General features: G+C 42.1%; 1 protein-coding gene across 1 annotated transcript; it reads left to right on the plus strand.

Moving 5' to 3' along the window:
• Positions 1 to 25,833: 25,833 nt before the first annotated feature.
• Positions 25,834 to 60,527, plus strand: LOC126237118 (uncharacterized). The gene is made up of 3 exons (XM_049946939.1): positions 25,834 to 25,956; positions 53,966 to 54,139; positions 59,920 to 60,527. The coding sequence occupies exons 1-3, from the start codon at positions 25,923 to 25,925 to the stop codon at positions 60,105 to 60,107; spliced, it is 396 nt and encodes a 131-aa protein (XP_049802896.1). The 5' UTR covers positions 25,834 to 25,922; the 3' UTR covers positions 60,108 to 60,527.
• The last annotated feature ends 421 nt before the right edge of the window (positions 60,528 to 60,948 follow it).

The raw sequence follows: 60,948 nt of genomic DNA on the forward strand, positions 1-60,948 counted from the left end.
TTTTCCGCATACTTTTATTCTTGCCGATTCTGTGGTGAAACTTGTATGCAGTTTAATAGTAGAGTAATACCCTCAGCCATCAAGAACAATGTTATAATTTCTATCCCAAAGAAGAAAGATGCTGATGTGTGAGAATTTTAACAAACCACTGGTTTCATAAATAATGATTGCAATATGTTGACACGAATTATTTACAGAAGAATAGAAAACTGGTAGAAGCCAATCTCGAGGAAGCTGGAGAAATGTAGGATCATGTGAAGCAATACTGAACCATATGATTTATCTTAGAAGATAGACTGACGAACTGAAAACCAGCATTTACAGCTTTTGTAGATTCATTGAAAGCTTTTGATATTGTTGATTGGGATACACTCTTTGAAATGCTGAAGGTAGCAGCGATAAAATATAGGGAGGGGAATTTTATCTATAAGTTGAACAGAAATCAGACTGCAGTCGACGGAGATGAACGAGAAGCAATAGTTGAAGAGGGAGTGACAGAAGGTTGTAACATATCCCCGATGTTATTCAATCTGTACAGTGAATAATCAGCAAAGGAAACCAACAGAAATTCTAGAAAAGTTCATGGAAAACAAGTTAAAGCTTTGGGTTGTGCCGATGACATTGTCATAGCATCAAAGACGACAAAGGACTTGGAAGATCAGTTCACTGGAACTAGAAAGGAGGTTGTAATATGAACATCGACAAAAAGCAAAAACAAAGATAATGGAATGTAATCGATTGAATCAGGTGATGCTGAGGGAATAAGATTAGGAAATGAGAGTCTAAAAGTAGTCGGTGCGTTTCGCTATTTGGGCAGCAAAAGAACTGATGAAAAGTAGTGAGGGATATAAAATGCAGACTGGCAATCGCAAGAAAAACATTTCCGACGAACAGAAGTTTGTAGATATCGAATGTAAATTTAATTGTTAGGGAGAGTTTTCGGAAGATATTTGTCTGCAGTGTACCCTTGTACGAAAGTGAAACGTGGACGATAAACAGTTCTGACAAGAAGAGAATAGTAGCTTTTGAAATGTGGTGTTACAGGAGAATGTTGAAGATTCGATAGCTAGATCGAATAACTAAAGAGGAGATACTGAATGGAATTGGGAGGAAAGAAATTTATTGCACATCTTGACCATGAGAAGTGATCGGTTGATAGGACACATCCTGAGGCAAGGAATCGTCAGTTTGGTAATGGAAGGAAGTGTATGTGGAGGGGGGGAGGGGAATTGGAGACAACGGCCTGAGTTCAGGAAGCAGGTTAACATGAATTTAGGTTACAGTGGTTATGCAGGGATGAAGCGGCTTGCACAAGGTAGACTACCTTGGAGAGCTGCAACAAACAAGTCTTCGGACCGGAAGCCGTAGCAACAACGACAATTGCACAGCGAATCGTATAACTGAACTCTTTTCACTGCGTATTTCACCTTTCTTTTATTCCCGTCTCCTCTACTTGCTCACGGTCTTTTTATTGGTTTGACGCGGCCCGCCACGAATTCCTCCCTTCTGCCAACCCTTGCAACCTACATCCTCAATTATGTGCTGGATGTATTCCAACTGTACCTTCTCCTACAGCGTTTACCGTCCACAGCTCCCTATAGTGCAATGGAAGTTACTCCCTGGCGTCTTGACAGGCGTCCTATCCTCCTGTCCCTTATTTTTGTCAGTGTTTTCCACATATTCCTTCCCTCGTCGATTCTGTGGAGAACCTCCTCATCCCTTATCAGTTGACCCAACTTTCAACTTTCTTCTGTAGCACCACATCTCAAATGCTTCGATTGTCATCTGCTCCGGTTTGCCCACAGTCCATGTTTCACTAATACAAAGCTGGGCTCCAAACGTAAATTCACAGAAATATCTTACTGAATTTAAGGCCTATGTTTAATACTAGCAGATTTCTCTTGCCCAGGAATGCCCTATTTGTCACCGTTAGTCTGCTTTTTATGTCCTCCTTGGGTGTCCGTCTTGGGTTACTGTGCTGCCTAGATAGCAGAATTCCTTCACTTCGTCTACTTTGTGATCCTCAATTCTGATGTTAAGTTTCTCACTGCTCTCATTCCTGCTACTTCTCATTCCTTTCGTTATTCTTCGTTTTACAGTCAATCCATACTCTGTACCCATTAGACTGTTCATTCCAATCAACAGATCCAGTAATTCTTCTTCACTTCCACTCAGGATAGCAATATCATCAGCGAATCTTATGGCTGATATCCTTACACTCCAAATTTTAATCCTGCACTTGAACCTTTCTTTTTATTTCCGTCATTCCTCCTCCGACGTATAGACTGAACGATAGGGACGAAAAACGACATCCCTGTCTTACACCATTTTTAATTCGAGCACTTGGTCTCCCATTCTTATTGTTCCCTCTTGGTTCTTCTGCTGATAAAATACTAACAATGAAACTTCCTTCTATTACGAAAGGATTATTCTCGATTGGAGTACCAGTATACAGGTGGGTGTTAATGATTTCTGCTGTAGGGGCTAGCCTAGGGTGTCCATTTCATTCTTATTATAGAAAATGGGACATTTTAAAATGTTTAGAAAAAGAATTTTGACAATTAAGGAAAAATGCGGGACACATACTGTATTAAGAAAATTTGATGGTCACAGAAGTATTGCTTTTGTATCACGCGCTCAGATGATCCCAGTTGCCTTATGACAATTATTCTGCTGCACCGTCGCCGTACTTTTCACTCTTACGTATTTTACCAAGAAGTGCATTTCTGTTTGACCAGCTGCGCTATATTTCTTTGTCTTAACGTGATTCACAATGTCAGGCCTTCCACCATGTACAATAGCATAGTTTAATTGGCGCAACATATATTCTACAGCTTTATACAATGCCAGAGATAAACGTAAACTCACCGTTTATATCGCTGTTAAAATTACACTTTCGTTTTGGCATAATGAAACAGGAAACATGAATCGATGCTTCCAACTGTGCAAAACATTACCAGTAAACAAGCGAAGATTGTAGCTCAAATTGCATAGTTGCGCTTCCCAACATACATACTTGCGCAATGCGCAGTAAATTGTGAAACAAACATCTGGTTGTGTAAAAAATTACAAAAGCGGGACATATGAGCGTCCCCAAAAAAACTATCATCACAGCGGGACATTTTGGAAAGAGCCGAAACACGGGACTAATGAACACCCTACGCTAGCCACTGGCATGTTAGTTTAGCTAAGTATACGAGAGAGAGCACGCCTTCGTAATTTCGTTGCTTCATGGCATGCTATGACGGAGCATCAAATGTTTCCAATCTCTCGTTAATGTATTCCGCAAGTAACTGCACGGAATGTGATGTAACATATAGTTTTGAAAAAAAATAGTGAGAATATGGTGTACTTTGAAATATAGCGTGCTAAGACACGAAACTGCTTTTCCGTCAAAAAAAGTCAAATTAGGAAAGAAATGAAGCTATCAGAATGCAAAGTGAAAGTCCTCGTTGTGCGTGAAGTGAATAGAGATAGGGAGGTTGGTCGTACGACGAGAAACGAAAATAGGACGACTTGATGCAGAAGGAACACATGTGAGACAGACAATGGTATAGCATCGATTGCACTTGGGGGCAATAACGTTGGTGGAATATGTGCAAGGTTATTGTAAATGACTGAAGCGATTTCACAGATTTGCTGTAGCTATACTGTTTGGCATATTGTCGCTGGGCTTTGCACATATACAGAAAAACTCATAAGGTTTCCTTTGTCATATTAAAAGTGTTCCATGTGAGCGCCTACTGATTCTGCAAATATTATGTCGATAATCAAGTTCGCCGGCCGCGGTGGTCTCGCGGTTCTAGGCGCGCAGTCCGGAACCGTGCGACTGCTACGGTCGCAGGTTCGAATCCTGCTTCGGGCATGGATGTGTGTGATGTCCTTAGGTTAGTTAGGTTTAAGTAGTTCTAAGTTCTAGGGGACTGATGACCACAGCAGTTGAGTCCCATAGTGCTCAGAGCCATTTTGATAATCAAGTTCTTCCCATGTTCGGCGTAGCATATCCCTATAACTCTAATGAAAAGCACTGTTGATGCGTGCTCGTAGTTCAGGTAGGTCTGTAAGTAGAGTAGGTGTAAACATTGAATTTTTCACATAATCCAACAGAAAAATATCTCCTGGATCTTCTACCCTACCGCAACCGATCAATCGTTCTCTCAGTTTCCTCTTTAAGAAGTCACAAACATCATGATGGAAGTGGGGTGGAGCACCATCCTGTTGGTAGATGAATCGACACTGTCGGTGTCCAGTTGTGGCATGTTACGGCAGACCAATGTGACTGCATTTCATGCACAACAGACGCTTCTCGGTGCGTATGACGTCTAACTGCTCCCTGGTGCGCTCTCGTGGCAGAAATCTGAAGTGCATCTGCAACAATAAAAAACTTGTTGAGGATTTCTTTACGAGTCTTGAATTTTGTAACAATATGTCAATTAATTAGCTATGTACAATGAATTTATGTAGTCACTTCAACCATTTACAATAACCTTGTGTGGCGGAAAAATCGGGTAATGACCTAGGATCAACACCAGCAAACAAAGCAACAAATTACTACTTTGCCTAACAGCAATGGCGATATTTACTTTGAAGCGGTGCAGAATATCTGTTAGCTGCTTGTGAAACCCTCCACTAAGTAGCATTAAGCGTTGTAATTGATTACAGAGCGTTCAAGTCGTATCTGAAACGGACCAATAGATCAATAACAAAGGAGACGCTCGACGCTTGCGTCCATTGCCGCAGCCAAACCGGGATGGGAAAGGGGGGGGGGGGGGGCTCCAGGGGGTCCGGACCCCTACTATGACCTAATGAAATTACACACGACCTAATTGCCGTGTAGTGAAATCAAAATTATTCTGAGTTTCCATTGTACGACGAAAAAGGGATACGCACTATCAATAATCAGCGAGGCGAACGATAGATGTGAACTCCCTATACATCTATAGTACTATAGGCTGTCGCCCTTTGCCATTTTTGTCAAGACCAATTGTTGGTCTTGTTCTGATCTTGTTTGAGCTCAGTTGCTGTTTTATTAGTCAGTACAGTTCTAACTTTCAGAATTTAATGTAAGTGCTGCCATTTATTATTTTTGTGTTATGTGCTGTTGTGATAGTTTGCAACTGTGGATGAGTTTGTAACAAGAAATAAGAGGAAAATCGCGTTTGATTCATTCGCTAGCGTTATGATAAGTTAAAAATAACGTTTTACTATAACAGCTAAATTGCCTATCTATCGTAGTTTAATGTTAGCACTCGATTCAATGTTTGGAGACTGGTAGAACTTTGGGGTTGCAATATTTCAGTACTTTACGAAGCATCGAAGCAGTAAATATTACTACAAATAACATTAACTTAAAATCAGCGCATAAAAATACACTTGGATTTGTCTATGTCGCTCAAAAATCGCTTTGATCATCAGAAATATCACCCAAACGGCTTAATAATCTATCATTAGTAGCCCAAATGGCAGAAATCATCCGGACTGATCACCTGGGTGGTACGCAATTATGAAAACCAGTTCCGATACGGAACGGTTGGAGGGGTTTTTGCAGATCGGAAGGGCTATGTGCTGACAGCGCATGCTATAGTTCATTCGTTTCTAAAAGAGTTTCTCAGCGGGCTGGTTGAATTCGTCCGAGTCTACTGTCCTCTGCATCCACCTCTCCCCCTTTAGTCCAAAATCTATTTGCGCTGTTGTAATACAATAATAAGTGAAGTTAGCAATTCCACGTGCAATTAAATGCCTGCATTCATGCACTATCCAATAACTACACACACACAATTAAAAGAAAAACATTCAACATCAGAATTCAATATTTTGTTCTGGTGCATTTTATTTTATTTTAGAACAATGTATAACAACCAGCTTTTCCCAACTCTCCACCGATTTGAGGTAGCTATGCGTGTTGGGCCGCTGGACTAGCAATCCCTGTATTCGGGAGGCGAAGTGGTTTTAATCCATCCGCCAGTAACCTTGAAAATGGTTTTCTGTGGTTTCCCGTTTGTAAATTAGGCAAATGCTGGGGTCGGTCACTTACAGTAGGCCACAGCCAGTTCATTCAGAATACCTTTCTTTTCTGAAAAATTCCAATACCGTTAAAGATGCAATCCCTGTGCTTAAATGAAAAGGGGTGCATCGAAGATGCTCTTATCGTGCTATAGGACAAGATCGACGCCAAACGATTCACGAGGTGGCCTGAGAGACAGGATTAGCATGTATGATATTCTAAAGGCACGTCTGGGCGTGAGGAAACTCCGAGCTCTCTCTCTCTCTCTCTCTCTATCTCTGTCTTTCACTCTTCGCATCCAAAAATCTGGCCCATTTGAGGTCGGGTTTCATACGTTTTAAACCAACTTTTAGTCAGATTCCTACTGACTAGAATCATACTAACGGTCTGTAGGGTTCCTGCGCTGTAACAGATATGGTTTAAATAATTAACTAAATCACTTAAAATGTTAATTAAGACCAAAAATGCACTTATCTTTTAGGCTATTAAGCATATCGTGGGACATCTACTGAGCACAGAGAACAGACTACTCCAAGTTCCATGCTATCAGAGCTCCGTCTCGCTCCGAGTTCTCTCTCTCTCTATCTATCTATCTCTATCTCTCACTCTTCGCATCCAAAAATCTGGCCCAGTGTTACTATCTTCACCAAACGACACTGCGGCAGTTGTAGCACCATAAGTGAGGTCTACGACAGCACTCACTCTCTCATCGAAGAGATGATATCCGACAATTGTTGACTCGTTCTCTAGTAAGCGCGTGTCCTTTTAACTGAGGTAAATTAATTGATTTAATTGGGTGAGCCTAGGTGAACAAGATTCACCTCTATTCTTGTTTTCCAACCGCGACAGTGGACGTGTGAAGGTATAAAAGATGCTTGAATTGTATGACACATTTGTACTTCACTGTGAAAAAATAGTGTATGCTAGCTAAATATTGGAAAATCCCAGTACATATCGAACAGAACAATGAAGTAATAGGATTTCGAGAAAGCACGTTACAGAGAGGGCTGTCTTCAAATCCGGCACTTAATTATAGCAAAGAATATCAAATTAAACTGAAGTTGTTGTAATACAACGCAATAAGCAGACGAAAAAATGGCGACTATCGTAGATTGCTGAGGTTGTCATCAGTCGGAAACATAACGACAGTCGACACGACGTGTGCCGACTTGTACTTAACAACTCTTGGGGAGCTATTCAGAATTGCAATCACAATTTTATTTTCACAAATTGGCAATAACGTTTTTACAACTTTAAAATTTTCCCGATTACGAGTGTTTTCTTCGCGAAATTCTGCAGAACGGTTCAAATGTAGTACAGAAACTGTAGAACTGTAGCATATCTACCAAGAACTCATTATTGCATTTATGCCATAACCTACTATCTGCATAAAAATGTCATTAGGATTCTTTTGTAGTACTCTTAGGAAGCTATTCAGAATTGTAATTATTATTTTTTCGGAAATTGGGCAATTATTTTCGTTCAAGATTAAAATTTTCCCAATTACTAGTATTTTCAAAATTGTTGAGGCTTTCGTGGCCACTTGTTGACAAACTGCCTATTGGCTTCTGTCTCGGGTTCTTCGGCCGACGTTCATCTAATGATTTTTTCTGATGTTTCGCCAGCACGAGTGGCTGGCATTGTCAAAGCTTCACCCTCCATTGCCGGTGGTGAACTAGTATTTTCTTCGCGAAATGAAACAGAACTGTTCAAATTTTGTACAGAGAAATGTGGAACTATGGCATACCTATCAAGAACGCTGAAAAATATTTCTTGAAAGTCGGGTGCTAACTTCATATGACTGTGATGCAAGTTTCCTCACGCCCAGACGTGCCTTTAGAATATCGTACGTGCTAAACCTGTCTCTCAGGCCAGCTCATGAATTGTTTGGCGTCGATCTTGTTCTATAGGACGGTAGGAGCAGACTTTTTCTTCACTGACAGGGGACGACCTAACCGATGAATGTCTGCCCTATTTTTATGCCTCTCGTTGAAAGCTTTTACCTGGCTTGTCGCTGTTCTGTAATACAATACAGATCCCCCGCAAGCCTTTAGGCTTGAAGACACTGCCTTACTTCCTCTGGATTGTTTAATCTTTCTCCAACTCCACGTTTCTTGTTTCACAGACATCCTGACAGCACTGCATTAGCTCGTCCTGTACACTAGGACCTGTTCTCGAACTTGGGGACGCGTGTGATGAGAAAATTAAGAGTCCATTAGCTTTTAGGTACAGTGGGAGTGTGTAAGTGACGTTTGTTATGACGTTATTTGATTGCATTACGTTGCCATTGTTACAGTTACATCCCTCAGGTTTAACGGCTCTGTCGTTTTCCTTTGATAGGAAAAAAAATGGTTCAAATGGTTCTGAGCACTATGGGACTTAACATCTGTGGTCATCAGTCCCCTAGAACTTAGAACTACTTAAACCTAACTAACCTAAGGACATCACACACATCCATGCCCGAGGCAGGATTCGAACCTGCGACCGTAGCAGTCGCGCGGTTCCGGACTGTGCGCCTAGAACCGCTAGACCACCAAGGCCGGCCTTTGATAGGAGCATGAGTTCCCAATCTCTGTGAAGCTATCCAGGGAACCCCATGACTGGATAGATAAGCTGCCACGCGTGGGCAGACAGACTGTTTCACAATATCCGCTGGCCCACCCACGCTTTGTGTACGTGTCCGACTGCCAACGAAGACACAAACCACGAGCTTCCGTTGCTCAGTGGCTAGGCGGGAAGCAACAAGGACGTAGCCAGGATTTTTCAAAGGGGGCGTTCGATTTGTTAAAGAGGACCTCAAATAGAACTCTTATTTTTGATTTATTTTTAATATTTTCATAAAGAACGATAAACCATATTATTCAACAATGATCTTGGAGTTTCCACCAAGCGGAAATATAGTCTATAATCTCTTTGCTTAAGTGTGATGTATTTTGGCAAACAACTAAGAAGCAGTCATGCTCCAATCTCCCTTGACACTCCAAGGTCATTTTACTCTCTTCTTCTTTCAGGCTGGATTTATTTAGTTACATTGCTGTTATCCGCAGCACATTCACTCTATCCTTTCAGGTATGGAAATTGAATCAAATCCCTCATTTTATAACTGAGGTGGGACTGCTACGGTCGCAGATTCGAATCCTGCCTCGGGCATGGATGTGTGTGATGTCCTTAGGTTATTTAGGTTTAAGTAGTTCTAAGTTCTAGGGGATTGATGACCTAAGATGTTAAGTCCCAAAGTGCTCAGAGCCATTTGAACCCATTTTTAAACTGAGAGACGATCAGTTTTAATGTACTTATAAACTGACAGATGCTTTCGCCTTCTATTTTTAAATTTAGGCTTCGAGATGGCTACTAATTCCAACTAAAAATGCTAAATCAAATTGATAGTTGTCATGTCATAGGCTCTTTTTCAGGTAGTGTATTTTCCTGTTCTAAAAAATCAGAAACAACATTTTTCAAGTCCCAAAATGCATTCAGAAGCTTCCCTTTGGAAATATTGCGTCTCACAGTGCAGGACACGTTCATCTTACTCCAAATTCAACAATTCACAGTACCCTCAAATTTCTCGTGTCATTATGCCGTAGCTCTAGGTTTATTTACACGTTTCAGAAACGAAGGTATAACATTCCGCATATTTACGATTTAACGTTTCCCACACAGTGGCACTTGGTGTATAGTGATGTAAAGAGCTTTCGTGGAAAGTTGTAGTGCCGTTGGTTCTGTCCATCATTGCCTGCACTCCGTAAGTACACACATTAATAACGTAAGTATAATATGCTTTTAAATTTTTGTAGCCATGATTTTACTTTTTCAAATATTTATGATCCTTACGCAAAAAGAGACAGCCAGATATCCAACTAAAATAGATGTTTATCAGTCGTTGAGCGGATTTGGGCTATGCTCATTCTCAAACCAACCAATATTTGCAACGTAGAATGTTCGTTAACGAACAGGTTGCTTATCATCTTGCAGAAGCGAAAACTGTATAATGCACATAATGTAAAGCACCACACACACACACTAAGAAGTTTCATCACATGAAGGTATGTATACAAAGATGGCGATATTACAACCATGACAATGCCAAAGACTTTCACTCTCGGAGATATTTCATTATGCACATGTATGTGACAGCAGAAATTTACAGATTGCTAATGTTACATTACTTACTATTTACATTGAAAGAGAACTGATTGGAATGAAGATAAACACATAAAGCAATCAGTTATAAAGTGTTACTGCAGTGATATTACGTAAATATTATGGTATATATTGGAATGCACATGTATGTGACAGTAGAAATTTACAGATTGCTAATGTTACATTACTTACTATTTACATTGAAAGAGAACTGATTGGAATGAAGATAAACACATAAAGCAATCAGTTATAAAGTGTTACTGCAGTGATATTACGTAAATATTATGGTATATATTGGAACAAAGTAACTGATAAGGGCCAGATATACATAAATAAATATTAGAACTATGGACATATTATAGCATACATTGAAAGCCCAGTAAATGGGTTGGGAGGGATGTACATATCTAAAAATTACAACAGTAGATCTCTTTTTTTTTAACTTTAATGTACATGTTCTTCAATGCTCTTTATTCCATGCCTGCTGGTGGTTATCTACGTGGAAAATGTGGATTTTGAAATATTGTTCAAACTTATGGCATCTATATGCTCTTTGAACTGTGTCTGAATGCATCTTCCAGTTTTTCCTATGTAGCTTGGTTGGTTGAGACCAGACAGCGTGGTCATCGGTCTCATCGGATTAGGGAACGATGGGGAAGGAAGTCGGCCGCGCCCTTTCAGAGGAACCATCCCGGCATTTGCCTGGAGTGATTTAGGGAAATCACGGAAAACCTAAATCAGGATGGTCGGACGCGAGATTGAACCGTCGTCCTCCCGAATGCGAGTCCAGTGTCTAACCACTGCGCCACCTCGCTCGGTCCTATGTAGCAAGAGGGGCAAATTTGACAGCTGGTTTTGTATATGCCAAATTTTTTGTATGGGGGGATGTTATTCTATAAGTTGTGAACTGCTAACTGGTTGTCAGCTTTTGGCAAAATAGCACTCTATGTACTGTTGTGAAAGAACAACGTTCGGCTTCACGTAAGCTGCTTTATGAAAAATTCTGTATCAGTGACAATCATTACACATCGCTTCGAAAACAACACGAAACCAAGTAGAAAAATTCTCGGTCTGGGACAGGAATGCTGGTGATACCAATTTATTTTTGTTATGTTGGTTGCATAAGTCAAGTGTCAATTAATCTGTGAAACAGAGTAAGCAGTTGTGCTTCGAGAATTTCGGTCGATTGCATGATTTGGAACATAGTGAACATTTTTTTTGTTTCTCACGGTTTATTGGCAACACAAAGTTGGTGAATTCCCAACAGTTAAAAAGCAGGTAGCTGAATTCGCATGAGGATGTATTGCTCTTGACGACAATTAAGGTCATCCGTAACTTTTGAATAAAACTGTAACTGTAGTTGATAAAATCTATATTTTCGGGGCGGGGGGGGGGGGGGGGGGGGTGAAATAGCTGAAGCTATCGACATTCCGTTTTTGATTCTTTAAATTGTTGCAGTTCATTTTAGGACGCTCCGATTTGTGGTTGAGGCGTATCGTGAGTTATCCACAATATATAACATGAAATTAGGAATTTAAGAAGATGTAATGATGGGAAGTTTCATTTCTTGCGTTTACAACTGCACTCATGCTCATAAATTAAGGATAATGCTGATACATGGTGAAACAACGCTCTGGTGGGCGCTTTGCGGGTTTAAACCACGTCGGGATATGACCATGTGGTGCCTTTAACCTGTAGTCGTCGCACGGTGGCGCTGGCAGCAGTCCAAATACGCAGAGCTGTGTTGGTGCATGTCAGAGTTCGGTGCAGCGAGTAAGTGTGCAGACGTTTTCAGACGTGCTAATGGTGACTGCGTGTTAAAACTGGCTCAAAGAACACGTACTAATGACGCTATGAGGGGTAGAATACTAGGGCGACTGGAGGCTGGTCAAACACAGCAGGTCGTAGCACGGGCCCTCCGTGTGCCACAAAGTGTGATTACAAGATTATGGCAACGATTACAGCAGACAGGAAACGTGTCCATGTGCTACAGTACGAGACGTCCACAGCGTACAACACCACAAGAAGACCGATATCTCACCATCAGTGCCCGCAGACGGGCACGGAGTACTGCAGCTAGCCTTGCCCGGGACCTTACCGCAGCCATTGAAACAGTTGTCTCCAGACACACAGTCTACAGACGACTGAACAGACATGGTTTATTCGTCCGGAGACCTGCAAGGAGCGTTCCACTGACCCCTGGTCACAGGAGAGCCCGTAAAGCCTGGTATCAATAGCACAGTACATGGTAATCGGAACAGTGGTCCCAGGTTATGTTCACGGACGAGTCCAGATGTAGTTTGAACAGTGATTCTCGCCGGGTTTTCATCTGGCGTGAACCAGGAACGAGATACCAACCCATTAATGTCCTTGAAAGGGACTTGTATGGAGGTTGTGGTTTGATGGTGTGGGGTGGGATTATGATTGGTGCACGTACACCCCTGCATATCTTTGACAGAGGAACTGTAACAGGTCTGGTGTAACAGGGCGTCATTTTGCACTAGTATGTCAGCCTTTTCAGGGGTGCAAAGGGTCCCACCTTCCTCTTGATGGATGATAACACTGCCATCGTGGAGGAGTACCTTGAAACAGAAGATATCAGGCGAATGGAGTGGCCTGCCTGTTCTCCAGACCTAAACCTAATCGAGCACGTCTGGGATGTTGTCGGTCGACGTATCGCTGCACGTCTTCGAACCCCTACGACACTCCAGGAGCTCCGACAGGCACTGGTGTAAGAATGGGAGGCTGTACTGCAGCAGCTGCTCGACCACCTGATCCAGAGTATGCCAGCCCGTTGTGCGGCCTGTGTACGTGTGCATGGTGATCATATCCCATACTGATGTCGGGGTACATGCGCAGGAAGCAGTGGCGTTTTGTAGGACATGTGTTTCGGGATGGTTTTCTCAACTTATCATCAATACCGTGGACTTACAGAACTGTGTCGTGTGTGTTCCCTATGTGCCTATGCTATTAGCGCCAGTTTTGTGTAGTGCCACGTTGTGTGGCACCACATTCTGCAATTATTTTTAATTTATGAGCATGAATGTATATAAGCCAGGTGAAACGTATTAAAAAACGAAAGAGATCGTACACTATTTTGGAGTAGAAGTAATAGTCATATTGACTGTACTGATATAGAGAGAAGACGATGAAAAAAACAGATGAAAGAAGAAGAACTCTAAGTTAAACCTTTCCTAGCATCCTTTAGGTACAGTCTTGGAACAGACATCAAGGCTACCAACCTTGAGACGCTTATCCTAAATTCATCCCATAACTGACCTGTACGTTGGGACCTGAGAAAGTGATTTACACTTGTCGTCGAACGTTAAGATCATTGTGGCGCATTCTCAGAAGAGAGCACATGTTTCGGGTTTCCTGCAGAGACAGCTCTGCAGCGGTATGCATAACAGGTACATTACAGTGTGCCACTGAAATGTTGCAGCGACTGGAAACGTATTTCGAAGTGGAAGTAGGCTGGACAAAACGATTACTGTAGGCAAGATATCAAAACTGCTCTCAGATTCACGTTTGTGGTGTATGGACCAAGTGCAAAGTTAAGTCCAGCAGTAGCGAAATGGTGGCAACATTTCGTCCAAGGCCACACAGATGTGGGTATTCTGATCGGGGAAGTCCAGATCTTGCACCATGTGATTTCTATCTTTTTGGCAAGCTAAAAGAATATCTGGGTATGAGAGATATTAGAATGGTGAAGATAGTCTCACAGCGGATCTCGGATGGCTCCAAGACCAGGGACCGTATTTCTGTCATCGACTAATTTAACGAATGGTAGAACGTTCCGATCGTTGTTTACAAAGACTTGATGAATTATGTTCAAAAATAGTGTCATGTATCTGTGTCATTCTTAAGTTTGGTGTAGCATTCAGTGAAACTTACTTGGCCTGTCTTTATAAAGTGTAACTTACTTTTTGAAGTCCTCTCGTATGTGTGGCGGTGACTCTCACTGCAGTAGTCGAGACCATAATTGCAGGTCTCTCATTACGAGTAAGTACCGCGTATGCCAGTAATAAATGCCACAGACGTGATAGAAGGAAGTGTATTGCATATCTTACATGAAGAATTAACTATGAGAATGCTTAATGCTAGATAGGTACGTATTTGTTCGTCGCTGGCTGAAAACAAATCACGTCCGCTTAAAAAATGATCGAACTAATTTTGTAGACCGATTTGATACTGCGGATGGGAAACGGGATAACCACCCCAGAAACTAAACAATCAAAAATTGCGTGTATACGAGGGGGGAGGGGAGGAGAGGGGGCTGCGTAAATCTTGATGGCCATCATGCAAAAGCTATTTCAACCGCTACAGCTATACAGCTTATAGTAAACACGTTTTCTGGACCAACTAGACATACGCATGAAAATAACGAATTTCTAAAAAAAAAAAAAAGAAAAAAATAAACAAAATCTTTCATCACAAAAATTCACCTACCAACAAAGGTTCGTCGCCAGTTTTGAGAGATTTTAAGTACAATAGTTGAAACATCTGCCTTCTTTAACAGATTTAACTTCCTCTTATCATCACATCCAAAGTAATGTGGGGACGGAAAAAGTTTTGAATGTAATGTAGGCGTATTGACAGCAGTAGACGGGCATTTTGTAGAACTTTTTGAATAGCTTTTCAGAGACTGACTGGGAAATTCCCTGACGTTAAAGCGGGATGCACTAGAAAACAGATGCTGTTTTTTCATCTCAAAGTCGCAGTGTTTTACCCTCAATGCGACAGGTCTTTTCATCGTATTTGTAAGGCCATTCGCCGCATGGTGTTTTGTTGTCCTTTTTCCACACAACACAGGTGGAACTGGTCAATCCATCATGGCATAGATTCTGTGTAGAGGAGACAGATAGACTCGGATATTCTCGTATATTTCGCGCAGTTCCTGGAACTCACGGCGATGTGGTTTACGAGAAACGGTTCTCGCCTTTTAAGTTTTTCCAAACGGCCAAAAGATGGCTCTATTAAGATTTAACATTACTATTGTTTTCAAATTTATCGTTTGTTATTGCTAAAAAGACGACACCTTAGAAATTGTCTAAAAGTTAGTCAGTTAGGTTTAAAGAGATAATGTTCTGCAATAATGGGAATTTCATGTGAACGTTTTCGTTGTTGAAATTTGGATATACTCTCCAGCGTTCCCAGATGTACCGAAGCTAATAGAAGTGGTTCGTTCGAGAACTGCTTCTATGAAAGTGATAGCTTGTTTTGTCGTTGCACTCGACATGTTGTGACAGCTGCTTTAGAGTATCGAATAACAGTTATTGATGAATGGCGTAAAACCATTTGTCACACATCGTCGATGAAATAAAAAAAAGAAAAAACGAAAATGTCGCATTATTCAACATCACGACAATACCAGCAGTTGCACTGTGCATCAAACAATTGAATATTCGAAGGAATAACTTAATCTTCTCTCATTGACCCTATTCACATCATTACTGACTAATGACTTCGTTTCGTTCCCTTATGTCAAACAAGAATTTCATGGACAGCTAGTTTCATAATTTCAAGAAGCGTCGAACCCTTTCCAAAACCATGTTTTGAGTTACCAACATGAGAGTCGAAAAGCTACCGTATACCAAGAATCTACAGGACGTTAGGGATATAAGTGCAGATATTACATTACTTCAATGCTTACTTCATTTATTATATAATAATTATGGCTATTACGAGTAGAATGTTTTTAGGTTCGTTAGTACCTTCGAATACACGTGGCACAAACAAACTATTAATGTTTATTTTCCCGTGGGCAGAAGATCAGGTATTGAAGTGCGGACGCATAAAAGTAAAACGTTTATCTACACTTAGAGGCGTAGTCTACTTTACGGCTCAGTTATGACCATGCAGGAAACATCAGTTAGTAAAATATGTGATTTGTTCTCGGGAAAACTGACAGATGCAGAGGAAAAACAGCTAACAAGCTGGAGACTACAATCTATTTTCTAACGTTTACCACAATCGAAATCGTCAGTGACAGTACCTGTTCCTCCAGATACCCAGTCATATCTGAAACACATTGTGAAGATACAGACACTGGATAAACACAGACATTGTAACCATCAGTGATGTATTCAGTCCTCGATGGGCTAAAATTACGATATAATATTTCTCTTCCTGTGTGAGAACCACAAATTGTGCGAGCGTAAGGGTTGTGACCAAGTGCCGTATGGAAGTTTAGAGTGGTCCGGGGGTGTGCTCGGGCAGCTGAAATGATGAAGGCGACCGCTCATGATAAGCGGGAAATCCGCATCTGAGTCCCGGTCCGTCATTGCATAGACGCAGAATGCGAATATATTTCGTAATACCACGGAAGTGTTACGAACAGTATATTCTGGAACACTTGGCCGCTCTCCAGTGCTCCACTCCGCTGACATTTGCTCCTCAAATTACTATCTATATTATCTCGCACAAAGAGCAAACAGGCAACGTCCAAGTTCTATGGTGAGGCTTGAACGGAAATTACTTTACTGATGTGATTTAGAACCTGGTAGGTAACTACCTCCGCTGGGCTGAAATGAAGTTTTTGAAGTATAAAATCAAAACTGATGCACGTCCTTCGGAAAAATAACGGTTTTACTTTTTCCCGTTGCTTTCAGCCGTTCGTAGTACCAACATAGCAAGGCCATGTTGGCTAATATTTAAAGACTAGATCAATCATTCATTCAACTTCTGCTGCCCACTTCAGGAACCACAGATTTGTATCACAGACGCTCCTCTGTTGTGTTCGCATCTACGGTACGGCTATCTGTAACACTGATGCACGCCCACTTAGGCAAATTCCACGATTCGTGAGAAATACAGACTTTTATAGCATCTATAAATCTACAGAAAGCTTTTGGTAGTAATTGAGACAGCGTTGTAGCCTGTCACCGACGTTATTCAATCAGTAAAGGAAACCAAGGACAACTCAGAAAGAAACTTAAAGTTCAAGGAGAAGAAATAAAAACTTTGAGGTTTGCTCATGACACTGAAGCACATGGAAGAGCAGTTCAAAACAGATTATGAGCTGAACATCAACATAAGTAAAACTTGGGTAATAGAGTGCAGCCATATTAAGGGAATGGTGAGAAAATTACATTACGAAATTTGACTCTAAAAGTAATAGATGAGCTTTGTTATTTGGACAGCCAAAAAAACTGATGATGGCAGCAGATGATATTTGAACAGCCAAAAAATGCAGACTGACAACAAAAGAAGCAGTTTGCTAACGTCAAATATAAATTTCGGTGTTTGAAAGTCTTTTCTTGAGGTATTCGTCTGGACTGTAGCCTTACACGGAAGTGAACGTAGACTGTGAGGAGTGCAGGCATGCATGAAATAGAAAACTTTGAAATGTGATGCTACAGAAGAAAGATGGAGAAGAGGGAGGAGGTGATTAGTGTTTAACGTCCCGTCGACAACGAGGTCATTAGAGACGGAGCACAAGCTCGGATTAGGAAAGGATGGAAAAGGAACGCGGAGGTGCCCTTTCGAAGGCATCATCCCAGCACTTTCCTTAAGAGATTTAAGGAAATCACGGAAAACCTAAATGAGGATGGCTGGACATGGGTTTGAACCGTCATCCTCCACAATGCGAGGCCGGTGTGCTAACCACTGCGCTGCGCTGCTCGGTGGGTTCATCGAACACTGATGAGAAAGTAGTGAATCGAAATGGGGAGAAAAGGAATTTATGATTTGACTAAAAGAAGGAATCGGTGGATAGCACACATCCTGAGACATCAAGTAATGTGTGTGTGAGCAGAAGCTATTCAGATATGAAGAGGCTTGCGCAGGATAGACTGGCGTGGAGTCCTGGATCAAACCAGTCTTTGAACTGAAGAATACAACAACAAAAACAAACGGGGTAAGAACAATGGTCATAAAATAAACGACAGGGAGCGAGGACTAGTGTCAAGTCTTGCCAAGAACAATTGATTTCAGACCCGAAAGAAACTGCTACTGCCAAAGAATGTACACTCCTGGAAATGGAAAAAAGAACACATTGACACCGGTGTGTCAGACCCACCATACTTGCTCCGGACACTGCGAGAGGGCTGTACAAGCAATGATCACACGCACGGCACAGCGGACACACCAGGAACCGCGGTGTTGGCCGTCGAATGGCGCTAGCTGCGCAGCATTTGTGCACCGCCGCCGTCAGTGTCAGCCAGTTTGCCGTGGCATACGGAGCTCCATCGCAGTCTTTAACACTGGTAGCATGCCGCGACAGCGTGGACGTGAACCGTATGTGCAGTTGACGGACTTTGAGCGAGGGCGTATAGTGGGCATGCGGGAGGCCGGGTGGACGTACCGCCGAATTGCTCAACACGTGGGGCGTGAGGTCTCCACAGTACATCGATGTTGTCGCCAGTGGTCGGCGGAAGGTGCACGTGCCCGTCGACCTGGGACCGGACCGCAGCGACGCACGGATGCACGCCAAGACCGTAGGATCCTACGCAGTGCCGTAGGGGACCGCACCGCCACTTCCCAGCAAATTAGGGACACTGTTGCTCCTGGGGTATCGGCGAGGACCATTCGCAACCGTCTCCATGAAGCTGGGCTACGGTCCCGCACACCGTTAGGCCGTCTTCCGCTCACGCCCCAACATCGTGCAGCCCGCCTCCAGTGGTGTCGCGACAGGCGTGAATGGAGGGACGAATGGAGACGTGTCGTCTTCAGCGATGAGAGTCGCTTCTGCCTTGGTGCCAATGATGGTCGTATGCGTGTTTGGCGCCGTGCAGGTGAGCGCCACAATCAGGACTGCATACGACCGAGGCACACAGGGCCAACACCCGGCATCATGGTGTGGGGAGCGATCTCCTACACTGGCCGTACACCACTGGTGATCGTCGAGGGGACACTGAATAGTGCACGGTACATCCAAACCGTCATCGAACCCATCGTTCTACCATTCCTAGACCGGCAAGGGAACTTGCTGTTCCAACAGGACAATGCACGTCCGCATGTATCCCGTGCCACCCAACGTGCTCTAGAAGGTGTAAGTCAACTACCCTGGCCAGCAAGATCTCCGGATCTGTCCCCCATTGAGCATGTTTGGGACTGGATGAAGCGTCGTCTCACGCGGTCTGCACGTCCAGCACGAACGCTGGTCCAACTGTGGTTCTGTCAGTGTGATCATGTGATGTATCTGACCCCAGGAATGTGTCAATAAAGTTTCCCCTTCCTGGGACAATGAATTCACGGTGTTCTTATTTCAGTTTCCAGGAGTGTAGATCAATCTCCACCAATTTTGAGCGAACGTTGTAAAAACAGGCCATGAGCTGACTGGAGGCATGTAGTGTGGTCTGACGAGTTGATATTTTGCCTCTTTTTAAATGGTGCAAAGTGTTAATGCCTAATGAGATGTTTTATCCGCGATTTGTGGAGGGCGCAGTTCGAGTTGGAGACGATTCTTTGATGTTTACGTGGTGTTTGTAGTACCATGAGTTTGGTCCACACATTCAGGTTACGGTGAACATGAACTGTGATGTTTATTTCAGTATTCTCTGTGACCAAATGTTTTTATTTCTTCTACACACTGTGTACTGTCTGAATAATGAAAACTATAACTTGGCTATATTATGAAGAGCAAAATTTGTTGGTGATTAACTCTCACATAAAAGTTGCCCTACTTAGAAAAACGAATAAGCCCAAAATTAATGTAATTTAGTCTTTCAAATCACAGTTAACATTCTCAGACACCGATACGCAAATAGAGAAATGAAAGTTATATTTGATGCCTGAAATAATTTAATATTGGCCACTGGTTAACTTTCCTTTCATTGAAATCAGAATAAATCTACCTAACAACATTTAGCTCTTCTCTAATCATCAAAATGTGGGTCCAAGTTTGTGAACTGATATATAACTTCATTATCTTGCAACATGGGGCGCTATTAATGCCATCGTAACACAAAACAATGTCATAAGAACGTGATGTGGCTGCCCTCTCGAAGGTCACGAGGTTACTTATGTTGCGCGACCTGAAAATAGCATAATGATGCGAAGAGTGGCTTATTTCAGACTATTCGTTATGATCAAAAGTGATGCTGAATGAAAACGAACTGAACTGGCCATAAAATAGTCACTTTACTTACTTCTACACGCATTCACGTAAGGTCTTACATTTTCTCGTATGTATTATCTGACAATAATGATATTTTATTGAAGTGAATATGTGAGCGGTATGGATTCGAAATAAAAGCTTTAAGATTTATGTTAACTTCGATTATTGTTCTGCCACATACAAAAAAAATTTGCATGCCCACTTCGATACAGTGACTTGAAGCACGTGGTGTCTCAACACTGCCGTATAAAGACCAGTTCTTTCACGTGGAACATGGCAGGCGCAGTCATTTGGTGAATGAAAGTACCAACTTGCTAAATTCGACCGCGAGATTTATGTAATTCATGAACAGAACTGGAAATACCACAATGAACTGCATTCGTGAGCGCCACTTTACCACAGTATTTAGTATTTAATCCAGGCAGATTTTGACAAACTAACATCTCTCGTCTGGATTTAGTAAACGCAAAATTGTTTTCTTTTGTCCAAAGTCGTTGAATAAGAGGAGCTTTGTTTTTAAGGTAATGCATAACTCATACACACTATTGCTGCTTTCATATGCAGGGTGTGGGGGTTGTAAGTACAGATATTTATGTTGATGACTGAGGATATTGTACCGAACAGCATCACATCAGTATTTACTTCATTTGCAGACTAATAATCCCAGTTACTACGAGTAGTATGTTTAAGGCGTGGTTAATATCTCGAAGTATGTGTGGCACATTCAAGCCATTAATGTTTATTTTCCCCTGGGCAGCAGATAAAGTTTTGAAGTAGGGATGCATGAATGCAGAACGGTTAGTCTATACTGACAGGCGTAGTTTGCTTCGTGGCGCAGTTATGACCATGCAGAAAACTTCAGGTAGTAAATTATGTGACCTGTTTGTAGAAAGACTGTTAGATGCAGGGAAAAACAACTAACACACTGAAGTCGGAACATATTAAGGTAGAAATTATCATAATATCTGTACCTATACTACCAACACCCTATATATGCATGTGTAACTCTCTCTCTCTTCTTCAGTGTGTGTAAATACAGTCACTTTGAATATCACGCCATTTCACACCGAAAGTACGTCTTATCACTGCCATAGTCATGAATGGAATGAGGAAAAAAGCACGTCATTGACCAAACCGCTCACAAGCCAAAGAACCTCAGCAGATGCCCTACCATAGCAGACACTGTAGGGAAAGTCAATCAGTGGCTTCAAAAAGAATGCAAAACTTGCTCGCTGGTAATCGACAAGGACCACACTGAATATGGAAGTTTGCAAATATAATAGACAACATTCAATCTCATGAGTTGTTGTGGATATTGGAGAATGGTCTATAATGTTATAGAATCTTACAGAAGATTCTAGAATGTTCTAGAATGTTTTGGAATTTTCCAGAGTGGTCTAGAAAGTTCCAGGATATTTGAGAACATTCTAGAATGTTGCGTCATCATGCTTTTCTCACGGTAAGTTAGAAGTAGTTTGCTCTAGACTTGGAAATCCAAAGTATTTATACATCTCCTCACTAAATAATTAGATGACCAAAGAAGTTCATATGCGAGTATTAGAATAAGTTAATTAAGTATGAAATAAAATGGAACCAAACCATAGTTGTCCTTCACTAAATTACATAGAAACTTACTGAAAACATGAGGATTTGGTTTAACTTTATAATTTCTGCAGCTTAAGGGTTCATTTTTTTAATTCACGTTTGCAGATAGAATAGCTAAGTCTCAGGATAAAATTAAAACCATATGGTCAGTCGTAAAGGAAGTGGCTGGTCTGCAGAGACAGGTCGAGGATATAGAATCAGTGCGTAGTGGGAATATCCGTGTTACTGATAAGTCGCATATATGTACAGTATTTAATAATCACTTTCTGAATATAGCAGGTGAACTAAATAGAAACCTAGTCCCAACAGGGAATCATATAGCGCTCGTAGAAAAAAGTGTTCCGAGACTGTTACCTGAAATGCTCCTCCATGATATTGACAAGAGGGAGATTGAGTTAATAATTAAATCACTAAAGACCAAGAACTCTCATGGATATGACGGGGTATCTAGCAGAATACTGAAGTATTGTTCCATGTATGTTAGCCCAGTACTTAGCCATATCTGTAACTTTTCCTTTAGGAGTGGTCGGTTTCCTGACCGATTAAAGTACTCGGTAGTGAAGCCACTTTATAAAAAGGGAGACAGGGATAATGTTGATAATTATAGACCTATTTCTATGCCATCGGTGTTTGCTAAAGTTATCGAGAGGGTTGTATATACAAGGTTACTGCAGCATTTAAATTCACATAATTTGCTGTCAAATGTACAGTTTGGTTATAGAAATGGCTTAACAACTGAAAATGCTATAGTCTCTTTTCTCTGTGAGGTTTTGGACGGATTAAATAAAAGGTTGCGAACGTTAGGTGTTTTCTTTGATTTAACGAAGGCTTTTGACTGTGTTGACCACAAAATATTACTGCAGAAGTTGGAACATTATGGAGTAAGGGGAGTAGCTTACAATTGGTTCGCCTCTTCCTTTAAGAACAGAAAGCAGAAGGTAATTCTCCGCAATATTGAGAGTGGTAATGATGTTCAGTCCCAATGGGGCACTGTTAAATGGGGCGTTCCTCAAGGATCGGTGCTGGGGCCACTGCTGTTTCTTATTTATATAAATGATATGCCTTCTAGTATTACAGGTGATTCAAAAATATTTATGTTTGCTGATGACACCAGCTTGGTAGTGAAGGATCTTGTGTGTAATACTGAAACATTATCAAATAATGTAGTTCATGAAATAAGTTCGTGGCTTGTGGAAAATAATTTGATGCTAAATCACAGTAAGACTCAGTTTTTACAGTTTCTAACTCACAATTCAACAAGAACTGATATTTTAATCAGACAGAATGGGCATGTTATAAGCGAGACAGAACAGTTCAAGTTCCTAGGCGTACGGATAGATAGTAAGCTGTTGTGGAAAGCCCATGTTCAGGATCTTGTTCAGAAACTAAATGCCGCTTTATTTACCATTAGAACAGTATCTGAAATAAGTGACATTTCAACACGAAAAGTAGTCTACTTCGCATATTTTCATACGCTTATGTCATACGGTATTATTTTTTGGGGTAATTCTTCTGATTCAAAAAGGGTATTTTTGGCTCAAAAACGGGCTGTTCGAGCTATGTGTGGTGTAAGTTCGAAAACCTCTTGTCGACCCCTATTCAATAGTCTGGGAATTTTGACATTGCCCTCACAGTATATATTTTCTTTAATGTCGTTTGTTGTTAGCAATATTAGCTTATTCCCAAGAGTTAGCAGCTTTCACTCAGTTAATACTAGGCAGAAATCAAATCTGCATGTGGAATGCACTTCCTTGACTCTTGTGCAGAAAGGAGTGCAGTATTCTGCTGCATCCATTTTCAATAAGCTACCACAAGAACTCAAAAATCTTAGCAGTAGCCCAAACGCTTTTAAGTCTAAACTGAAGAGTTTCCTCATGGCTCACTCCTTCTATTCTGTCGAGGAGCTCCTGGAAGAGCTAAAAAATTAAGCAAATTCCAGTGTTACATTCTTGATTTTCTTTATTTAAACTAACGACGTGTCGACTGAATATGTTTCTTATATTTCATTTTATCTGTTTCTACAATCTACAACTGAATATGTTTCTTATATTTCATTTTATCTGTTTCTACAATCGTGTTATAATTTCATGTATTGACTCGTTCCATGACCATGGAGACTTCTCCTTAATGTGGTCCCACGTAACAATAAATAAATAAATAAATATAAGCTGTCTGTCTTTATCCCAGTGCAGCGAATGAGCTCCAGGTACACAGGGTGTTTAAAAAAGTGTCACTTGTTCCTAAAGGGATAGCATTGGTCAAAACTAGCAGAACCCAGTACCTGTTGAGATATAAGCCAATTTGTCCTCTTATTCCTACCTGTCTGTTACGTAGAAGTAGAGAATGTAGGCAGTGCTACAAGTGCTTACCACGCATCCTCACACAATATTCAGTCCGTCTGCGCAATGAATCACGCACTATTTCAAATACACCTGGCTCCATTCGGATTGCGTCAAATGTGTTGGTCACTTGCTCCTGTAAAGTCTGTATTTTGTCGATGGGCTGGGCATACACCATTGCCTTTAAATGTCGTTATATCACGAACTCCAAGAGATTCAAGTCTAGTGAACGGATGACCATACCGCTGGACCTTCTTGATCAGTCCTAGCCCACGGAAATTTTGCAGTGACACACTGTAGCACGAACCGTAGAACATGGAGTGATGCTCCTTCGTACATCAACCATAGTCTTTGTTTTTCTACCAGGCAACATTCTTCAATAGCGCTGGAAATCCATCGGGTAGAAATCGGTGACTCGCAGCACCTGTTAATCTGTTTGGTAAAGTTTCTGGCTCTATGAGTCTTTCACCGACAACGCCTGCCCATATATTGACACTGACGCAATCTTGATGCCTGACATACATGATCCATCGAGGATTTGCATTATCCCATGTGTATTGCGGTAATTTACTACTCCATCTTTTGTGAATCCTGCCTCATCTGCAAATAAAATGCAAGTTGTCAGTACTAAACATTATTTGTCACAAGTAAAACGGCCCACCTACCACCAATGATTGGTTTTTCGGTCTGGTCCCTGTTGTGCGCTATAGTGGTTTAGTGGTTGTGCGGAGGTAGCTGTTGTAGTTGTGAAAAGATGAGTGTTTCGAGAGGTCGCTAGCACATTTTGGTGTTCACCAGGACATTTTCCATCTCTTTCGCATCTATGTATATTTCAAGGAAAAAAAGTCGAGATTTATCTGCAACGTTCTCGGACTTTTATGAATATTCTTGAATGTTAACGAATGTTTTAAAATATTCTAGAATGTTTTAGAATATTCCATAATGTTCCAGATTATCCAAGAGTGTTTTTTAATGTTTCAGACAGTTCTTGAGTGTTTGGAACTACAAAACTCCGGAATTTTCTTTAACGTTCTCGAATATTTTTCAGTGTGGTGGAGTGTTCCCGAATCTTTTGGAATATTCTCGGCGTTCTATAAGAACATGAATGAGTGAGTGACAGAGTACTTTATTTGAAATTGAGGTACTGTTGAATATTTAAGTTGTTCAGCCAATCAGGAGTAATTTTTTACGATTTTTTGAATGCTCACCTTTATCGTGTTCTCAAACGTTCTCGAGTGGTCCGGAATGTCTTCAGAAAACAAATGAAAACAAAGACCAAGCGAAGCAGGTCTTTTTCAGTTAGTACTGTATGTGCATATAACTTCACTCAAGCAGGGTGATTACTTCAAGGTGTTCCTTCTTCAGTTTCTCCTAGTGTGTGAGTTAAAAATAAAATTGAACATTGACAAACAATAGTAATATTCAGATTCGCACTTGAGATTGTCCTGCTTTGCAAAAGCAAGGAGAGTTAGAAGAACCGTTATAAAATATGTCAGCAATGATGGGATTTCGCAACTCTCATTATTGGAGGTTTCGGTTTAAAGTGAAATCTATGAAGAGACGAAGAGATTGGTCTGCATAGTGCTGGTACGGCTACACAGCTTAGGGGAATGAGTCATACGTAGACACACAGGGGATTGCGCTTGGCGCCGCAGCGTTTCCCTTGCGTCAGGAAACGTGTCCCACTCCAGCCAGCGGGAAGTTTCGACTCTTCCGCTCGCAGCCGCTTTAAATCGTCCGTTGCTGGCCACTGGTCACGTAGTGCTGTGCAGACATGGACAGAGTGGTGGTCGCCGTTCTTGTCGCAGGTATGTTGAGCCCAACACTCGGCCGTGCAGCGTCAGGATTTCTATCGTTGACGAACTGTATTGGTCGATACGTAACAGTACCGCTAGAGCCTAGCACAGCAATACTGTCTGTGAGTGGATTGTACTAAACGACTCGGTAATCAGCAAGTGTTCCGGAGTTTCTAAGGGGTTTAAAAAAACGTTCACCCACTGTTTCAGAGCCATAGGGGGTAAATTACGAAATTTTTCTGAAACACGAGTATCTTTATCTCTGACCGAGAAACCAAATACCAATTTTCGTGGGTCTAGCTTCAAAATTGCCTTAATAGCGACAGATTTTCAAAAAACCTTTCATCCCTTTTTTCAAACCTTTAGAAGTGGAATTTCTAAAAATGCCTTCTTAAAACGATGCCTGCTTTATAAGATCCTCTGCATATTTGTTGTTGTTGTGGTCTTCAGTCCTGAGACTGGTTTGATGCAGCTCTCCATGCTACTCTATCCTGTGCAAGCTTCTTCATCTCCCAGTACCTACTGCAACCTACATCCTTCTGAATTTGCTTAGTGTATTCATCTCTTGGTCTCCCTCTACGATTTTTACCCTCCACGCTGCCCTCCAATGCTAAATTTATGATCCCTTGATGCCTCAAAACATGTCCTACCAACCGATCCCTTCTTCTAGTCAAGTTGTGCCACAAACTTCTCTTCTCCCCAATCCTATTCAATACCTCCTCATTAGTTACGTGATCTACCCACCTTATCTTCAGCATTCTTCTGTAGCACCACATTTCGAAAGCTTCTATTCTCTTCTTGTCCAAACTGATTATCGTCCATGTTTCACTTCCATACATAGCTACACTCCATACAAATACTTTCAGAAACGACTTCCTGACACTTAAATCTATACTCGATGTTAACAAATTTCTCTTCTTCAGAAACGATTTCCTTGCCATTGCCAGTCTACATTTTACAAGCTCTCTACTTCGACCATCATCAGTTATTTTACTCCCTAAATAGCAAAACTCCTTTACTACTTTAAGTGTCTCATTTCCTAATCTAATCCCCTCAGCATCACCCGATTTAATTTGACTACATTCCATTATCCTCGTTTTGCTTTTGTTGATGTTCATCTTATATCCTCCTTTCGCTCCCTGTATTTTACCCCTGCCACCTTCAGAATTTGAAAGAGAGTATTCCAGTTAACGTTGTCAAAAGCTTTCTCTAAGTCTACAAATGCTAGAAACGTAGGTTTGCCTTTTCTTAATCTTTCTTCTAAGCTAAGTCGTAAGGTTAGTATTGCCTCACGTGTTCCAACATTTCTACGAAATCCATACTGATCTTCCCCGAGGTCCGCTTCTACCAGTTTTTCCATTCGTCTCTAAAGAATTCGCGTTAGTATTTTGCAGCTGTGACTTATTAAACTGATAGTTCGGTAATTTTCACATCTGTCAACACCTGCTTTCTTTGGGATTGGAATTATTATATTCTTCTTGAAGTCTGTGGGTATTTCGCCTGTCTCATACATCTTGCTCACCAGATGGTAGAGTTTTGTCATGACTGGCTCTCCCAAGGCCATCAGTAGTTCTAATGGAATGTTGTCTACTACCGGGGCCTTGTTTCGACTCAGGTCTTTCAGTGCTCTGTCAAACTCTTCACGCAGTATCTTATCTCCCATTTCATCTTCATCTACATCCTCTTCCATTTCCATAATATTATCCTCAAGTACATCGCCCTTGTATAAACCCTCTATATACTCCTTCCACCTTTCTGCCTTCCCTTCTTTGCTTAGAACTGGGTTGCCATCTGAGCTCTTGATATTCATACAAGTGGTTTTCTTCTCTCCAAAGGTCTCTTTAATTTTCCTGTAGGCAGTATCTATCTTACCCCTAGTGAGACAAGCCTCTACATCCTTACATTTGTCCTCTAGCCATCCCTGCTTAGCCATTTTGCACTTTCTGTCGATCTCATTTTTGAGACGTTTGTATTCCCTTTTGCCTGCTTCATTTACTGCATTTTTATATTTTCTTCTTTCATCAATTAAATTCAATATTTCTTCTGTTACCCAAGGATTTCTATTAGCCCTCGTCTTCTTACCTACTTGATCCTCTGCTGCCTTCACTACTTCATCCCTCAGAGCTACCCATTCTTCTTCTACTGTATTTCTTTCCCCCATTCCTGTCAATTGTTCCCTTATGCTCTCCCTGAAACTCTCTACAACCTCTGGTTCTTTCAGTTTATCCAGGTCCCATCTCCTTAAATTCCCACCTTTTTGCAGTTTCTTCAGTTTCAATCTGCAGTTCATAACCAATAGATTGTGGTCAGAATCCACATCTGCCCCTGGAAATGTATTACAATTTAAAACCTGGTTCCTAAATCTCTGTCTTACCATTATATAATCTATCTGATACCTATTAGTATCTCCAGGATTCTTCCAGGTATACAACCTTCTTTTATGATTCTTGAACCAAGTGTTAGCTATGATTAAGTTATGCTCTGTGCAAAATTCTACAAGGCGGCTTCCTCTTTCATTTCTTCCCCCCAATCCATATTCGCCTACTATGTTTCCTTCTCTCCCTTTTCCTACTGACGAATTCCAGTCACCCATGACTATTAAATTTTCGTCTCCCTTCACTACCTGAATAATTTCTTTTATCTCGTCATATATTTCATCAATTTCTTCATCATCTGCAGAGCTAGTTGGCATATAAACTTGTACTACTGTAGTAGGCATGGGCTTTGTGTCTTATCTTGGCCACAATAATGCGTTCACTATGCTGTTTGTAGTAGCTAACCCGCACTCCTATTTTTTATTCATTATTAAACCTACTCCTGCATTACCCCTATTTGATTTTGTATTTATAATCAACTGACCAAAAGTCTTGTTCCTCCTGCCACCGAACTTCACTAATTCCCACTATATCTAACTTTAACCTATCCATTTCCCTTTTTAAATTTTCTAACCTACCTGCCCGATTAAGGGATCTGACATTCCACGCTCCGATCCGTAGAATGCCAGTTTTCTTTCTCCTGATAACGACGTCCTCTTGAGTAGTCCCCGCCCGGAGATCCGAATGGGGGACTATTTTACCTCCGGAATATTTTACCCAGGAGGACGCCATCATCATTTAATCATACAGTAAAGCTGCATGTCCTCGGGAAAAATTACGGCTGTAGTTTCCCCTTGCTTTCAGCCGTTCGCAGTACCAGCACAGCAAGGCCGATTTGGTTAATGTTACAAGGCCAGATCAGTCAATCATCCAGACTGTTGCCCCTGCAACTACTGAAAAGGCTGCTGCCCCTCTTCAGGAACCACATGTTTGTCTGGCCTCTCAACAGATACCCCTCCGTTGTGGTTGCACCTACGGTACGGCCATCTGTATCGCTGAGGCACGCAAGCCTCCCAACCAACGGCAAGGTCCATGGTTCATGGGGGAAGCCTCTGCATATTACAGGTCTCTATCCTTAGTGGTTTGGACTGGGCGATAAGGAGTCTTCAAGTAAGTGAGTCAGTCAGTCGGGACATTGCCTTTTATACACAGAAATTTTTACGAGTTCGAAAGGCTGCACACAAAAAAAAAAAAAAAAAAAAAAAAAAAAAAAAGACTCAAATGGCTCTGAGCAGTGTGGAACTTAACATCTGAGGTCATCAGTCCCCTAGAACTCAGAACTACTTAAACCTAACTAACCTAAGGTCATCACACACATCCATACCCGAAGCAGGATTCGAACCTGCGACCGTAGCGGTCGCGCGGTTCCAGACTGTAGCGCCTAGAACCGCTCGGCCACTCCAGCTGGCGCTGCACACTACAGTCATTTTCGTTGATATGAAGGTGTTTTTACAGAGACAAAGGCAAACGGAGTAACAAACCGAATAAATGACAATAATAGTATTACTTTGTAAACCCACGGGTCCAGTATATCCGAAGATATCCCTGAACACCTCCTGAATTTTGTCGGTGCAGTTAGGCCTCATCTACATGCAAATTTTCAGCTATGTTTTCTTGCTGTTTGAGATGCATGAACGTTTACCTGGCACTTACCATATGCACCTGTGCTGAAATAAGCGTTTCTCACAAATAAACTAATACTAAACATAGCTTTTTTTCTGTCACCGCTTCAACAGCCTTTCACTGAACGAACTGGCGCAGTTGTTGACGCAACAGTTCTAGATGAGTTCAAATTCCCATCAGGGCATCTAGAAAACGAGTTCCTAAACTTCTCCTCCGACGGGACACAGTGAAAAATCCTGGTACTTTGATGGAATAGCTTGCTTATTTTGAAGGATAACAAATTTTTAAAAAATAAAATAAACCTGTTTTATTAACTGATTACTTCAATTTTAAATCTCACTAATAACACAGTGCCGGCCGGGGTGGCCGAGCGGTTCTAGGCGCTACAGTCTGGAACCGCGCGACCGCTACGGTCGCAGGTTCGAATCCTGCCTCGGGCATGGATGTGTGTGATGTCCTTAGGTTAGTTAGGTTTAAGTAGTTCTAAGTTCTAGGGGACTGATGACCTCTGAAGTTAAGTTCCATAGTGCTCAGAGCCATTTGAACCACTTTTTAATAACACAGCAATCATACTAAAAATTTAAAAAGTAAGTGGTATCGTCAAAATGTCGCGAAAAAACCATGCTATTTGTAGCTTTTTGTGGAGCAGTTACTCATTTTCTGCGGAACTGATAAGAGATGACCACATTTGTTGAGTGACTCTAAAAGAATGCTTCCATCGGCGACTACGGGTACAGACGAGGGCGTGCCGATTTGATTCCAAATTTTTAATATGAAAACTCGTAAAACTTTTTAAATAAAACAAATGTTATCAACATTTTACATCTTCATTTCTCAAATCTACATATTTCCAGTCCTCTGCCGCTAGAGGGCTACGAATTGCAGCATGTAACACGGCGGTGTGTTACGTGACTACTCGGTGCGTGAGAAACAGCGTGCTGTAATCGAGTTTTCCACTCATGGAGCACCATCTCCTTCAGCACGACAATGCGAGACGACACACGAGAGCTGCGACAGCTGCAGTCCGACGCATTGGGTTCACTGCCGTCGATCATCGTCTTTACTTTCCCTACTTGGTCCCACCCAATTTTATCGCTTTCCAAAACTTAAAGAACATCTTCGAGGACGTCACTTTGATAGTGATGAAGCGGTGCAAGCAGAGGTGAGGTCGTGGCTCTGTCAACACAGTCAAATATTCTACAATGACGGTATCAACAAATTGGTCTCTCGCTGGGAAAAATGTGTTCATCGCCAGGGTGACTACGTTGAGAAATAAATATGTAGACATGAAGAATAAAGATGTAGAATGTTAAAAAGGTTTCTTTTATTTAAAAAAAGCTTTAACTTTTTCACATAAAAAATCGGAGGCATTATTTTTCAGCACGCCCTTGTACATAGTTCTAAAGTCTTCCTAAGGACGTGGAAGTATTTCTGGTCAACACATTTTATTAGCAAGGTGCGAATAATGAATTCTTAGCGACGACCTGTTTTGTGAACACTTACCACTGAAGACTTAAAAGTGGCTGTTCATTATTGTGTCCTGGTTGTAGGATAAGTTTCACATTATTTGCTCTTTAGCGTACCGTACCCCAGTAATTTCCTTCTAAGAAATAGCTCTTTTATGTCGCGATGCTCTCTATTTCTCCAGTATAGCAGGAATGTTTAGTACTTGCATAATAGCGTAATATACATGTATGTTAAGTTATATGGTTCAAGCAGAGATCTTCATCACACTACTTTGCGTTACTCGTTTTTATTTATGTTTTTTTTTCCTTTTATAGGAAGTCACAATTATTTCCAAGATTTATTCTGTAGAATATGGTGCTCTCAACAGATTACTTCATAATCTGTTATCCGTTTCCTGCTTCTTTCCCTCTTCACAGAAACACTTCTCATCCTTCGACAGCCTTTTTCCTCGTTCCTCGCATGTGTTTACGCTAATTAAGGACATACTACCGGCGCATGACAGAAGTATGGGTTGACACGATAAATTGTACTTGCACGTTCTTAGACTATAAAGCTAAATTACATACATTCTTAAATGACATTTGGTTTCTAGAGCACAGTGGTAGGTCGTTCGTTTTGATGTCAGTCATCTTTTACTCTATGTAGTACATTTTATAATCAGCATACCTATATTCCAGTCCTGCACGTAACGTGTACATACAGTAATGGTTTGCTTCAAATCAACTGGTTGTTCATCAACAGCGAGGCATTTGCATGATCTTTCTTCGGGAGTAACTAATTCCGCCGTTGCCACAATGGACTCTGCAACGTCGATATTTTGATAATAAAACAAGGAAGGCAGAAGCTGTATATACATGAATATATTGGTATTAGATTTAATTTCGGCATACAAGGTCGGATGTGACGACTTCTTACTGAAGCATAGTTGGTCAACGCTTCCACCTCGTGTGTAACTGTGTAGCTATGCAGTGAGAGGAGCTTGCAAATCACAGTAACAATGAGATGAGTGTGGAAAATTATTTAAGTATGTTGCCCGACTCTTGGCCAAATCACTGAGTTGGTTACTTCTCTGTGTAACGGAGTGCCTGGTTCATCCTTATTTAGTCAGTGACCAGGTGACCCGTGCAAAACTTCCGCACTTTTACAGTTTTAAACAATGACAGTATTTGGAGTCGTACAGATAAGCGTAGTTGTGGAAATGAAGAGAAAACATCTTTAAGAAATGAACAGAACGACGTGAAATAATAATCATGAAATTATGACACATGCTTGTATATACATTTCCATGCACATAATTTTGAACAAAACTCTTTACAGTGCGTTTCAGTAGTTTACAACGTAGTGTTCACTTCTTACCTGGTATATCACTAAGGTCACAATAATGTCTAACTGAAGCCAGAGATTTTAACTTACTTCGCACTTTATGCTATAGTAGTAGTGCATAATATCACTATAGAAACAACAATTACAAATATATATTTGTGTTAAAAATGTGTCCAAACATCTGTTTTGTATTCGGAATGATTCTTCCGACTTGTACGGCAGACAGAGGTCAGTGACTGTCAGTGTGGCCACATAACCTACAACTTTAACTCGACAAGCATTTTCATTTACAGAAAACACGTTAGGCCTTGAAAGCAATAGATAAATCTCAGTTCAAGGCGACAACGACAAAAATGTTTGTCGTTAAGGAAAGTATATTCGTTTAGAAAAATCAACCCGTACGACGGGCAGCGATAATGGACAACTGCAGTGGTCACGGTTATTATCCATACAATATTATGTACAATTATCCAGTTAATAATTACTTTAAAACAAATAAAATGGTATTTATAATAAGATAATATGAACAGGGGGTCTCTTATTCATTATTAGTAAGTTAGCTTCGTAAAATGTAAGTATGAATCCGGAATCCACATGCACTTTTGCCTATGATATGTTTGTGTTCCACAAATACTAAGTTTTAGCACAAAATCAGTACGCAATATCAGAAGCCAATAAAAAAATCTTTCTAAAGATACTCCGTTCATCCCTGTACGATTAGTATATGTTGAGAAACAGGCATGTTGACTTGGGAAACAATAAAATGATCAATCGGTATTGTCAGAAATTATCGGCATCATGTCGTGATTGTGTGTCAATTTCTCTTTTAATAGACACTTTTAATGAAAGACTCGGGTTTTTTGTAGAAGCAGTTTTAACAGCCTTGTCCAGAACTGTTGAAAGCAACTTTTATTTGTTCTGACAGTGGTTAGCTCTTTTCCTGTTTTTCTCTGTGGTGAGCCAGTCAAATGTACTAAGAAACCTGCAATAGTTTTCAGCTAATTGTCCTTTTATTTAGTATATTACGATTAATTACAATATTATAAATGCATAAGAGAATCGAATGAACATACTTGTAGTATACGTGCTCCCATGGGTGATTTTTACGACCCATTTCAGTACATTGGTAAGTCTGTGTTGTGGACGGTCTTTGAAGTCTAATATATGTCCGTTGATCTGTTCCAAGACGACTTTAGCTTCAATAAGCATTTACCTCATATTCAACAAGAGCACTCATAATCATGCCGTTCCCGAGTGTCATGAAACCATCATTGCATCATCATCAAATCACAACCCTTTGTTCTGCGGCAAGCAGATCTTCCTGACGCCAGAGTTCCCAACAATGAAATACGAAACGCTTGACACTAGCTAGCAATAGCGATGAAATCATGCAAATAACCACACCAAGCCGGAAATTGTGTCCCAACTTCTGTCGCAGCAACATCCTGGAAGTTGTGTTGCTCTTGTGGCGCCTCTCGTAATCTTGATATTTCTTAACTAGTTGGTAGTGGTTAGTCGTTGTTAATATTGGTTTGTTTCTGATCTATGGGCGTCGTATTTGTTAATTTTCTTTGTGAGAAGACACCACAATTTACTTTCTTTCAGATTCGTCGTATAACAGAGTTCGTAGTGGAACTGAATATTTCGTAGTATCTTTCTCTCTTTAACTTTGATGGAATGAATCAATGAATAAAGATGATAATCTTTAAGGTAGTCCTGTCCAAATAAATTTTGCAGTCTTTCAAGTAAGTTACATTCACGTCAAAAGTAATTTTTGTGAGTTATTATAAATTCAGTCAAAGATCCTATACCTACGTTAACTTTCGTTCGATTTGATGAAGAAATGATAATCGCTACACTGCGTAATGTAGCGATCGAGAATAATTAAAATTCTCACTGTTCCAACTTTGAATTAATTCCTATTCACCGAAACTCCCTATCTCATTTCGCTAAATTCACTTAAAATAATTAATTATAAGTTCTTTTTAATATTAAAACTTTTTCCTTCCACATACATAACTACTTTCAGATAAGATGGAAGATACTTCTGAAATTAAAGTTTTGAATACTCCTACGCTATGTATTTTCACAGTTAGAAGTCATAAGCGCTCACACGGGCTAACACAATACAGACAACTAGAGACAAGATGAGCTGAGACAAAATTAGAACCAGACACTATTGTCTAGACTATTTATAGACTTATACAAAACCAAAGTTGACGTAACTATGACTTGTCACGCCTAGAAGCTCTTAACACTACTAATTTGGAATTCCTAAGTAATTCACAATTCTATAAAAACATTAACGAAATTATTTAAAATCATTGCTTTGGCCTATAAGTGTGGCTTCACTGTGTTTCACCGCAGGGACTCACTTCCTTCAGAACGAAGTGGAGAGAGAGCGTGCAGCATTTACGAAAAGACAGCAGATGGCTGTTTGGTTGTTCGGCCTTGCGTTGGTGCGTCGGAAGTGGTAGACCGCAGCGTACTTCCTGTGTAGTGAACACATCCACAGCCCTTGAAGCAAAACAACCAGCGAGAAGTTTCATTACATTGTATTATCTTTCTGATATTCTATTAAGCAGCTTGAACGAAAAACATACCCCTCTACACAGAACAGTAGACTGCTTCAAGTGTGCATGTGTTTCATGCTTGTTTCTACCCAGCTATTGATGCAAAAATGATCCTCTATTTGCAATATCAGAAGATGTAAATCTTGTTCTTTTGTAAATAATACAACTACAGGAATAAAAATAATAATACGTTCCCATACTGAAAAGGCAGGTACTTAAATATTCGGAAACATCAGCACATGGTTAAAAGCAAACAAATGGATTATCATTGAATCTGTACAAATCTCAGTGCATGCAGGTCAGTACTTCTCATAGGATTCACAAGCTACAAAAACTGAGTTCTCAAACAATGACATACAAAAAGAAGAAAATGTTTTGAGACTGAGGGTAAATCACAACAAAATCCACAGCTTAAAATTAATAAAGCTCCTTAGTTCCGCTACGTTTGCAGTACGTATGACTACTGCTACAGGCTGTTTAAGAATGAAGTAAGTAGTTTATCTGTATTAATGCATAAAGGCGAAACGTTGGTAACAAAAATTTCGATAAGCTCTTGACCGATTTCCTCCATTTTTTACACGATATTGTACTAAGCATTTCACCTTTGCCATTGTACAAAAATCTCGTTCATGTGCTAGAATTTCGTAAGGATTTTCAGTTCCCCACTGTGGTGATTAACCTTGCCATATACACGGAAGGTTATTTCGTCGATGAATACCAGCTTAGAGGCGAAATGTTCATCCCCAAATGCTTCCAGCATTGTGATGCAAAACTAAAGGCGCCGTCCATAATCTTCCAGTTTTAATCTTGCAAGAACTGCCTACGGTACGGTTTGAAATGCAACCGCAATCGAAAAATGATCCACAGATTTTGCTGCGGTAGTCCAAGTTCGTGTCTTGCGCGGAACATCGATTTTTTTTCCAGATTTGAGTAAGAAACTTTCCCTCAAACTCTCCACCGTAGCGGGGTTGGTTTGTTTGGGGGAAGAGACCAAACAGCGAGGTCATCGGTCTCATCGGATTAGGGAAGGATGGGGAAGGAAGTCGGCCGTGCCCTTTCAAAGGAACCATCCCGGCATTTGCCTGGAGAGATTTAGGGAAATCACAGAAAACCTAAATCGGGACGGCCGGACGCTGGATTGAACCGTCGTCCTCCCGAATGTGAGTCCAGTGTGCTAACCACTGCGCCACCTCGCTCGGTCTCCTCCGTAACATCTGGCACACATCGTGGGCCTGTACTTTTCGGTGTACAGAAACAACCAGTGTCCCTAAATTGTCGATACCATCGCATAACGATCTGTTTACATGGCGGTTCTTTTCCATAATTCCTTATAAATGCACGCTGCACTGTTATAGCAGTTAAACATTTCTCATATTCCAACACACAAAAACTCTTCTCTTGTTTTGTCGCTATTTTGTCAAGGTGCTGCGCTCGTAACGCCAATTGGTGGGCTCAATACAGGCTCGGTGAGTTTATGTATTTAGAAGTAACGTCACGGGAGCTACTACTCTCATAGATTGAGCAAATGGAGAAGTCGCTCGCATACTCCATATACCAATGGTCCCAACCAATTCACCCATTTATTTTAAGCGATTTCAGTTCCAATTCAAGGTTTCGTTTGCAATAGCAATAAACAAGGCTCTATGTCAGACGTTCATACACGTTGGAACTGATTTACGATCGAAGTGATTTTCGCATGGCCAAATGTAAGAGTGTTTTTTTTTTCTAGGTACAGTCGGTAGCGAAATTAAAACCGCTGTGAAAATCCAATAAAGCTTTGCGAAGATGTGTTGCGCAGTGTTTCTAGTATGCCCGCCGATCGTGTCACGACGCACTTTTCAGTTCTTAGGGAACATTAAGAACGTAAAGCTGCCTAGAACAATAGTCCCTCGCCAAGTGTGAAGTACGTGCTGTCATTCGATTTCTTCATTCTCAGAGGTTCCGCATCCCACATAGCGTAAAGGTCATGCGCGGGAGCAAAGTGCGGAAATAAGGCAGGAACTTTGAAGCAGGGCGTACAGATGTTCATTACGTAGACGGCAAGAGAAGGAAGCGACTGTCAACCAATGATTTTGTTCAGCGAGTGGATGAGGCGATTCGTGGAAATCGTCTATGAATGGCAATTCCGAACAAGTAAAGAGGGATGTTGCCATTAGGCATTGTTCAAATGGCTACAAGCACTATGCGACTTAACATCTGAGGTCATCAGTCCTCTATACTTAGAACTAATTAAACCTAACTAACCTAAGGACGTCACACACATCCATGCCCGAGGCCGGATCGAACCTGCGACCGTAGCAGTCGCGCGGTTCCGGACTGAAGCGCCTAGAACTGCTCGGCCACAGCGGCCGGCAGGCATTGTTCTTCATGACAATGCTCCGCTGCAAACTGCAGCGTTTTCGATGGGGAGTGTTCGATCACTCACAATACAGCCCGAACATGGCTCCCTCTTATTTTCATCTTTTAACTCTCTGGAACCGCTGCCCGTGATGACAGCATTTTGGCACAGACACCGAGCTACAGACCAGGGTAGAGAACTGGCAGGAAGCATAGGTGACTGCCTTCTATGAGGAGGGTGTTGGAAAGTTGGTACAACATTACGACAAATGTCTCAACAGAGAAGGCAACTATGTAGAGAAGTAGCTGGAAGGTGTAGCTAAATGGTAGAAATAAAACGTTTTTTATGTAGCAAAACTATCGAAAGGTTCGTGATCATGCACTTCAAATTGTTACGCAATACTCTAACGAACGTTCTGACGGACACAGCCTACATATCTTTTAATATTTTCAAAATTATATATATATATATATATATATATATATATATATATATATATATATATATATACTCCTGGAAATTGAAATAAGAACACCGTGAATTCATTGTCCCAGGAAGGGGAAACTTTATTGACACATTCCTGGGGTCAGATACATCACATGATCACACTGACAGAACCACAGGCACATAGACACAGGCAACAGAGCATGCACAATGTCGGCACTAGTACAGTGTATATCCACCTTTCGCAGCAATGCAGGCTGCTATTCTCCCATGGAGACGATCGTAGAGATGCTGGATGTAGTCCTGTGGAACGGCTTGCCATGCCATTTCCACCTGGCGCCTCAGTTGGACCAGCGTTCGTGCTGGACGTGCAGACCGCGTGAGACGACGCTTCATCCAGTCCCAAACATGCTCAATGGGGGACAGATCCGGAGATCTTGCTGGCCAGGGTAGTTGACTTACACCTTCTAGAGCACGTTGGGTGGCACGGGATACATGCGGACGTGCATTGTCCTGTTGGAACAGCAAGTTCCCTTGCCGGTCTAGGAATGGTAGAACGATGGGTTCGATGACGGTTTGGATGTACCGTGCACTATTCAGTGTCCCCTCGACGATCACCAGTGGTGTACGGCCAGTGTAGGAGATCGCTCCCCACACCATGATGCCGGGTGTTGGCCCCGTGTGCCTCGGTCGTATGCAGTCCTGATTGTGGCGCTCACCTGCACGGCGCCAAACACGCATACGACCATCATTGGCACCAAGGCAGAAGCGACTCTCATCGCTGAAGACGACACGTCTCCATTCGTCCCTCCATTCACGCGACACCACTGGAGGCGGGCTGCACGATGTTGGGGCGTGAGCGGAAGACGGCCTAACGGTGTGCGGGACCGTAGCCCAGCTTCATGGAGACGGTTGCGAATGGTCCTCGCCGATACCCCAGGAGCAACAGTGTCCCTAATTTGCTGGGAAGTGGCGGTGCGGTCCCCTACGGCACTGCGTAGGATCCTACGGTCTTGGCGTGCATCCGTGCGTCGCTGCGGTCCGGTCCCAGGTCGACGGGCACGTGCACCTTCCGCCGACCACTGGCGACAACATCGATGTACTGTGGAGACCTCACGCCCCACGTGTTGAGCAATTCGGCGGTACGTCCACCCGGCCTCCCGCATGCCCACTATACGCCCTCGCTCAAAGTCCGTCAACTGCACATACGGTTCACGTCCACGCTGTCGCGGCATGCTACCAGTGTTAAAGACTGCGATGGAGCTCCGTATGCCACGGCAAACTGGCTGACACTGACGGCGGCGGTGCACAAATGCTGCGCAGCTAGCGCCATTCGACGGCCAACACCGCGGTTCCTGGTGTGTCCGCTGTGCCGTGCGTGTGATCATTGCTTGTACAGCCCTCTCGCAGTGTCCGGAGCAAGTATGGTGGGTCTGACACACCGGTGTCAATGTGTTCTTTTTTCCGTTTCCAGGAGTATACATATGTATATATATATTATGGGGAACTATCAGAGCCCTTTGAAATTCGCACAGGTGTCCGACAAGGCGATGGCCTCTCACCTTTCCTTTTCAATCTGGTGTTAGATAAGGTCATAAAAGAAGGGGAAACATCACAACAGGGGATAACCTTAGGAAACCTAAAGATTAAATGCCTGGCTTTTGCAGACGATTTGGCGATTGTCACGAAAGGTGTAAAGGAAACAAAAGACGCTATTGAAAAACTGCACGAAATCGCTTCCAAAACTGGACTACAGATCTCTTACGAAAAGACACAGTTTATGAGCACAAAGAAACTCTCATCTCTGAACACAAAGTATGGCACGATTTACAAAACGGCAAACTTCAAATACCACGGTGAAACACTACAAATGAGTGGACATAACAGAGGCTCAAACGAAGAAAGAAAGACTAAACTGGACAAGGCATACAAAGTAGTGTGGAATCATTACAACAAGAAGTCTATCTCACAAAAAGCCAAATTACGCCATTACGACACGGTGGTGCTCCCCAAGGCACTATATACAGCAGAGACCACACTAATCCTAGGGCATACACGTATCAGACAATTAGAAAAAGTAGAACGGAAAATACTTAGGAAGATATTTGGCGCAACTAACAACAATGGAATATGGATCAAGAAACCCACATAGGAACTGTACAAACATACGGAGACAATCACAGAAAAGATTAGAAAACGCAGACTACAATTCTATGGACACCTATACAGAATGCCATCACACAGGCTGACCAAACAGATCTTTGACTGGGTAACCACTAGAAACAACAAATGGGTGGCAGAGGTAGAAAACGACCCGAACCAACTCAACATAACAACAGACACAATAAACGACAGAATAAAATTCAGAAACATCATTAAGAAAAGTAAACTACATGAGATACAATGTAACAAACGAACAGGCATAAAATGGACCGAAGAACGCAAGCAAGATCACAGCCAGAAGATGAAAGAAATATGGGCAACCAAAAAGGCAATCAAGATAAAGCCGAAGACACAAAGCAGACAAGAAGCATGGACAGAGGACCGGAAACAGAAACACACACACACACACACACACACACATATATATATATATATATATATATATATATATATATGTGTGTGTGTGTGTGTGTGTGTGTGTGTGTGTGTGTGTGTGTTTTTCAAACAAAAGTTGTATACACCACAATATGTTGTTTTGTTATGTTTCTCGGCGTCAGTTCTACTGAAAATAGAATACTTCTGTGGAATCTGACCATGCGCAGATTAAAACTATGTGAGATACTGTCATTAAAGCGACCATCAGCTGGAGATGTTTCTCTCATATCCCGTTTACCAGTGATCCCGAGCGAATCAGCCACTCATTTTGAACGACTTCAGTTCCCAACAAGGTTTCATTTGCAACAACACTAAACAAGGCTCTAGGTCATAGAGAGGGGTAGAGGACAGAGAGAGGGGAGGTATGAGGAGATGGACAAAAAGAAGGGGCGGGAGTGGGGTGCGCAGAGAGAAAGGGGGGGGGAGGAACTTAGGATGTATATCCATTTCCAATACAAATTTAGCTTATAATAAAATGTAATCAAGTAGCCAATTGAATTGTAATCAAGTAGCCAATTGAATGAATTTCGAAATTACTGAGATCATTAATATAGTTATTTGAGTTCCTTGTCCATTTCTTGTGATATCTTAACGCAGGTAGTATATTTTTCAATTCCCGCTCTTTCATTTAACGCGGTTTCATTCAGAAGGAAATCCATTCAGTTAATTTCGTTATCACTACTGCAAATAAGCGCCACGTTTGAGCGCGAACGTCCCTTTAATGCGGTGTCACGAAACTCCTCTGGCCGGCGCAGCGTGAGAGTATTGTCGGCAGTAAATGAAATTACCTCTCAGTTTCTCCGTAGTCGGCGATAAGTTATAAGTGATCAAGGGTGCATGAATGTGGTTTACTTAGAACTTTTTTGGAGTGTGGGATGTAAAAGCATAGAGCACAGGTTCAAAAAATGACCGATATTCGTTTATACCGGTACCTCAATGAAAATCGAAAATGAAAGTGAGTGAATCGAAAAATATACTACCTGCGATGAAATATCACAAGAGAACGGTGAGGAAATAAATTACCTCTACTGAAAATGCCAGTAATTGTACTGATGGAGAAAATGTAGACCTACCTAGTATCTCTGCTGACTTCATGTGATTTTATGGAAAGGGTAGTATTCCGATGTCGGACATTATTTTGATGAAAAAAGGAGATTGACGATTCCTTAAAGTATTAGATTTTATTGAATCCATAGCAACCTGAGAAAAATTATAATTTCAGAAATGATGTATTATTCTAAAGCTATTGAAGATGCGCTTTATAAGTTGTATGTGCTCTTCGCACCACTTAATAACGCGTGGCAGTCATTGTGACGCATTCATAGACCGTCTATTCACCAATTTCAAAAGTTTCTCACGTATGCATACGAATTCCGAATGGCATAAAGATGCAATTCAAGAGTCAAGTACCGGTAATTTTGTTAATATTATGACAAGCAAAAGTATAAGTATAGAACTCATCAGCGAGAATCTTGCGAAATTAGTACAAAAAAATCTAAGTTGAAATTCTGTTTTGCGTATTGTTTTGTGCATTAAATGACTTCCATTTAAAAGGACAATCAAATTTAGAATCTGTTTTTGATGATTTGGCTCAAATGGCTCTGAGCACTATGTGACTTAACAGCTGAGGTCATCAGTCCCCCGGAACTTAGAACTACTTAAACCTAACTAACCTAAGGACATCACACACATCCATGCCCGAGGCAGGATTCGAACCTGCGACTGTAACAGTCGCGCGGTTCCGGACTGAAGCGCCTAGAACCGCTCGGCCACCTTTTGATGATTTGTTACGGTTTAGTATACAGTTAGGTAACTGTAGTAACGTCCTCAGAATTTCTGAATGACATGTATGAGGAAAATAGTTTGTCCCTGCTGACTTGAAAATATGTGGACGCCGCTGGCAGCATCAGCGATCACTTGTTGCAAAGTGTATATACGAGTAAAAAGAGACTATCCGTTGACACCAGGATCACGAAACGTAATCGAACTTTGGAAAGGTATTACAGCACCCTTGTGTTGTGAGAAGCGATGGCAATGCCTTGGGCGTACTCAATACGGTGGTAACGTTGACAGCTTAAAGAGACATAGGATTGCATCTGCTGTTTCCGCGCACAGAGCTTAGAAGTAAGCAGAGTGTCAAGCTTCCCTCTCTATCTGGTACCCTCAACCAATGGGATGCTGGAGGCTCCACGCAAAACGTACAGCACTCTACGCGGGGAGTGAAATTTCATGTCATCCGATTTGCCTTTAAAAAATTGTTTTACATAGATGAAACAAAGCTGCATTCGTTTCTGTAGTTAGTTTCTCAGTAAAACTTTTAATTTTCGCGTAAAAATAAGAACCACTGTTTTCTCGCATGTTCTCCGCCATGCAGTCTTTCTCATTAGATTTTGAGGAACGTATTCGATAAAACTGTTGTTCTTCCACACCTTACAGCCACACATTATAGCTTTATAATGAACATGTTTTCTTTTCGTTACGGCCCGTAGTCATTGCGATACTTCGAAGTAAAGTACAACGCCGCGCATATTTTGAAAAGTTTGCAGTGAGAAATGTAATCGGTTTTTGGGTATTAGGACATAGCATGCTGCGTAGCTAACATATCGAAATTACTTTAAACGGTGGAAGGAGGATCATATCTCGAGAAAAAAAACGTGAGATATACTGGAGACTCCGCGACCTATTGGCGATTCTCTGCGACGAGGTTGGCAGCTATTCGTCTCATCCGCGGCTATTGCCGCCTGCTATGCGGAGGCGAAGCTGCTCGTGTTTCTCTTCTTCGTGTTATGCCGATACAGACCGAAGCCGGAAGTGGAAGAAAATTAATGACACGCAAAAAAAAAAAACACTGAGAGTCATCAGCTCATGACGCTGACTGTACGTTTCTTAAGTCTATGCTGCCTGGTTTCAGGAAACAACGTTACCTATATTAGTGAATTTATTCGCTCATTTATTGTAGCCTGTTCAGTTCACTATTGCCGTTTTAGCTGAGCGTCCTGCGAACCGTTGACATGTTCTGCTGTTGGTTGTTTCGAATGACACACGAATGGTATAACTGCGCCCAGTCGAAATGTTAACACGGTTCCTCAACTGTACTTTGTGTAAGTGCGGCAAATAAAACACACATTCTGTTAACTCAAGTATACAGAAAAACGATAAAAATGAACAACAGGAAAACAAGCCTCGATTTGCGGTCGTACAATGCAGCTGTGTGTTTGTGTGTGTGTGGGGGCCAACGGTACTTTCGGTTTTAATATGTTCTAGAGGAAATCGTAGGAAAGAAAAGAATAAAATTAAATTTGATTTACTTTCTAATAACTGAAGCGGACATGTTATATAATATTAATTCATTCTTATAGAGAGAAGTTTGCCAAATTAAAATGAAATTCTTGTTTTACGATCTAACAACTGGAGTTGGGGCTCAGATCAAAGTTGTAGGTTTCTTTGCATCTTCCTCGTTTTCTCTCATTGTCCTAGGAAAATGTTCTCACTTTGCTCCTTCCCCTCAACCTAAGATGTCCTATTTTTACATTTTTTAAAACGAAACGAACTTTTCCGTTTTTCTTCTGGACATACTTTACCGCATGAGCATACTCTACGGTAATGCATATTTGCACGATGACTATCCATTTCAGCAGACGTTAAGAACACGCAGACTGTACAGTGCCAAGGCACCTGTTTCAGTTGTGTACTGTGGGACGTTTTTAGCTCCGTATGTACAAAAAAAAAAAAAAAAAAAAAAAAAGTTTAGTCCTCCGTTCTGCCGTCGGCAGTAACTCAAAAACAACAAACCGAAAGGAAACCCAATAGTAAGGTGAGATGAGTTAGTGAATAAGCAACCCGACACAGGGAAGGCAGCAGCGCGACTACTGCTGCGCCGGGAGCGAGGGATGGGAGAACCGGGTACACGCCCTCCGGTCCTCCGCCACGGGAAAGGCCACTCTACTTCTATGCTCTGTGCTCCTGCGCGCGACTGTATCCATTCGCAGGCGTGTAGGTTCTCTTTTCCGTCATTAACCAATATTAGATTACAATCAGCGCCACAGATCTCATATGATCTAAAGCTTCCCAGGATATAAATTGTACGATGGATTATAACACACAAAAGCCCGAAGTTGACTTTATGTAGGCGGTAAGTAACGCTTTCTAAACGAGTACGAATTTATTTCTTGGGCGGTGATAACTGCACACATTCCAGAGGAAACGGTACACTTAAGCATTTAGCTTGTAAACAATTTGTTATGACGTAATATCTACAGTTACATTTTATGAGCATCCAGACTGTATTTCTGTAACGACTGGATTATTGCTATCGGTGGAGGGACTCAGCGGTCGAGGTTGGCTGCCAACGGAGCAGCGTTGTCAATGCCTATCCCCACTAGAGAATGGCAGCGGCAACAGTTCCCTGCAGAGTGGCAGCCTTATGTGTAAGTGGTGATTTCGTCTGATGCGAGAGGCGCTATCGGTAACAAATGACAGACAGAACAGAGTTATGGGTGGGAAACCAATGAAAGCTCTTAGAAAAGAGCACCTCCGACTTGTATCTGCGGTAGTTTTAAATGTGTCCCTGTTGTGAGAAGATTGTACAGGGTGGTCCACTGATCGTGACCGGGCTAAATATCTCACGAAATAAGCGTCAAACGAAAAAACTACAAAGAACGAAACTTGTCTGGCTTGAAGAGGGAAACCAGAGGCGCTATGGTTGGCCCGCTAGATAGCGCTGCCATAGGTCAAACGGATATCAACTGCGTTTTTTAAAATAGAAACTCCCATTTTTATTGCATATTCGTGTAGTATGTAAAGAAATATGAATGTTTTAGTTGGACCACTTTTTTCGCTTTGTCATAGACAGCGTGGTAACAGGTAGGTTTTTTAAATTAAAATACAGAACGTAGGTACGTTTGAACATTTTATTTCGGTTGTTCCAATGTGATACATATACCTTTGTGAACTTATCATTTCTGAGAACGCATGCTGTTACAGCGTGATTACCTGTAAATACCACATTAATGCAATAAATACTCAAAATGATGTCCATCAACATCAATGCATTTGGCAATACGTGTAACGACATTCCTCTCAAAAGCGAGTAGTTCGCCTTCCATTATGTTTGCACATGCATTGACAATGCGCTCACGCATATTGTCAGGCGTTCTCGGTGGATCACGATGGCAAATATCCTTCAACTTTCTCCACAGAAAGAAATCCGGGGATGTCAGATCCGGTGAACGTGCGGGGCTTGGTATGGCACTTCGACGACCAATCCACCTGTCATGAAATATGCTATTCAATACCGCTTCAACCGCACGCGAGTTATGTGCCGGACATCCATCATGTTTTGTCATGCAGTGAAACATCTTGTAGTAACATCGGTAGAACATTACGTAGTAAAGCAGCATACATTGCACCATTTTAGATTCCCATCGATAAAATGGGGGCCAATTATCCTTCCTTCCATAATGCCGCACCATACATTAACCCGCCAAGGTCGCTGATGTTCCCCTTTTCGCAGCCATCGTGGATTTTCCGTTGCCCAATAGTGCATATGATACCGGTTTACGTTACCGCTGTTGGTGAATGACGCTTCATCGCTAAATAGAACACGTACAAAAAATCTGTCATTGTCCCGCAATTTCTCTTGTGTCCGGTGGCAGAACTGTACACGACGTTCAAAGTCGTCGCCATGCAATTCCTGGTGCATAGAAATATGGTACGAGTGCAATCGATGTTGGTGTATCATTCTCAAAACCGACGTTTTTGAGATGCCCGATTCTCGCGCAATTTGTCTGCTACAGATGTGCAAATTAGCTGCGACAGCAGCTAAAACACCTACTTGGGCATCATCATTTGTTGCAGGTCATGGTTGACGTTTCACATGTGGCTGAACATTTCCTGTTTCCTTAAATAACGTTAACTACCCGGCGAAAGGTCCGGACACTTGGATGATGTTGTCCAGGATACCGAGCATCATACATAGTACACGCCCGTTGGACATTTTGATCACAATAGCCATACATCAACACGATATCGACCTTTTCCGCAATTGGTAAACGGTTCATTTTAACACGTGTAATGTATCAGGAGGAAATACCGTCCGCACTGGCAGAATGTTGCTTGATACCACGTACTTATACGTTTGTGACTATTACAGCGCCATCTATCACAAAGCGAAAAAAGTGGCCCAACTAAAACATTCATATTTCTTATTTCTTTATGTAATGCACGAATATGTAATAAAAATGGGGGTTCCCATTTAAAAAAACGCAGTTGATATCCGTTTGACCTATGGCAGCGCCATCTAGTGGGCCAACCATAGCGCCATCTGGTTTCCCCCTTCAAGCTAGACGAGTTTCGTTCTTTGTATTTTTTTCGTTTGATTCTTATTTCGTGAGATATTTGGCCCGGTCATGATCAGTGGATCACCCTGTATATTAACCGCTGCTGCAAGTACGGCGGCATTCTCGCTGTGTTTGCTCCACCTCATGCAATAGTTTTATTTAAATATTTCACTCGGCTGAAGAGTGGCGGATTGTGCCGCTGCCAGCCCTCCGCTGAGCATATAGCGCAGGGAAATGAAATCACAATAAAAGGAAAAAAGTATGACAATGCATGTCATTAACTGCGCCATAAAACCATATGAAAGGAAGACAAAGTCTGTTGAAATACCAATTTTATATTTGTTGTGGACTATATTCTTCCACATATCTCATTATTCATGTTTTCTTTTGCTTTTTGTTGCCACTAGCCGGCCGGAGTGGCCGAGCGGTTAAAGGCGCTACAGTCTGAAACCGCACGACCACTTCGGTCGCAGGTTCGAATCCTGCCTCGGGCATGGCTGTGTGTGATGTCCTTAGGTTAGTTAAGTTTAAGTAGTTCTAAGTTCTAGGGGACTTATGACCACAGCAGTTGAGTCCCATAGTGCTCAGAGCCATTGTTGCCACTAACAGATTCGATGACTTCCCGACCACGATTGTGCACTGTCACATTATGCAGATGATGACATTTAGAAAACTGATCAATCCTGACGAACAACTTGCTACGACTCTCATAACATTTCATGACTCTCGTAGCAGCTTTTAATATTGCACTTTTCAGTAACTAAATGCTGTTTACTGTAGTCGTAGGATATTACCTTTTATGCAGAAGGCATTTTTTTTACAATTGAAAATCTATAATGGTTGCTATTTGGTGTTTGTTATATCAAGACCACGCATTTGAACCACTCTGTGAACATTATTTATCTCAAACAATCAATGAAGTAGTAGCGGCATTCCCAGCTCCATCTTTATACTGCTATTAGCACAGGGCCAGCTCCGGGGATTTTGCCGGCTCGTGCAAAAATTTCATGCGCCCCCCCCCCCCCCCCCCCGTCCATGCGTTTTCAGACATGGTCAACGTTTTTACATTATCATTCGTCTATCTTATTTTCACGTGTCACATTTACCATTACGCCATTTTGACGTGAGTACGTCTCTAAGATTATAGCCACGTACATAGCACCAATCGGTGGAACAGAAGTGACATATTCCTTAAAGCAAGTATTTACAAAGATATTTACCTTCACACTCGGTACTTACTTCGTAGCAGTCCACAAGGACAAAGAAACAATCGTACACATGTTCACTGCACACTGAATGATTGTTCAGTGTAGCACTCAGGAATGGTAGATCGCATACGGTGCCAGTAGTTGCAAAAGGCGCGAAACGTTCAATGAATTCCTAGCAGGAAACGGACTATAGTATGTGAAATAGCGCCTCCAACAATGTGTTTCTCAGGCAGGTGACATTCGGCCTTTAGACAAAACAAATTGGGTCAACTGAAGAATGGGATACAACCCATCGGCTTTGATCAATGACGTCGTGTTTTAGTCATAGATAATAATCTGATTATTATGTATTAGCGATCCACAGATAATAAATCGATTATCTTCTGTGCCGAAGCATCATAATCGTAAACAGAAATGACTGTGATATTAAGAGACAGATTTTTTTAGCTTGTGGTAATTTTAAATTATTTGTGTATATGTTTTGAATTATACCTTTGATACTGAGGCGTTCCAATTGCTGTTTCCTCTGCAACTGATTCGTATCTTGTACTTCGTAGGGCAACTTCTATAGGTCAACTGAAGTACAGAATACAAATTTGATGTTTGTCTCATTTTTCCCTTCGCTAGTACTATTCATCAGCTGATACTAGGCCTCGCAATGGCGAAAAAACCGACATGCGTAAAATTTGTAGTTTTTGTCAATTGAGGTACTCCACACTGCTTCTTTTGCTTTCGCTACCACTAGTATCCTGCCCTTCAATCAATTGAAGAATATGATACTAGGCTTTTCTATTGCGAAATAAGTGATATACGTAACATTACGTTCCAGATATGGATGTACGTGATGTATGCCCACAATCAGTTTTCTCAGAACTACAATTGTCTGTTTCTCAACATTCGCCTATGATTTAAATCTTTCCAATGCGTCATCTGTGGTAATTTGTGACGCCATTGGTCAAAGCCAGCGGGTTGTATCCCATTCTTCATACTCTCAGCAAATGCATGTCTATCCTGCAAGAAATTTATCTCACGTGAATGAATGAAAAAGTATGTCACACATAAATAAACCAAAACTAAAATTAATGACTTACGTAAGTTTACACACTTACGTTATATAACAGATATTTTCTTTGCTTTGTCATCAGCGAACTTCTTAACGATTTCGTTGAAATCCATACATTCAGCTAGCTCGTGTTCGATCGACACCGTTGCCAGCCCCCACATTCGTGTATGGCCAATTGTTGACCTCAGGTACGTTTTGATCAGTTTGAGCTTCTAGAAACTTCCTTTGTCTTGCTCCTGTCACCGGTTGTGTTAGCATAATTCTCACAGCTACTCTTATGTTGGGTGCAAAGCCACACTCTTGTGTGAGTTTCGAAGTTTTAGTTGGTATGCTTGTAGGTGTCACCAACATTGCAACCTATTTAAGTTCATTTTTAAAGTCGAAAAGACTGATGTCCCTATCCTGTCCATGACTAAAACTGTTGCACAGTTTGTATCACTTGTAATTTTTTTTTTCAATTTAAAGAATAAAATCAAGGCTGTTACAACGGAAAGCATATAACGAATAGAAGTTACATCGTATTGCACTCTTTATTTCTCGCTCGAACTTTCCACTATTTCTCAAAGGCAGTCGCTGTGTGGTAATTTGTCGCTTTGTCGGTAGCTGCTGGCCATGTCCGCACTTGACCATTTAGCGTTAAAAATGATACGGATTCCCTATATTTCCGGTTGATGAGCCTAGAATGACCAATCAGCACCAGTTGGATTTTGGATGGCTTGAGCTTTAACCCTATATCCTGCACTCATTTTGGTAGTGCACACAGGTCAGATTTGAGATTCTCGATCGAAAAGTGATCGTTGCGCGGGCAAATTTGGGATATTCGATCAACAGGCGACAAGTGCCTATGCACGGGGACGCCAATGTATGGGATGAACCATTTCCTGTAATATATCAAGTGTTGGAACATCAAAAGACAAAAAGTAATGATAAATTTTTTTTCGTTCAATCTCAGTTCTCTCAGCAAGTTTTCGTGAATGGTCTTTGACGCTCCTTCAATCAATTTTCACCCATCTTTTTCTCTGCATACAACACAGTAGAGCAAACATCACAGTAGCAGCATTTTTATTGCCCAACATTCGGAACCACATGTAAATTCCGTGGCAACCTTGTCCGAGCAAAGGCAGACCCAAATCGTTTACCACTGTGTGGCCTGTGAAGAACAATCGTTTCTGACATAGTATGGCTAGTGAATCGAGTCGTCGTACAGAGTGCTCGCGAGGACGTCAGCTGTGGAAGGAGCAGACGCACAAGTCCTGAAACAAAAAATGGTCAGATTTTCTGTTACGGAAGTGTAGTTTGAATTCAGGTGAACGAACATACGTATTAGTTACAAGTAAGAACCAATAAAGAACCGTAAGCACTCGATTCTCTCTAACTTTTGTCGATCTTGGATGTTGATATAACGCGGTAACTTCGCTTCTTGCTGCACAATAACCATATTAATTCATTTTTAAATTAACTTATTTCTGCCACTTTCAAAATGGTTCAAATGGCTCTGAGCACTATGGGACTTAACTTCTGAGGTCATCAGTCTCCTAGAACTTAGAACTATTTAAACCTAACTATCCTAAGGAGAGCACACACATCCATGCCCGAGGCAGGTTTCGAACCTGCGACCGTAGCGGTCGCGCGGTTCCAGACTGAAGCTGCCAATTTAACGTAATTTTTGTTATTTATTTATTTCACTATCGCGATTTAGGCTGTAGAGCCACTTTGAAGTGTAAGGTGAAAACCGAAACCAATGAAATGAAATGAAATGTCGTGTGGCTAGGGCCTCCCGTCGGGTAGACCGTTCGCCTGGTGCAGGTCTTTCGATTTGACGCCACTTCGGCGACCTGCGCGTCGATGGGGATGAAATGATGATGATTAGGACAACACAACACCCAGTCCCTGAGCGGAGAAAATCTCCGACCCAGCCGGGAATCGAACCCGGGACCTTAGGATTGACGTTCCGTCACGCTGACCACTCAGCTACCGGGGCCGGACACCGAAACCAATAAATCATATGAATAACGAAGTGCAAAGCTTAATGCGATAACATATGATAAACGTAATTTAAGGAACATTACCTCAGTTTTAACCTTGCACCTGAAAACGTCTCTACAGCCAAAGTTGCGAAAGTGAAACAAATAAATAATAAAATCGTATGGTCACATGGCGGCAGTGATTGCGTTTAAGAAGTATATTTGACACAATTCCCCGAACGGACAAATCATCTACATCTACTATATAGATATTTCGCAAGTCACCGCACAGGACGTGGCTGAGGGTACGCGCTACCAGTAGTTGTCGCACACACAGCGAGGGAAAAACGACTATCTGTATGGTTCCCAAGCCCTAATTTCTCGTATCTTATCTTCGAGCTCCTTACGCGCAGTGTATGTTGGTGTCTGTAGAATCGTTCGGTAGTCAGCTTCAGATGCCGATTCTCTAAAGTTTCTCAATAGTGTTTCTCGATAAAAACGTCGCCTTCCCTCTAGGGATTCCCGTTTGAGCTCCCGAAGCATCTCCTACCGGTAACGAACCTGGAAGCCCGCCCCTTAATTGCTTCTATATCTTCCTTCAATCCCACCTGGTAGGACACCAAACACTCGAGCCACACTCAAGAATATGTCGCACTTGCGTCCCATATACAAGTGAACCACCCTTCCCTAAAATTCTCCCAATAAACCGAAGTCTATCATTCGCCTTCCCTACCACAGTACTCGCATGACGTCATCAAGTGATGTATCAGTTCTCTAAAGAGTGCTGTATACTAAAGTGAATGGAAGCGAATGTGAGTGAAGGAGTGCAGAAGCTATCCACTTTTAACGTTTCAGCTGTGTAATTGATCGCTCTGGCCTCTGGAGTGCTATTTATAGGCACCACGTTTTGTAATTAAAATGCTTTTGTAATTACAGTTCCGAAACTCCTGAATAAAATTCTTGCAGCTGTCACAATGTACGTACTTTTTGCCATTTCTTCTGTCGAGCTTTGTTTTGATGTGATTTACACTACTGGCCATTAAAATTGCTACACCACGAAGATGACGTCCTACACACGCGAAATTTAACCGACAGGAAGAAGATGCCGTGATATGCAAATGATTAGCTGTTCACAGCATTCACACAAGGTTGGCGCCGGTGGCGACACCTACAACGTGCTGACACGAGGAAAGATTCCAACCGATTTCTCATACACAAATAGCAGTTGACCAGCGTTGCCAGGTGAAACGTTGTAAGGAGGAGAAATGCGTACCATCATCTTTCCGACTTTGATAAAGGTCGGATTGTAGCCTATCGCGATTGCGGTTTATCGTATCGCGACATTGCTACTCGCGTTGGTCGAGATGCAATGACTGTTAGCAGAATATGGGATTGATGGGTTCAGGAGGGTAATACGGCACGCCGTTCTGGATCCAAACGGCCTCGTATCACTAGCAGTCGAGATGACAGGCATCTTATCCGCATGGCTGCAACGGATCGTGCAGCCACGTCTCGATCCCTGAGTCAACAGTTGGGGATGTTTGCAAGGCAACAACCATCTGCACGAACAGTTCGACGACGTTTGCAGCAGCACGGACTATCAGCTCGGAGACCCTGGCTGCGGTTACCCTTGACGCTGCATCACAGACAGGAGCGCCTGCGATGGTGTACTCAACGACGAACCTGGGTGCACGAATGGCAAAAAGTCATTTTTTCGGATGAATCCAGGTTCTGTTTACAGCATCATGATGGTCGCATCCGTGTTTCGCGACATCGCGGTGAACGCACATTGGAAGCGTGTATTCGTCATCGCCATACTGGTATCACCCGGCGTGATGGTATGGGGTGCCATTGGTTACATATCTCGGTCACCTCTTGTTCGCATTGGCGGCACTTTGAACAGTGGCTGTTACATTTCAGATGTGTTACGACCCGTGGCTCCACCCTTCATTCGATCCCTGCGAAACCCTACATTTCAGCAGGATAATGCACGACCACATGTTGGAGGTCCGCCGGCCGCGGTGGTCTCGCGGTTCTAGGCGCGCAGTCAGGAACCGTGCGACTGCTACGGTCGCAGGTTCGAATCCTGCCTCGGGCATGGATGTGTGTGATGTCCTTAGGTTAGTTAGGTTTAAGTAGTTCTAAGTTCTAGGGGACTGATGACCACAGCAGTTGAGTCCCATAGTGCTCAGAGCCATTTGAACCATTTTTTTGTTGGAGGTCCTGTACGGGCCTTTCTGCATACAGAAAATGTTCGACTGCTGCCCTGGCCAGCACATTCTCCAGATCTCTGACCAATTAAAAACGTCTGGTCAATGGTGGCCGAGCAACTGGCTCGTCGCAATACGCCAGTCACTACTCTTGATGAACTGTGGTATCGTGTTGAAGCTGCATGGGCAGCTGTACCTGTACACGCCATCCAAGCTCTGTTTGACTCAATGCCCAGGCGTACCAAGGCCGTTATTACGGCCAGACGTGGTTGTTCTGGGTACTGATTCCTCGGGATCTATGCACCCAAACTGCGTGAAAATGTAATCACATGTCAGTTCTAGTATAATATATTTGTCCAATGACTACCCGTTCATCATCTGCATTTCTTCTTGGTGTAGCAAATTTAATGGCCAGTAGTGTAATTTTGAATTCAGGCAGAACTTTGCTGGAAGCTTGCTGCCGTACGTCAGTTGCTGACGATGGACTTGTGTTGCAGGTTGCTTGCTGCTGGTGATGGCGGAGGTGTGCAGGGCGCAGCTGTGCTCTAATTGCGAGTGCCTGCCTGAGCCGGTGTACCGGCCGCTGTGCGCCCGCCAGGAGGGTACCGGCAAGTACCGGGGCTTCCGGTCTCTCTGCGAGCTCCAATGCTCCAACCGCTGCCGCAAGAACAGTAAGTGCTCCGCAACCTGCCTCCTAGGAACGGCGGTTATCGCTGAGACAACCGGTTTCGTTTTAGGATATATCTGTTTTTTTTTTTTTCAACACGTTTGACCGGACTGTTAAAAACGCTCAAAGTAACAGGTTTCTGAAGTAACCAATTCTCGGTTTTTTATGAAATTTTTTCCTGTAATAAATGTAGAACTCGAACAAAGACTGAAAAATTTGGACTGCCTCTCTTTCAGCATACATGTAATCAAAATACTAAATTAAATGAGCAAATGAAAGAAAACTTAATCCGTCCTCCATTTGCTGCTTTTCTCTGAAAGTGACAGGTGGATGACTTCTACAAAAGTCACCAGTATTCTCTCGTAGATGCTAATTTTTTGAAACTCTGCTCAAAAGTCATGTTGCAGTCGGGGAGCATACCACTATTTGGACATTAAGGGTGAAAACTGTGGTTGAGGCACTCTATTTTTCGTGTTAATTTGTCCGTTTTCAAATGCTACAAGCAGAGAAAGGCATGTTATGTAGACGCAGGCAGCAGATCAGCTGTTTTCTGTTTTTATTGTAACTATGAATGAACTGATAATTTTAAGTTTCCTCCTTACATTACGTCACAAATTTGTTGTGAGTTTCACCCATTTTTTAATCTTTTAGAGCAAGGAAGCATTGTACTTCATTGATACCGCACTTCGTAAACTAATCCCAGACTGGAGATGGGATAGTGCCATTCTGTAATACAGTTGATATCCGACGACGATAGTGAGAAACTACGAATAGACCAGATGGGGGAAGTTTTGCACACTGTATGGACACGCATACCAACTAATAGGTCACACCACATTATAACACGTATATCATTGTCACGGCAATGTTGTTCCAATTCTTATGCCACGTGTTTGTTGCTCGTTTCTATCACCATTGTTGTTAAAATAGCAATGATAGGTTTTGCCATTTTCTGTGATAACGGAATATTTCAAAGCAATGCAAATTTTACGAATAAAAATTACTTGTACTTTAAAAAAGGTTTGTTTAAAAACGAAAAAAATTTAGCTCTGCTGCTATGGCTATTTGACATTTCGATTTTTAACCGGGTTATTAGTGAAAAGTAAAAATACCTGTTATAACCGAGACCAAACAAATACCGAAAAATACCGGTTATTCGGAACTAAAATATTGCTATCGGTGTTAACCGGTCAATGTTTCCATCCATACTGCGTCCTCCTCAGTATACTTTAGAATACATCGTAACTTCACGCAGATTTCGGTAGCGTTACGGCAACCTCATACTACTTTTTACCTTAAACGGTGCAAACTGGACCCTCATAGGATCGCTTAATTCTCTGATTGCCTGTGACAAACAGTTAAAAAACCCTTTTTTTCCCAGCAACGGGTAGCTGAATGATGTTGAAATTTACGGTTCCTTGGTGGTGGAAAACATTTAAGGGTTTTAACCCTTTTCGCTGCTATGGGCTTGTATACATGCCCTGCTACGGCTTTCGCCAGGTATTGTTGGCATGTATATGCGCGCCACTTTGGTTTTCATTCTGAACTATGGATGTCTGAATGCGTCCCAAGCCGCCGACCCCCCCCCCCCCCCCCCGTGCCCTTAGCGCCAGGATTTCACCCGGAACAAGTCCCGCCCATTCACCCCCCTCCACGCCTATCCATAGTGTGAGGCCCTCCCCTAAACAGCCGCCAGTTCCACAAACTGGAAGCTACATCAAGGTTGTTATCGTCACAGTCCAACACATGTTACACTGTGATGAGATTCAGTAATGATAAGAAATTTAAGTTTTCCTGGATAGTAATATAATATGAATGTGCATTATTAAAGAAATAAAAATATTTATAGAGAATTGAAAGCATCGCCAGCAATAGAAAACAAAAAACAACGTGGTGTTATTTAAGGGCAATAATGAAAAATTTTCAACAACTAATTCACTTATTATAATACGTTTATTTGAGGGAAACAGCAGAGCAAACATACAGTGCGAAAACAGTGGTCTTGAATCTGTCATGTCGGTAGTAAAGCCAAGGATGCAGTCGACTAACTCAGTTGTCTAAAATCAACATTATATGGAAATAAGTGAAAATCGTTTTGTTTACGGTATGTAGGCCCTCATAGTAGCTCACGAAAATTAAAGAATATAAGAATGCCATAAAGTAGAAATGCCTAATGAAAGCAGTAAGATATTTGCTTATATGCCATATTTCGTTAGTATTTGCATGGGTACTGGGTGAATTTTAACTTGTAAATTATTCCAATGCCATACCTGCTCATTATAAACGAGGTTACAAAGAATTGTGACTGTTTCTGTGTGATTAGTGACCTATATGCTGTTGCAAACGTCTCTGGAAAATAATGTGTCGTTATTCTGTTTTTAACCAAAAGATTTATTAATTTCGTAAATATCATTCAAACCATTTTTTAAAAATAATAATGTGATGTGTATGTTTGTCACAGAGCAGTTATCGAGGAAACAAATGCTGCAGTGTTCACAGCTGTAAAACGTCCTTCACGTTGTGCTAGTTCTTCTTCCACCCGTAAGACTTTTCAGCAAAACTATTCAGTGAATAACACGCAAAAACAGCTTGGATCGATCTAGCAGGAGCAAAGTAATTTTGATGCCATCTGGAAGTATAGTGAACATTGGCGCTTGTTTCACATATACTGTCTGAGTTCTGAAACTTAAGTGTCAAGTATACTGTGGTTCCTCTTTCTCCAAGCAAATTATTCTTTGAGGGTAAGTTTATCCTGTTTTAGTTTTGGGTGCTTTTTCTCACATATAAGTATGTTTCCTCATAGGCTATTCATCTGAATACTGAGTTCCCGTGTTTAAAGAATTCAGTGCTAAATTGTTTTCTCTTATGTTTGCTGTGGAAGTACCTGGCACAGCTGAGGCATTGTGCACGTTTTTTTGTAACGTAACCTGGCAAAATTTAAGACCTAGCAAAATATTAATTTAACATTCACTCCAAGTGCAGCTCAATGCGGTAAACCACGTGGGTCAACTGAAACGATGCCCAGGCGCCGAACAAAGACCGGGGAAACCGGGGGTGAGTGGGGCGGGACTTGTTCCGGGTGAAATCCTAGCGCTAACGATTCCTCCCGCCCCCCCCCCCTCCCCGCCCCCTCTGCTGCAGACGAGTTACTTTCAAATCTCGGTTAATAAAAATTTCGAATACACTCCTGGAAATGGAAAAAAGAACACATTGACACCGGTGTGTCAGACCCACCATACTTGCTCCGGACACTGCGAGAGGGCTGTACAAGCAATGATCACACGCACGGCACAGCGGACACACCAGGAACCGCGGTGTTGGCCGTCGAATGGCGCTAGCTGCGCAGCATTTGTGCACCGCCGCCGTCAGTGTCAGCCAGTTTGCCGTGGCATACGGAGCTCCATCGCAGTCTTTAACACTGGTAGCATGCCGCGACAGCGTGGACGTGAACCGTATGTGCAGTTGACGGACTTTGAGCGAGGGCGTATAGTGGGCATGCGGGAGGCCGGGTGGACGTACCGCCGAATTGCTCAACACGTGGGGCGTGAGGTCTCCACAGTACATCGATGTTGTCGCCAGTGGTCGGCGGAAGGTGCGCGGGCCCGTCGACCTGGGACCGGACCGCAGCGACGCACGGATGCACGCCAAGACCGTAGGATCCTACGCAGTGCCGTAGGGGACCGCACCGCCACTTCCCAGCAAATTAGGGACACTGTTGCTCCTGGGGTATCGGCGAGGACCATTCGCAACCGTCTCCATGAAGCTGGGCTACGGTCCCGCACACCGTTAGGCCGTCTTCCGCTCACGCCCCAACATCGTGCAGCCCGCCTCCAGTGGTGTCGCGACAGGCGTGAATGGAGGGACGAATGGAGACGTGTCGTCTTCAGCGATGAGAGTCGCTTCTGCCTTGGTGCCAATGATGGTCGTATGCGTGTTTGGCGCCGTGCAGGTGAGCGCCACAATCAGGACTGCATACGACCGAGGCACACAGGGCCAACACCCGGCATCATGGTGTGGGGAGCGATCTCCTACACTGGCCGTACACCACTGGTGATCGTCGAGGGGACACTGAATAGTGCACGGTACATCCAAACCGTCATCGAACCCATCGTTCTACCATTCCTAGACCGGCAAGGGAACTTGCTGTTCCAACAGGACAATGCACGTCCGCATGTATCCCATGCCACCCAACGTGCTCTAGAAGGTGTAAGTCAACTACCCTGGCCAGCAAGATCTCCGGATCTGTCCCCCATTGAGCATGTTTGGGACTGGATGAAGCGTCGTCTCACGCGGTCTGCACGTCCAGCACGAACGCTGGTCCAACTGAGGCGCCGGTGGAAATGGCATGGCAAGCCGTTCCACAGGACTACATCCAGCATCTCTACGATCGTCTCCATGGGAGAATAGCAGCCTGCATTGCTGCGAAAGGTGGATATACACTGTACTAGTGCCGACATTGTGCATGCTCTGTTGCCTGTGTCTATGTGCCTGTGGTTCTGTCAGTGTGATCATGTGATGTATCTGACCCCAGGAATGTGTCAATAAAGTTTTCCCTTCCTGGGACAATGAATTCACGGTGTTCTTATTTTAATTTCCAGGAGTGTATATGTGGCTCATTGCGTGCTATCATTTGATATCTTGAATCGTATATGAGATATGACGATTGTTATGACCACATGATTCGCGATACGCAAGGACGTGAATGTGCGCTTCGCACGAGGCCGTCCTTCAGCAATAAAACTCAATAACTCCAAAAAGAAGTGAGATATCCTTCTGATCTCAGCTTTAAATAAAATTCAAGTATCTTTTATACATTTTGTTCACTGCAATGTATGAGCTATAATCAGTCATATGCAAAGTTTACGCATTGCGTTTTTACTTCGGCAAAATTTAAAAATTTTGCGACCGATCGGACTTCACGTTCCGGATAGCCTTCGTGTATATGGAAGACTATGCCCAGAAGCCAGTAGTTTTCTCACCTTGTCGAGGACTGCTGCAAAGACGGTGGAATCGTCGGTTCTATAGTACTTTAGAGTTGCAAAATGATGTAGTATGTTGTCCAACAGAAGTTTACTCCAAGTTGTTACAATAGTTTCTTTTTTGTTTACCTTTAACTAAATTATAAATAATCTGCTGAATTTGTTGTAAGCAGTTAAAGTCAATAAATCTTTCCTACCATCCATATTTATCACATCTAATGGCCTACCCCCTTATCACACATCGCCACACACAAATGTTCCGCACGAAGCATTAAATATGGTCGAATTGTAGTTCATGTTTCTTGACATTGTCAACGTTGGAGATAAGCGATCTCTCGTAATTTTTAATTAAGGATTAAAGATCCTCGACGTCAAGATCTCAAATAAATTTTTATTTCGGTTACTAGTTTCAGCTACACACGAGCCATTTAGGGTCATAAAAACATTCTCGATTAGTGTAATAGTCATAACGGCTTAACGCGTCGTTCACATCTTTTATAAAATGACAAAATCCATACGGAACGTGTAGGGAAAATAACTTTACACTGTTCATAACCAATCAAATAGAGCGAAAGTCATAGAAATAAGGCTTTACACCGTTAAAACTTCGTAACTACCACATTGTATTCGGTGTTTGTAATATCCCAAAGCAGAGAGCGTCACGAGTACGTTATTAGAACACCTTGTAATAAAAATTTACTTACGACCTTGACCTCGAGGATCTTCAGTCCTTAATATAACAATTTTAGTTCGTTTGTGACATATGTTTCGATTTCCACTGATTATGTCATTCTATTTTGAGCAGAGTACATGTTCGTGGCTCAACAGCGCTGTGGCAAATACCTGGCGAAGTTAACCAGCACGACAACGTCGACGACACCGACGTCAGAGGTGGACTCGGGGGGCGGAGACGGCCAGCCAGTGGGTGCAGTTGAAGAGGGCAGTCTGCTGGGGCCTCTGGTGCACCTGCTGCTGGGAGCGGCGCAGGGCTAGAGAAGGGTCTAGAGCGCCCCTTCTAGCTCAGAGGCAGCTGCTCCTTGGCGCGTAGTTAAACACGCCGCGACGTCATGTGGGAAGGCCGACTGACTGTAGGCACCCAGCGTCCCGCTACTACAAGGAGGAGTACCAGCAAGTGACCAATTCAGCGTAGGCACTCCAGATAGGACGCTTTACTTTTTCAAATATGAAAATGTGATGGTGTTCTATTTTGGATTGGTTACTGTTAGGTGTGTGACTACAGCAATAAGGGCATATTTTCGAATCAATATTGCCGTACGCTTAGTACAGACAGTTGTTCTAATCAACTAGATTCGTGTGCTCGAAACAGAATAAAGTACAAATCAATAAAAAACTAATCATTGTGTATATGTATATTATAGTTCTTTGTCAATAAATTATTAACTTCAATATTCATATTGTCTTTGTTTGTTGAACAGTTGTATTCTTTTTCCTGAACGGAGAATAAAACTACCCATGAAATATTCCAGTTACTCCTCCATTTTTCAATAAGTATCGCTTTTCAGGCAGCAAAATAAGTCCTAATGTACAGAGGATACAAAATGTAGACTGACTAAACAAGAAAAACCTTTCTGAATAAGAGAAATTCATCAAAGTCGGATATAAATTTAAGAGTTAGCAACTCTTTTCTGAGTGTATTTGACTGGAGCGCTGCATTGTGCAGAGGTGAAACGTGGACGATAAATGTAAATGTCGTGTGACTAGGGCCTGCAGCCGGGTAGACCGCTCGCCGGGTGCAAGTCTTTCGATTTGACGCCACTTCGGCGACTTGCGCGTCGATGGGGATGAAATGATGATGATTAGGACAACACAACAC

The sequence above is a fragment of the Schistocerca nitens genome, chromosome 1 (genome assembly GCF_023898315.1).
Source record: "Schistocerca nitens isolate TAMUIC-IGC-003100 chromosome 1, iqSchNite1.1, whole genome shotgun sequence".
Classification (NCBI taxonomy): Eukaryota; Metazoa; Arthropoda; class Insecta; order Orthoptera; family Acrididae; genus Schistocerca; species Schistocerca nitens.

Coding starts and splice junctions, on each gene's coding strand:
- LOC126237118 (XM_049946939.1), top strand. CDS start 25,923: ATGGACAGAGTGGTGGTCGCCGTTCTTGTCGCAG. Junction 25,957..53,965: donor GGTCGCCGTTCTTGTCGCAG/GTATGTTGAGCC, acceptor CTTGTGTTGCAG/GTTGCTTGCTGCTGGTGATG. Junction 54,140..59,919: donor CAACCGCTGCCGCAAGAACA/GTAAGTGCTCCG, acceptor TATTTTGAGCAG/AGTACATGTTCGTGGCTCAA.